The sequence below is a fragment of the Sinohyriopsis cumingii genome, chromosome 5, assembly GCF_028554795.1.
Source record: "Sinohyriopsis cumingii isolate HCF-2022 chromosome 5, ASM2855479v2, whole genome shotgun sequence".
Classification (NCBI taxonomy): domain Eukaryota; kingdom Metazoa; phylum Mollusca; class Bivalvia; order Unionida; family Unionidae; genus Sinohyriopsis; species Sinohyriopsis cumingii.
In genome coordinates, this window is record NC_142965.1 from 73,103,837 (window position 1) to 73,175,925 (window position 72,089).

General features: G+C 38.7%; 1 protein-coding gene and 1 long non-coding RNA gene across 3 annotated transcripts in view; both read left to right on the plus strand.

Moving 5' to 3' along the window:
- Window positions 1–15,795: 15,795 nt before the first annotated feature.
- LOC149799439 (uncharacterized) lies at window positions 15,796–40,735 on the plus strand. Of its 2 annotated transcripts, XM_089958784.1 has the most exons (8): window positions 15,796–15,945; window positions 16,483–16,826; window positions 21,766–21,897; window positions 34,313–34,475; window positions 35,513–35,827; window positions 37,312–37,513; window positions 38,445–38,545; window positions 39,158–40,735. In XM_089958784.1, the coding sequence occupies exons 2-8, from the start codon at window positions 16,777–16,779 to the stop codon at window positions 39,425–39,427; spliced, it is 1,233 nt and encodes a 410-aa protein (XP_089814910.1). In that variant the 5' UTR covers window positions 15,796–15,945; window positions 16,483–16,776; the 3' UTR covers window positions 39,428–40,735. The 2 variants fall into 2 exon arrangements, with proteins under 2 accessions (XP_089814910.1, XP_089814911.1); XM_089958785.1 differs by lacking the exons at window positions 15,796–15,945; window positions 16,483–16,826; window positions 21,766–21,897 and adding an exon at window positions 22,598–22,737.
- A 30,446-nt stretch (window positions 40,736–71,181) lies between these two features.
- Window positions 71,182–72,089, plus strand: part of LOC149799440 (uncharacterized) — a 3,030-nt gene continuing 2,122 nt past the window's right edge. Inside the window, exon 1 of the long non-coding RNA XR_016420906.1 lies at window positions 71,182–72,089. This exon is cut by the window's right edge and continues 104 nt beyond it. This is a non-coding gene — a long non-coding RNA (uncharacterized LOC149799440).

Genomic DNA, 72,089 nt, shown 5'->3' on the forward strand with positions numbered 1-72,089 from the left:
TAGTGCACCACGGTGACAGACTATCAGGTGTATATCGCAAATGAGCTACTGCCTCTCCATATCAATAAAACTTTCATATCCCGGTACTTATAGACCTATAATGTCGCTATATCCAAATATCCAAGAAACAAGCCAAATACAATGAATCTGCCATTTTGGATAGATATATGCAGAAAGTATGACCAAAAAATATAGAAGAAGAACGTGTGCCATCAGTAAATACAAACACGTTACTTAGTGGCTGTATGAACGAAGGCACCAACTAATTTAATAAAATCCAGTTCTAAAGCCTTCCACGAGGGAAGAATAGGAGGCTAGATCAACATAACTGTTTTCCCTCGCTTTTCTTAAGACAAACATATTTCCTACGAGACTACAAACGCAGGTAACCGATGCCTAAGCTCCAACTAGCCGACTACCAACCAGATAACAGTTGTTTTGAATGAGCCTTCCAACCTGTTTTCCAAGCTTACCATATCCCGCCCCCCCCCCCCCCCAACCGGCTGTACCTCCGATTGGGATACACACGCCCTTTTATATCTAATATACGTGCTATGTGTTGTTTAGGTATTTCAGTAACTTCACTGCTTTCATGTTTTGAAGCATTTACATGTAGATGTATTCTTTTCGATTTATGATATAACAAAATGTAACATACTCGTAAATTTTCATAGTATCTCTTTCATGTAAGCTAGACAAAAATAATCTTTCCCATGGTTAAATATTATTTACATACTGCATACATGCAGACATACATGCAAACATAAATATATGCATCCATCCATAAATACATACATACGGCCGGATTATCCTAGCAGTAAAAGTAGCATATGCTACGGGCTTCGCACTTTCAAGGGCTCCGCGCTAAATGCCTTCAAGCTATCAATTACCTACATGTAAATAATACTATTACTGAAATGTCAGACATATTTCTTGTATTATCCGACTGTATAGCAAATGAAAAAGTACAATTATTTTACTACGCAAGTTAAAAGTTTATGTGTTTTAATATTTATGTGTTGTTTTTTTTTTTTTTAATTTAGGGTCCGTTTATAACATATGCTACAGGCCCCGCAATAGCTTAATCCGGCACTGTACATAGATACATGCATAGGTAGGTAGATACACAAACTGAAAAAGAGATTAAAAAGAGCGAGGGGAATTATTTTGCTCAAGAATTCAATTGTTAACATTCCACAAGTGCATGACTTATACTATATCATCGCGTAAGCATATGTTTACTTGCATTTGTAGTGATTTGCTTCCAGAAGCTGGCGAATAAAACCGTGCCATATAATATATTGGATCGTTTTCCTAAGAAACGTGTATCAACAGACTTCAATAGGTTTTGTCGATTGGCTTGACTGACTGTTCTCGTGAGGCTCATAGGTAAACTTCAGAGAAAAACTACCACATGGTGCTGCGATAGGCAACTTGTCTCGTATCGCAAGCATCAATAGTAAACCACGAAGCATCGGTTCCAAATTCACACTGTTCTTTATTTCTTTCATTTGAATTGCATTATTTTTGTAAATTCCAAATTCCATTCAAGGCATGTTGCAGACGAATTTGTTCACATTTTAACGTCACTTTAACTACTGTAATTCCGAATTGCATATGCATAATTCCAAATGTCGAATGCGGGACGTCGGCTTGTATCATCGGTAAATTGAAAGGCTCAGCCACATCTAATTCGGGATAAAACTTATCTGAATAGTTCACTTAGTGAAACCATCTGTTTAAAGATAGGGTTTTGAAAGTTAGTTATTGGAAGTTTTTTGGGTGGATGGGAAAGAATATGTATGTCGGATGGTTGATGTCTCAAAGGATTAATGTTAAGTTCGGACTGATAATTGAAGGGCTGGGCTGGGAATAGCCATAACTTCTCCAATACAATATAATCAGTTCTCGCGACCGTATCTGGGATTCCAGCGTAAGCAAATGTAGGTAGTCTCACATCCCTGTGAGCTTCGGTTTCTCAGTCGTCAGAGATTTGTAATTATTGGGTAGAAGGTTCGAATTCCATCCAGAAGAGCGCAGGTCAGCTGGTATGTTTCTTGCAAGGCACTTTGCTCTCATTGCCTCGATACCAAATCAACTCTAAAGTGTGTGTATACCTATACCAATAATCAGTCGGTCGCACTCTCTGTACTGTTGATTTTTCTTTTTCTTGTGGTCCTCCACCATTTTAAATAAAACAATCCCATCATACATGTCCGCGGAAACATATGAGTGCAGTCGGGAGTAAGCTATTAGAACTCGTAGTATAATCTACGTCCGATAAAAAAAAGAAAATGTAATGGATCGCTGAATATGACAGTTTACCTTATCTACCTTATCTTCTATTCATCGACGGTCTGACAAATGAAGATTCAGATTTGTGAAATAAACTATATATATATATATATATATATATATATATATATATATATATATAGATATAACCTTGAGGATTTAAAGTCTTGCCTGAGTGCGCGGAGAAAACGACTGAACCTAACAAACCGAATTTGATAGTTATTCTTACGTAGGCAGTTAAAAAAAGAAGATAAAAACTTTGTGAAATAACTATATGATTAGTTATAAAAATACAACATTATCCCACCCAATACAACAAAATTTACTAATAGGACACGAGCTACTCTGAAAAGTTAATACTTGACGTCAATTTACTGCACCTATACCAATTGGGAACGGCCTAACTCTGCACATATAGCCAGCTGGAAACGGACTAACTCTCTAGAACATCTCAGAATCATACACATTGCCTATGGTTTGGTTAATGATATTTGTGACCTCAGCCTGGATACGTCCCATAAGGGACGCAGGTCGAAGAAAAATGACTAGAATGTGTTGGATAATCGAATTTTGATAGGAAGAAAAGGACCATATACATTTTCTAATGTAAAACATGGTAGGGAGCATTAAGAAAGAATCGGAAGCCCCGTCACGCTTTTTTGCTTTTATATTTGTAGACAAGACCTGAAACTAATTTGTCATTTCGTGATCACCAAATATAACGTTGGACAATTTCACATTTATTCATTGATGTTTTATTTATCCAACTGAATCCATTTCTATATACACTCCTGTCAGTTTAAATCGCTTAACAAGACCATGATCAAGGCAGTACAATGCTAAATTCCAAGCAAAATCATAAGTGCAATCCTGCAAACGGATAACTGTCGCAACCACGAAATACAGATACGCTCTATATAAAAAAAATAGGTTTATAGACCTTCATGTTGGTCCGTTTTTACCCTTTACGATGAGATATTTAATAGTACAATCACCCCCACACCACCTCTGCCTGCATATCCACACCCCACGCTTACGCGTGTGCCATCAATAAATACATAAACGTTACTTAGTGGCTGTATGAACGAAAGCATCAGCTAATTTAATACATTACAGTTCTAAGCCATCCACGAGGGAAGAATAGGCGGCTAGACCAATATAACTGTTTTCCCTCGCTTTTCTTGAGACTCAGATATTTCCTACGAGACCACAAAAGCAACTAACCGATGCCTAAGCTCCAACTAGCCAACTACCAACCGGATAACAGTTGTTTTGAATGAGCCTTCCAACCTGTCTTCCACGCTTACCATACCCCTCCAACCAGCTGAACCTCCGACTGGGGTGCACATGCCATTTTATATCTAATATAAGTGCTATGTGTTGTTTTGGTATTTCAGTAACTTCACTGCTTTCATGTTTTGAAGTATTTACATGTAGATGTATTCTTTTCGATTTATGATATAACAAATGTAACATACTCGTAAAGTTTCATAGTATCTCTGTCCTCTAAGCTAGACAAATATAATCTTTCCCATGGTTAAAAATTACATACATACTGCATACATGCAGACATACATGGAAACATAAATATATGCATGCAATGCATCCATCATCCATGCATGCATGCATACATGCATACATACATACATACATACATACATGCATGCATGCATGCATGCATGCATGCATACGTACGTACGTACGTACGTACGAATGTACGGACGTACGTACATATATACATACATACTGCCGGATTACCCTAGCAGTAAAAGTAGCATATGCTACGGGCTTCGCACTTTCAAGGGCTCCGCGCTAAATGCTTTCAAGCTATCAATTACCTACATGTAAATAATAATATTACTGAAATGTCAGGCATATTTGTTGTATTATCTGACTGTGTAGCAAATGAAAAAGTACAATTACTTTACTATGCAAGTTAAAAATATGTGTGTTTCAATATGTATGTTTTTTTTTTTTTTTGTTAAATCTAGGGTCCGTTTACAACATATGCTACAGGCCCCGTAATAGCTTAATCCGGCACTGTACATAGATACATGCATAGGTAGGTAGATACACAAACTGAAAAAGAGATTAAAAAGAGCGAGGGGGATTATTTTGCTCAAGAATTCAATTGTTAACATTCCACAAGTGCATGACTTATACTATATCATCGCGTAAGCATATGTTTACTTGCATTTGTAGTGAATTGCTTCCAGAAGCTGGCGAATAAAACAGTGCCATATAATGAATTGGTTCGTTTTCCTAAGAAACGTGTATCAACAGACTTCGTTAGGTTTTGTCTATTGGCTTGACTGATTGTTCTCGTGAGGCTCATAGGTAAACTTCAGAGAAGAACTACCACATGGTGCTGAGATAGGCAACATGCCTCGTATCTCAAGCATCGGTTCCAAATTTACACTGTTCTTTATTTCTTTCATTTGAATTGCGTTATTTTTGTAAATTCCAAATTCCATTCAAGGCATGTTGCAGACGAATTTGTTTACATTTTAACGTCACTTTAACTACTGTAATTCCAAATTATATATGCATAATTCCAAATGTCGTATCCGGGACGTCGGCTTGTATCATCGGTAAATTGAAAGGCTCAGCCACATCTAATTCGGGATAAGACTTATCTGAACAGTTCACTTTGTGAAACCATCTGTTTAAAGATGGGTTTTGAAAGTTAGTTATTGGAAGTTTTTTGGGTGGATGGGAAAGAATATGTATGTCGGATGGTTGATGTCTCAAAGGATTAATGTTAAGTTCGGACTGATAATTGAAGGGCTGGGCTGGGAATAGCCATAACTTCTCCAATACAATATAATCAGTTCTCGCGACCGTATCTGGGATTCCAGCGTAAGCAAATGTAGGTAGTCTCACATCCCTGTGAGCTTCGGTTTCTCAGTCGTCAGAGATTTGTAATTATTGGGTAGAAGGTTCGAATTCCATCCAGAAGAGCGCAGGTCAGCTGGTATGTTTCTTGCAAGGCACTTTGCTCTCATTGCCTCGATACCAAATCAACTCTAAAGTGTGTGTATACCTATACCAATAATCAGTCGGTCGCACTCTCTGTACTGTTGATTTTTCTTTTTCTTGTGGTCCTCCACCATTTTAAATAAAACAATCCCATCATACATGTCCGCGGAAACATGAATGCAGTTGGGAGTAAGCTATTAGAACTCTTAGTATAATCTACGTCCGATAAAAAAAAGAAAATGTAATGGATCGCTGAATATGACAGTTTACCTATTCTACCTTATCTTCTATTCATCGACGGTCTGACAAATGAAGATTCAGATTTGTGAAATAAACTGAGGCTAAATCAAATGGTGAATATAGGGACCAGAATTGTTTGATAGTTTCAACCGTATGTTAGAAACCGATACAGATATATATATATATATATATATATATATATATATATATATATATATATATATATATATATATATATATATGACATTGAGGATTTAAAGTCTTGCCTGAGTGCGAGGGAAAAACGACTGAACCTAACAAACCGAATTTGATAGTTATTCTTACGTAGGCAGTTAAAAGAAGAAGAAGAAAAAACCTTTGTGAATATCTATATGATTAGTTATGAAAATAAAACATTATCCCACCCAATACAACAAAATGTACTAATAGGACACGAGTTAATCTGAAAAGTTAATACAGTAGACGTCACTTTACTACACCTATACCAGTTGGGAACGGCCTAACTCTGCACATATAGCCAGCTGGAAACGGCCAAATTCTGTAGAAAATCTTAGAATCAGACAGGTTCCCTCTGGTTTGGTTAATGATATTTGTGACCTCAGCCTGAATACTTCCCATAAGGGACGCAGGTTGAAGAAAAATGAGTACAGTGTGTTGGATAATCGAATTTCGGTATGAATAAAAGGACCATATGCATTTTTCTAATGTCAAACATGGTAGGGAATATTAAGAAAGAATATTAAGAAAGAATTTTAGCCCCGTCACGCTTTTTTGCTTTTTTATTTATAGACAAGACCTGCAACTAATTTGTCATTTCGTGATCACCAAAGATAACGTTGGACAATTTCATATGTATTCATTGATGTTTTATTTATCTAACTGAATCCATTTCTATATACACTCCGGTCAATTTAAATCGCTTGACATAATTTATCCCCATAATCTATGATATTCTTAGATTCCTATAACAATCAAGACGACACATTTAAACAATTCGTGAAACTTATATCAAAAAGATCATTGTACGAATTCAGATAGATGAACTCAGCACAGTTATAATCATATCAAGAAAATTGATCTACGAATTTAAACAATTTAATTCATACAAATATAAGCAATTATATTCAAGAAAAATATATTGGTATCAACGAATTACATGAGATTGACGCAGATACCTTGTGCTTTCAAGCTTTCTTCGCTTCTACCGTCATAATTTTGTCCGTCGACTTTCCAGAAATCCGGTCTTACGAGAGAATTTCTTCCAAATTCAATCGCGGAGTTCCTTATATCTTTACTCTTGCAGGAAAAATGCAGACTGACTAGATTTTTGATGAGGGCAATTTTAAAGACGAAGAAAGGTTTTGTGGGAACCACGCCCTTTATTTAGCGTAACCAATTAGAATTAAATAAATATACCGCCTTTTATAAACTTGTGACAAAAGTGGGGTCAGCCTAGCTTCCAGATTTCCAAATAACTGATTCTGGACAATCTCAATTCAGACATTTCCTATACAAAGACAGAAATTAACCCTTTTTCTAATAGTCTATCTGACGGTTAGATAAACAAAGGCTTAATTAAGAATCGCTTCCTCTCACGACACGACATTAGAAGTCATTCAGGTATAGCGATGTAACAAACATATATCCCCATAAATCTAACTAATTGTTCTCAGGCCCAAGTTAATGTATATATACAGTATCGAATTTTGAATTGTATTGAACCTTAAAGTTGAATGCATTGGGCATTACAATTTTATCACATTCAAGCCAGAAAAGTCATTATGAGGGGTCACTTCGACCTTTCGTCTTTCATGCCCCCATGTCAGTGTAAAATCTTGAAAGGCTAGCATTTATGGCTCAGTGAGATTGTCCAGGGCATTGCAACGCTGTCCTGAGAAGGTAAATATTTGGGCTACAGACCATAACCGCTTGATAGAAACCCATGTCAAATGATCATTTTCAAAGGGAAATTTATATGCACAGTAGTTCACAGATTCTGAGCTATCTAGATCTGACGAAATAAATGATTATCTTGGGATAATTTAGGAACCGTTGCTTATGATTAGAAAGAGTAAATTAAGACGTATATTTTAGAAGTAATGTGAATTTAAAGTGACGACCCTGGTCGAAATTCTTTTGCCTTAAATATCCTGAGAGAGGAGAAGTCGAACTCCATGGAAGAGTAAAATGAATAGTGTTTTTCACGTTGCACGAGAAAAGGGGACCAGGTGGCTGCCTTCTAATGAAAGACAGGGTTTAGTGCTAGGACGCACAGTTTCTAAAAGAGAACATCATTAAGGTACGCAGTTTGAATTTTCTATTTTTTATTGTTTGTTTTATGCAAATTTGTTTGATATGACTAGGATCCATGTTATGTATCGTTTATTGAATTTCACGGAAATCAGGTGATGCTAGAGTTGTTATGCAATTTATCTCTTTAATTTTACAGTTACTTGTTCATTGATAGTATTGACGATTTCATGCTATCCAAGTTTTCATATCTGTAGATTTCATGGCATTATATGATATAATTTTCTTTGTCTGTTAGTACGATACTGATTATCGTGAGTTAACTGTACTCGCATTTTATATCTGGACTTTTGATGTATAAATAATCTTGTAAGTTAGGGATTGCTGTATGCTAGAATTTTGTGAATTGTATGCAATAGTAATCGAGCATGTGGTAGCGTAGGTAAGAGACACGGTAACGTTAGATATACCGCTAACGTGTTAATTATGGCTGGTCGCTATGAAGCGAAGGTGATGTTCTATCGGATTAGTTCAGAATTTATGCAGTGTGGATAGCCAGCATGCTTCTCAGTAACGTAAGAGAGGGAAGTGTGTGTGTGTGTGTGTGTGTGTGTGTGTGTGTGTGTGTGTGATTAGGATTTTTAAGATAGCTGTAAGTTGTTCATTCATATCGCTGCGATGTTTGCAGTGTGGCAGATTATAGTGATGTCCAGCACTGGGGGATCATGCCGCAGACATGTAGCATGATGTCCCACCAAGTCACATTATCCTGACACCAGGCCGACCAGTCCTAACACTAATGTTTTAATGATGAGCGCCTAGCTAGGAAGCTGTTAATACCATTTTTGTAAGTCTTTGGTATGTCTCGGCCGGGGATCAAACCCACGACCTCCCGCTTTCGAGGCGGACGCTCTAATTACAAGGCCACCGAAGCGGATTTTTTCATGTAAAGTAGAAAGTGATACATACAGAGATTTAGGGATAGTTTTGTCCTTTAAGGCTTTCTGGGGAGAGACGGGACAGTCCGAAGACGGAAGTCCGAAAAAAAGAGTGACGAGTTCAGAATAAAGGACTAGGAAATCCAGGAAGGGGAGAAGCGTAGAGAATAGGAAGGCTCGAGGAAATAGGAAGACGTTGATACACCGTCAAGCTAGGAAGGGGATGCAATCAGTCGTGGACGTTGGGGTCTTTTCACCTCTCGTTATTGTGATGAAATAAATCCAAATTAGACACTGCTATTAAATTATGTTGACATAACTTATTTTGAATTGGAGTTGCTGCTATTAATTGTTATTGATCAAATTTTGCTATTTTTCTTGTCTAATGGGGCTAGCATTGCATTATTTCTTCCCAATAATCTTGCCCAGTACTCTGTAGAAATTCTATCTCTCTACTCCCACCGGACTATATTATCGAGGGAGGTCATCCTCTAGATAACGCCAACAAAATCCAATTAACCATCCCTGTTACTAAGAAGGCAACGTTACTATATATATATATATATATATATATATATATATATATATATATATATATATATATATATATATATATATATATATATATATAAAGAGAGAGAGAGAGAGAGAGAGAGAGAGAGAGAGAGAGAGAGGGGGGGGGGGAGAATGTCAAGGTATGCATTATTGCGTTTGCAGACACACTCGCTTGGCAATCCAGGAATTAACTTGCCTTTAAATACACGTTATTCTGGATTCCTCTGATATAAATAAAAAGTTTTATTGCAAGTAAAACATATACTTCGCATTCACTTGAAACTTTTTTATTTATCTGTATTACCTTTTTGAGTTAATAATACAAGAAAAGTTACCAGAAATGTATTTTGTCTATTAAATATGCCCTGTATAATGTTAGCCATATTTATGGAGATTGTAATTAAATAAGTTTTGTTCTTCATGATGCTTTCGAATCGATTAAGAATGTGTGTCAGCATATTTTTTTAAGTTACTGCTTAACAATAAGTCTGATTTATATGGAAGTGTTAGAAACAAACAATCAGACGATTTTACTAATTTATTTAGTTTCTTACAGACAATGGATTTATTGAGGACCTGTGAGACACTCCCCTCTGTGGCCCCAATTGTGATGCGATCCGAATTTATTCGGATGTGTGAGAAAATTGTTATATGGCTACTTCGTCAATTAGGCTTTACAATCTGACACCTCTTTATAACATGTTTGTAAATGTGTATGTCCATGGTAACATTGATAATGAGCACTTATAGTGAGTCATTTCCTTCTTCAACGTGTAACAGATGTCTCGTGCTTAATGTCTTAATTGGTCTTTAATCTATACAATCCATGAAGCAGAAGAACGGACCTAAGTAAATGTTTAAGTCAAAATCTATATTGTTTTATACAATTAGATCGTTGCCCAGACAATTAGGCATGAACAACATGAGAAAAAACTGATATTGAATAGGTATATTTGTACTTATCTTTTGCTAACTCGATAAGATGTTAATGCAATACACCGTTTTGTTTTCTTAAATTTATTACGAGACTTTTTCCATGTGACTTTCTTTCCTGGATTTAAAAAAAAGACCTGGTCACGCCTGCCTCATAGGGATGGGAGGTGTGGCTTAATAAAGCCTATACTATGCATTGCAAAGGTGTCCTGGGGTAGGGCAAACTCTTTATTAAAATAACGCAAAAGGTAAATGGACATGTGGAGGAAATATCATGAAATATAATTTACAACATTTAAATCACGTATGATAATAATTAGTGATTAATTCAATTTCTTTTAATGAAACTTATTATACATGGGTGCTAATATCAGGGAGTTAATCACAGGCAAGTCATATTTATTCATCATGTTATACGGAACGATTATTATTATTTGCTCCAATTTTTTCTTCGAAACTTTACATTGTCATAATCGTGCAGTAATTTTCCATACTGCACACAATGTATGGCTTATAAAAGTATAGTGTATTAGTAACTGCCTAGTAAACAAACAGTACATGCTTATTCATTTAGTACTTGCTTTAGCTTTTGCTTTATTAGATTTGTGGATGAATTAAACTAGCTGTTTTTCGTCCATTTGAAAGTAGAGATAATAATTTTAACGACGCGGAGGAGTTCACTGAATCGTAAACGAGCTAACCTTTCAAAAAGCAAACGAATGAACGTGATATTGGCAATGAATGGAATGAACATGATATTGGCAATGAATGTCAACGACAAACGTGAGAGATTTAGTAATTGAAAATAACTTTTTGACCATTTATGCAATTATCTAAAAGAAATGTTCATAACGTTTAGCAAATAGAATGGTTCAGAATATGGCCAGTGCTCTCTAGGGTCTATCAAAATGACATAGAAAAGCGTACTGAGGCCAAGCGCCATCCAACATGTATCAGAGACGTACCATTTTACCAGTGAGTCAAAACACCAAATTCAAGAAACAAAATGCAACTGAAGGTTTTGGTAGGAAATTAAGGACCTCAGAGCCAATAAGCCATGATGACGAAAACTTATAATTTCCGCTGGCTAAATGGACTGTAACTCAACAGCTGCTTTACAATTTCCTCGTTTAATTATTTTGATCCATTGTTAGGTTATCGATAAAAGACATACAATGTATGATACTGGTCATAGCTGGCATCCGTCCTATCGCCAGCATGCAAGTGAGTGGTCTAAAGCGCTCTTCGTTACGGATCACTGCCATCTCACCTCTGTCTGCGGCGGTTCGAGTCTAGGATTCAGCCAATGTGGGTATGTGAGAAAGCTTGCCAGTAGCTTCTCGTGGGTCGGTGGTTCTTTCCGGTGTTTTCCCGGGTTCTTCCTCCACCATTAATACTAGCCGCCATGTATAGCCTATCGTGTGCTGAAAAATGGCGTTAAACCCCCCAACAACATGCAAGTGACAGGGCATAAACAATATGTCTTCTTTAGTTAATGATAAGAATGGTAATAAATATACTAATATTTAAGCGTCTTCAATTTCCGGATAATGTGCTTATTTAGTTCTGCAAATCAGAATGACATGACCAGCGTTATGGACAACCTGATGCACACCGAAATGTTACTGCAAATTTGACCACATTTCCTACTGAAATCACATTTTCCTTACTGCACTGATTTGACCCAATAATTCCAGTCCATCATGAACAGAAAAACAGCATTGCGGCTGTTCAAGAGAAAAATAAAATCCATCCATTCCAGACCAATTGGAAAAAAAAATTTCTTCAATGCCCAATAATTCAAAATATGAATCCAAATTTCAAATGTAAGTAGACTAAAACGAGAAATTTATTTAATAACTAATGTCGAGTGCGCGACGAAGTTCAAAGGTCGCTGGCCGGCACTATGTGTGCATCAATAATGTTTTCGTGTATTGATGAATCTACGTTTGTGCATTTATTTTGTATAAATTCAATTACCTCTTTTCGTGTAGTGAATTCCTTTCTATTAAGCCTTATGTAGGAAAACGAAATGAGTGTATAATACAATGGGTACTGCATTTGTATGGGAAAATATAAACTCATTTTATCGAACTAATTGTGCACTTCCAAGTTCGTGCAGTATTACTCAGAAGAAATCGCGATCATATTTTCCCATACAAATGCAGTAACATATAATGATTACCTGCATCAACATAAAGCAAGCCACCATTGTGAATTGATTATAACAGTGTAATGTTCGTCTTTTGCTAATTAACGGCAGAAATGTCATTTGTACTAATTTGTTTTCCTTGAAATCAGGACTGTAGTCACCTAAATCACGCACAATAAGACATTGCCATTATATTCACATTTGTATGGCTAAAATATAATGCATTATATATGTCTCCCTTAAATGAAATACCTCGTGTGTGTGTATGTGTGTGTGTGTGTGTGTGTGTTTGCGAACCAGGGTCTTGATCCACAACTGGCAGGAGCAGGATATTTATAGAAATAGATTTTGCATGAAGTACCGATTGCGTATTTTGCCAACGGCGAGTTCTGGGCTCCCCAACACTGCTCCCGTTATATTTTGGGGCAACAGCTAAAAGTGCGACCCTGAAACATACAATCGCGCACATACACAAACACGCACACTATTATACGACGAACAGGGTAGAGGAGAACTTAAAAAATTAACTCCTAATGTGAAAAATTATGACATAAGACAGATTCAGAAAACGTTAAGTCCATTTTAGAAAAAGAACCAGTTGTCAACGTAATCATACATTTTATTATTTGAAGGTACAAGGTTAATCGGATTTAAATCTTTAAAAGGTCTTCATCTTGCCAAATCGTATATTATTTCCAGATGTCTCAAAACCTGTACAAAATAGTCTTGTTCTAGTTGTTTAAGACTGGATTAGTATTCTCTGTCCTTGTTGTGGATAGTGTTGATCAGTAAAATTATCACGAAAACGGTGATCGAAGGGACATTAGCATGGCTGTGTATTTTAACTAAGGACCTCCAATATTAAAAGTAAATAGACTATTTTTCTTAAAACGTTTATGAGATTTCATCGGTATGCGAATTAATAAAAGCCGAAACATAGACAGGTAGAGGCCACTTTAGATTAATATAGATAGTCTATTTTATTTTTATTTGTTATAGAATATGCAGGTGCTCAAAAATATACCACCAGAGGTGGGATCTAAAAGGAGTCGTACTTGAGTGGTGTCGATTTTTTTCAAATGCGTTTTAAAATAGGAATTTAATTATTTCTACCTTTCACCAGAATGTACAAGCAAACGATTTGAATCAATGAACTTGCTTGAAACATTTGAAAGGAGCAAACATGGCAATATTTTCCTGTCACAACGAAAGACACGCGTACACACCCATACCTATATGGCAGCTTAAGCGTGTTACATTATGACGTCATTGGCATATTAAGTATTTTTCGAAATAATAGGCTAGCTGAACAGTTATCGAGGTAACCGTTGCTCTTATTGTGTACATGCAAAAGCGTTTATATTTATTATATCCTAATGTTTCAGTTTGCTGACATTTGAGTACGGATTTATTCCGTTGAACCACATGGGTAAGAAATCATTTTTATATAATGTGACAAGTGTGTTAAGGAAATATTAGGATAAAAATACCACCACAGTAGTAGCTGTCACATGGGGTTGGGTTGAAAGGTTAAATCACGTGAGAGCAGACGATTGGTCGGCAGCATGTTGTGTTGAAGAGCCCGACACAATGGTTTGTGTGAGACGGTATACCGTGTCAAGTGATAGCCAGACTGTCACAGTTGACAACATGTAGAGTGATAACCAGACTGACCCAATCAACACCGTTTCAAGTAATAACCAGACTAACGCAGTAGACACTGTGTCAAGTAATAAACAGACCGAAACAGAATGACACAATAGACATCGTATCATTTGATAAACAGAATGACACAATAGACATCGTGTCAAGTGATAAACAGAATGACACAGTAGACACCGTATTAAGTGATAGACTGACACAGTGGACACTGTGTCGAGTGATAAATAGCATGACACAATAGACACCGTGTGACGCGTGGATTAATTGTCCCTTATGCTTCATTGCGACTGACGGCTGCATTACTACATCGATAACAAGAATTGTGAAATATACAATAGTTTAAGAAATTAGTTCCTTTTTACAAATTTAGCTCTTATATATAATGATTGAATTTGTATATTTTGCCAAATAAATGACAGTTTCATGCTAAAATGACGAGATTGTATCTTCGTGAACACATTTCTTACGCGAATTGATATAGTGAGCATTGTTGTGGTGGGGCTGTTGTAGCAACCATCTTAATCCAAATATGTAAATGAGTGTCGGTTTATGTTTAACGATTTGGATTCTGTATTTTACGTACTTTCAAACGTGAATCGTGTTGCTTTCGCAAGGCAGCAGTCTAGTTTAACAACAGAGGCTGCACCCAAATTTCGGACGTCATATAATTTCGATTTACAGCCAACACTCATCCTTCCCTGATTTTCCTCCATCGTTATCAGGCATGATATCAGAATAAAAATTACTACTTGAACAATTTTATTGCTACATTGAATGAAGAGGCTCCCTCCCTCTAAAACCTGCAAGCAAAGCGTACCATTTGTTCTAGAGTGTAACCAGTTTTACGATACTTCATGGGTGACACAGAATATCAAATATAAGCATGTTCTGTACTCTTAGTTAATACCAGTTTGCAAGATTTACTTGGAAATATGTTATTGAAATTAAATAGGTAATGCTCAATGCTTCTTTTTGTGCAGGATGCCTTTCGTTGTTAGACATTTTTTGATGCCATCTCGTCACAACACTATAATGCAGTTTTCTTGAGAAATTGTCATTCATATATATATATATATATATATATATATATATATATATATATATATATATATATATATATATATATGTATATATATATATATATATACACAAGTCGTCAAAGGTAAAAGAATGTAGTTTCAAAAGTGATATGACCGCTGTGATGATATTAGTTCTCTGCGACTAATACATTTTAGTATCTAATGATGAAATATTTAATAAGACGTGAGAACCTCTGACACTAGGTCCCAAAAAAGTTTAATTAATACAAATAAACCCGGGATGACTTCTGCTACTGACGTAATTGTTTCCCGGTAATCAGGTTCCTTCCTTCAGATAAAACACTGTACTTATATTTTGTTGAAATGTAACACTTCTCCAGGATGACCGCACCAACTCGCATCTTTCAGAAATAGCAAGTTGTGCTCACACTTCCACCCCGATTTTTCCGATTGCGCAATTGACATAAAAAGTCTAGTTTCTGTCAAATGAAACTAAATAAAGATGTGGGATTTCCTGAGTTACAACCTGGGCGCAGATTCATATGGAGCTGTGTTAGCCAATTAAACGCGAACATCACGTGAAAATTGCCCTTACTCAGGCCTCAGAAAGTATCCGATTTCCGAAGAGGAGAACTTGATTTATTATCAAGATTAAATAAGTTGAACACTAACACGATACTGACCCCAAAATCGTCTGGTATATACTTCCATGGGAGCGTATCTTTGAAATAATGCCAGAAAACTCTCAATGCAAACCGTATTGACGTCATCAATTATTTGCATACTTCCATTCATAAGCCGAATACACTCCCGAATCTACAGCACATGTGGACAGTCATTAGACTGAAGCCATTGGTTAAAATCAACAGTCAATACAGTCTAGTCCCTCAAGGTATAAAAGGTAAGTACATTTCGAGTAAATTTTCGAATATGTTAATATAAAATTTAGAAATGATAAATGACAAAGAATATCTATCTATCTATCTACCTATCTATCTATCTCTCTGTCTGTCTTCCCGTCTGTCTGTATGTCCGTCCGTCCACCACCCACCCACCCACCCATCCATTTATCCTTCCATCCAGCCATCAATCCATTCATCCATCCATCCATCCATCTATCTATCTATCTATCTATCTATCTATCTATCTATCTATCTATCTATCTATCTATCTGTGTATTTTCCTCTTAAATAACATTATTTTCAAATTATTTTCTTGTAGTTTATATATTTTAGAAATTATAATATAAAATATTAAACACATGCATGTCTTCGTTCATTATGATATTATAACGTCTGCAAATAGTCAACGTCCTTTTAGCCTTTTGGAAGGAGTTAATTCATAAGTTGCTTGCGTGTGCAGCTAACACAGAATCGCTATTTTTGTTTCATAATTGTTTTTGTTTCTTCCATGAAACGATGCCCGTGTTTATTCACAGAAATCGAACGGACTGCAAGAAAAGGGCATTGGATTGAATTTCATCAAGTCTGTAGAATCTTAGCGCATAATACGGATAAGACATAATTCCAGGGCATCAATATCAAAGAACCCTCTCTAAATAAGTGCTTTCGAGATTATCACTCAGCAGTTTGTCAGGACGCCTGGGGTCTGAAGAACAGTTTATTATAGATACGGTTATCGGTGAAGCTTGACGCCCGCTTCTCAAGACATAGACAAGAGGGATTAGGGATCTAGTCTGGATTAACATCATATTTTCATCGTCGAAAGGACAATGGGGTTTCATTTGTTAATTTCCGGTGTCATCTTAGTTTTCATGCATAGGTGAGTACTAGTTTTGTGAGTACACAGTCTGCGTTTATCATGTTTTTATCATCTTATTTTTTTTAAACTGACGAATTTATGTATGTTCTTTCTAGGTCAGTTCGTTGATGATGTAACATGTTTTGATTTAAAACAACGCAGACCCATTCTTTTACGGACATTTTAGACGCGCTGTTGACTTAAATGTCTATTACATTTTTGAGTATGTGTTTACTTAAATTATCGATGGTTTCTCAAGCATGGATATATTTTTCACATGGCATCTCTCTCTCTCTCCCTCTCTCTCTCTCTCTCTCTCTCTCTGAAATAGTATGGACTTGTTGTTTTCTAAATGATGAATTCGTAATAAAGTAACACAAAAAAGGACCATAAAAGACCTATATACAAATGTAAATTTAATAGCCTGCTTCTCGAATCTCGTTCATGTTCAACATAAACTGGGAGAGAATAGTATGCTGACATAATGTTTATCTACTTGTCTACACCACTAAACAATTAGGCTAGCCCGTTGATATCTCTACGCAACATTACAGATCGGTTTAGTCAGTGCGTTATTTCATGTTTCATTGCCAAAACTCGGCAGCAGCGCTAGATTCTATCTGAACCCATTACGGACATATATGTCTAGATATATGCATTGGTTAAAGACTGGCCCGATGTTAAAATCAGTAATCTCGGCGTTATGCACACCAGGCGTATAATGAGAAATGTTTGCTTTTTTAAGCTAAGGATGGACATTTTTTGTTCCGAAGAGCTTTCATTTTGGTTTATTAACAGATTATTTAGTAAAAGGGTGAAATTATACAAATGTATACGGTGGCCCACAAGAGATTCCTGAACTGAGGGTCTCCAACACCTGTTGATCGCATATACTACACCAGAAAGAAGCGGTGGGCGAATGAGCTTAGTTCTGGTTAGAAATATAACGACATACTGGATGACAAAATCACAGGCACGCACACACACACACACACACTATATATATATATATATATATATATATATATATATATGTATATTACCTTGTTTCGAGCATCTTGTTATTATTACTTGATCAACACATAGATTTATGTATCATAATAAATAAGTACTGTTCGATAAATAATGAAGAGAAAGTTAGCAGTGACAGCAAGCACCACAAATTTTGACGTGTTCAAGTATGTTTTCTTCCTCCATCCAGCGTCCGCTTCGGATGCGGGTGGTCGCGGGTAGGAACCCAAGAAGAATAATAACAAAGACTTATAAAAATGGTACTATAAGCTACTTCGCGTGGCGCTCAGCATTAAGATGTTAGTATTAGGATTGGTTGACCTGGTGTCAGGATAATGCAACTGGGTGGGACATGATGCTACGTGTCTGCAGCATGATGCCACAGTAATAGACATCACTATAAACTTCCACATTGCAGACGGACATCATAGCGATATGACTGGAATGTTTTAAAAGCTGCGTTAAAAATCAAAAGCGCACACACACAATACACACGCACATACACTTTCCTCGTCAGTAGAATGATATTCGATTTCAGTGCAGCAACGCGAAATTTGTTCTGCACGCAGTTGAATTTGACTGGGCTTCCCAAAGTGAATACATTATAATTTCGACAACTCCAACAACCTACCTGAAGGGTCGGAATTACTTGAAGAACACGATTTGTTTTACACTAGTTGTTATTGCCGGCGAACTTGAAAACTTAAAGCAAACCCAAACTTGATCTTGTTTTTGTGGGGTCTCCCTTTCCGATAGCATTTTGGGTATTCCTAACTGTACTGTATTGATAGTAATAATTCAAACACCAACAAAATAAATCATTATTTCTTAAAGCAGTCACTTGAAGCGTTTTGCTGTTCAACCAGAGACATTGTTTTGGTAATGACATGCCATTGAAATTCGTTTGTCTTGACCATATTCAACATAATCAAGACAATGTGTTAATCCAACTTAATTTGGATAGTCACTACACTGTGTTGTTATTTAAAGAATTTGAATAAGGTCACAACATTGCTTAGACAGTTGTTCTTGGAGTAATCCCCCTTTTGCAACATCTTAACTATTTATAGTTTTCATGGTTGCACTTACATGTTTACATCTATTTGAAGGATTTAGCTTCTACATATATATGAAATCTACTTTTATTGTTTTGGTTTTTCTAAAACACAGTTTTCGAGCTTTACCTTTAGTTGGCACCGCACAGTCACTATTGTGATGAGGCAGTGGCGTCACTAGGTTTGGTGTCACCCAGTAACAGACCTAACATAATCCTTAGTAAATTTTATAGACATTTTGGTGTCACCCCCTCTGATTGTGTCACCAAGTGCGTCTGCCACCTCCCGCAACCCCCTAGTGATGCCACTGTGATGAGGTGTCGTCAAATACTACTACATTCATGCTTTCAACAATGGTTCGTTTCTTCTGACACAGCTGACTCCAGATGCAGTATAGGAAAATCTAACAGTGCAACTCGTTAAGGTTTATCTATGTCAAATGGTACTGTATGAAGAGATACAGACAGAGTTGGAATAAACCCCTTTTCACCAGAATTTATGAATGATAAATTTATACAGTGAAATGGGGAAAATAATGCCATTCGCCACCTGCCTGCAATAATAATCATACTACTACTACTACTACTGCTAATAATAATAATAATAATAATAATAATATTCAGTGCCTTATGTATTGTTCAAGAAGTAAGATGAACCAGCAAGCAGAGGTCACCTATATACAAATGCCAGTTTACCCCTTTGCCATGGATGGTTGCTACTATCAGGTTTATCTATGTCTAGATTACACTGTTATCAATCGCTGCCGAATGCTTACATCACATGTTCTATCAAAGCTGCTGCACGAGAACAACTTTAACATTAATAAACAGTACCAGCTACTCACAACATTGGCATTTGCTTAATTGAAAACGTTAGCATGAATATAATATTATAAGCAGTTTTAATGAAGGGGTAAGGCAGGGTGAATCGTTTGAAGGCCAATACATGCACTGGATCACTGCTGCAATCACTGTCCGATTGCAATGAAAGGGAGAATTGATATGCTTATACACGGTAACAATTTCAACGATGCTTTGAGGAATCATCGGGCACCTGCTGGTTGCTATTAAACAACCTGGAACAGGTGAAGTATCGTTCTGCTGCATATGTAGTTAAGTTATGCAGCTTGGGTTCTAAGAGAGATAATCTTCTGGCAGAATATTTTACACATTTTATTGCCTGTTCCGACGAATATCTTAGTCGGCGAAACACGAAGATCATAAGGCCCGTCCTTCCGGCGTCGACTTTTGGTTAATTTTTGTTCACGGTAGTATCCCCTGTATTTGTCGGGGATCAGAGATAGACGATCAGGGAACTTGATGATCATTGTTAGCATTTCTGTGGTTGAATTGACAGTAAAGCATTAAAATAAAAATTGGTTGTGTGGAGGTCAACAAGTCAAATTTTAAAATTTTAAAATCACACCTGACAGTATCACACACACACACACACACAGATATATATATATATATATATATATATATATATATATATATATATATATATATATATATATACGGAAGAAAAACTTATATAAAGTGTCTGTCTGCAGGTGAATCTAATACAATCTTTCATATGCATCGGTGCAGGATATTAAATGCCACCGGAAGGCCATAATTTTACGTTATAAGCGGGGCTTATCCAAATATCTGACGCACACTTTTGATTCCTTGGGTGGAATTTTCATCTCCTACACTGATGTAAAATGAAGGACTCGTTCGTCACATTTCTGAATGAAAAATGAGAGTAGACCTAAAAATGGCGTATTGTTACGTAACTTTCAAACAAGTGAACATTGAACGTTTCTTTTCCTTCAGATAGGGGATAAAAAGTAAGGTTTACACTGAAAGATTCACCGTAAATTGCAAAAAGTTTTTTAAAACACGTTTTAGTTATCAAAGAACAGAGGTTAAGACGTCCATGATAATTGCAATACGCAGCGTCCGAATTGCGAACTGCAGATACATTGCGCAATGATACAAATGTTAACAGGTGCAAATTTAAAGTCCACTTTTTCTATAAGATATATCGTGACAAACAAAAACTAATGAAATAGTTATCGGTTCAGTTTTTATTCAAAATTGATTTACTCTGCAGAAAAAAATAACGAGAATAAGACTTTTTAAAAACAAACGTTCACAACAACGACCTTTTCGACTGGAATTTACACTCAAGAAACCGTACATGTTTGTAGGTAAATCAGTGCGAAACAGCTTGTTTGCGGGAAGTTTTAAGGTCAACCACTGCTCTCTTTAGAAAATAAATGTGTTTCAATTAACGCTTACATTAAATATTGTGAAAGAATGTTTAAGTGATGAAGGAAATCAAGACGTGATTGCTACAATTGATTTTAACGATAGTAATAACATCCTGCAAAAAGAATATCATACCATTTTATGGTCTATCTTTGACAAGACAAGGGAATAGCTTTCTTTCAGAGACGGCGTTTGCGTCCTCAGTTTTAAGATTTTGTTTGCCAGTTTCTTGAAAGCATTACAGCTGCTGTATACAAAATAAATCTTTGGCGAATATTGCTATGCACCTGATGTCTGTATCCTGATATGCTAGGGTTTTCTCACTTGGCTCTCGCAGTGGCATCGGCGTGAAATATTAACAGTCTTGTGTAACAGTTATTTAAAGTCATATATCTTCTACTTTGTTGCTGAATATGCTGAAATTGTAAGGTACGATCATCATATGTCTAATTTTAGTACTCTGGTACGGTATATCTCCCTACCTTTCATTATTCGTCTCAGTCTTTAATCTCAGTGATGATTAACTATAAGAAAGTTCAAAAATACATTAGTAGGAGAAAATGATTGAACCCATGACATATTATTTATGTGTTTAAGTTGATTAATGAATTCAGTACCCTTGCTTTTTCTCAATTTTAGCGTATCCGAAGCCGAGAGATTGGACCTGAACGCGTATGAATACATCCGAAAGTTCCAGACTCCTCTTGCACTCGGCAGTTGTCCTTCCAGAATGGTCCGGTACCATAGTGGCAAAGTCGTGCTAGAGACATGGTATGATGATATCTATGGATGGATATAAAAAAAAATTTCTATACGTGACACCCTTTCGTTTTGTACATCTCTGAAAGTAAGCATTGCTGTAATATTTGGAATACTCCTAGTTCTTTCTTCATGTAAATTTGATATTCGATGCATACTAAGCAAGAAATTTAAAGACAATGTCAGGGATATATATATATAAGTACCAACCGCTCCGGTGGCCAAGTCGTTAGAGCGTCCGCCTCGGATGCGGGAGTTCATGGGTTTGATCCCCGGTCGAATCATACCAAAGACTTACAAAAATTATTCTAATAGATGCCTCGCTTGGCGCTCAGCAATAAGAGGTTAGTGTTAGGACTGGTCATCCTGGTGTCAGGATAATATGACTGGGTGAGACATCATGCTATATGTCTGCGGCATGATGCCCCAGTGCTAGATATCACTACAAACGGCCACACTGCAGACATCGTAGCGATATGACTGAAAAGTTGTTAAAGCTACGTTAAAAAGTCCAAATCACACGCGCATACATATGTACCGGTATATATATATATATATATATATATATATATATATATATATATATATACAAACAGAGAGAGAGAGAGAGAGAGAATTACAAAATAATCTTCATAAGACGGACTCCGCGTGTGTTGTTGGGAAGATAATATAAACAAATTTCCCCAAAAAGTTGAAACAAAGCTTACTTTTATTGTCACAGGGTCCGATGCTCTGTCTTGGCATTCGGGTTGAAGCCAAACGGGATTCTAGAACAGTAGGTACGGTCAAACCTCTGAAGTCGCTGGAAGGTAGAAGCCTACTGGAAACAGTAAACTTTCCTCTGGAGACCAGGTGCAGTACGAAATAGCGATTCAGAGATATTACAAAGCTGATATAAGAAGTGAAATAAGTAATATAGTTATGGCCAATATAGGATCACCAGGCTTGGGGACCACCTACCACCCTCCACCCCACCAAAAAAAATATTTTTTTCCCCCGACGCATAATGGCTGCTACCATATATTTATGATGGAATTGAAGAAATACTATAGTGTAATAATGGACTAGTATGCTCTGAGCTGGCCATATTTATTGGTATGTGATTGCTGGCATAGCTAGAAAAAGCTTGGTAACCTTTCCATGTCTTTGGGGAATGCGATTTGAGTATTAGATCAGACATTATATTCGGATCACTACCAGCGAAAATGTTGATGGCAATGATACCTGCTTAAGAAACATCGATTACTGCAGATTCGTCCAGTGGGCTACATAGCAGACGGCGAGAAAATTTTGCTTCTGAGATTTAAGTGTCCTTTTGTTTGAGATATGAGCGAGTAGGCTGATTATAATTGCCGCTAATGCTACCTAGTTTAGATTGTTTCTTTCATAGCACCATACAGTCTACTTGAAGACACGATGTTTCCACAGTGCTCGCTGGTTCAACGCTTTTATCAGAGTACAAGAAACAAATGTCATAAGAGAGACTATGACCGATATGAGAAGGATCAGATCGCTGTTGGTATAATAGGATGTTTAGTGACTAAAATGATTTTGCTGGCTTAGACTAATTTACTAAACCAGAGTTATCATTTTTTTCTGAAGAAAGATTTGTATTAGGAACACAACTACGTGATTACTAGCTTTCACGAACAACTGGATTACATCGCCACTACGATCAATTACATCACTAAGAAAATATGTTGAACGTAAACTAATATATGTCCTGCCTTAGAAGAGTTTTAAGATCATGTACAGTTTCCATGCTCGGACAAAATATCTAGCTTGCGGCTAAATGTATCTGAATTAGAGAAAGGAAAACTGAAGCAAGATAAAAATGAATGGCTTTGACTTTGCGAGAATGATGGCAGCATATGATTGCGCACACAACACTAAAGTACTATTTCCAATACGCTGGAATATGTAAGACATGACCTATAAGTACAAGCAATAAAATCTTTAAATAGCACATGCATGTAAGTCAAGTACGCTCGAAAATAACTTTCTGAACGTCAAACGAAAATATGGAGCACTTTGATTTTTTCACATAGGTCCCTATGGAACTGAGACACTCCAGACGTGTACTAGAAGTAGGTTATAAAAAACCTTATGGTGAAAAATCATTATCTCATTTTGTTAAGGCCTGTGAAGAAGGCACCAACATTTTAAGTTCAGAGTCAGCATTTTATTTTCTCATGACAGCAATACATTTTTATTTTTCATTTCAGTCTACAGTTTTTCTTGCTATCTCGTCTAAAAAATATATAAGGCACAATAAGGGCTGTGTTGTTTTATTTTCTGGCTTGGACAACCGCGATACTGATTAAATTGCGCGTGACCGTTGTCGTAGGATAGATGTTGCCAAATTTAAGCAGTGTTATCTCGGGGTTATAGTTAGAAAGAAACCTTATTTTATGGTATTCCTTGTTAATGCAAAAGAGGTCCCTGAAATGTATTGGCTTGGCTTTGACGAGTTTTATTTACCAGACGGAATTTTTGAGATAGGTAATATTCTTGAAAACACAGTATAATGTTTCTCAGAGTATAGGAGCGGCAGAGTAAACCTTCTGGTATGAGGAAGTACGTAGAGCCGGAGCAACTACACGGTCGCGTTCTCCCAGAAAATTGGAAAAGAATTATTTCATCGCGAGGTGGCATTAAATATATGTAAGGCAATTACTAACAAATAAGAGCAGGACATGACACCATATGAAAGGAAGCAAGATATACCTACAAAGGTTTTGTGACCATATGAAGATACTATACTTTAAAGTCAAGAGCCGTACGAGAGAGATATAATACAGCTTTCTGAGAAATTGTCTGCAGAGGTTTATGAGGTAGCACAGTTCTCTTACGAAATGAAGAGCATTATTGTTGCAGTAGATGATGGTATTGAACTGTTATCTGAAAACGACCAATTACTAAGACAAGTGCCAGAAAACGGCGTACTTACAAATTTTGAAGCGGCAAGAAATATAATGGCTAAAGTTAACAGGAAGTGGGTAAAACATAACGCGAACATTTCCTGATTATGCGACACTTGAAAACAACGAATGAGCTGAAAAAGGATTTTAAGCAACATGCAAAAAAGGCATCGAGAGCAACATACGAGTACGGCCGCTAAAACAATTGACTACATACCTCTTCAGGTAGCAACTTCGTCGCCGCCAGTAGTGATACTAGAAAACTACTGGATAGGAAAATATAATGAAGTGGAGTCCTTTAAAAGCACATCAACTTGCAGTAAATGAATATATTAGGAAGCCTCTAAGACAAAAAAGAAACAAAAAATGGGACAACTAGCACTGGAATCAAACACCATAAAATTCACCAGAGCGTGACGCACTACTAAAATTGCAAGCAGCTAGTAAGCAATCTGGCAACTTTGGTACATAACTTTAAAACAATGTCTCAAAAATACTAGATGGCTTGCTTAAGCGAAGTTTACTTAATGATTCGTAATACAACGTTGTGTGCAATGATTTAATATAGTCACGTCACCGACTCGTCTCCTGGAGTGGAGGTTGGCACAGGGCAACGGAAGTAATTTGGCAGGCAGATAAAGTAAGCCTATCGACGCGCTATGATATTGCTCTAATGTATTTTGAAAAATTGAATTTATTTCAAAGCGTGATAGAGAATAACAATAGTCAGGGATTTTACCTCAGCAGATAACGTAGGAACTCTGCTAACTATAATTACTGACGCCTATAATGTTGTTGATAAAGCAAGTGAAATAAAGAGAATGATGGAGGAGAGATTCCGTGTTGCAGACAACATACTTATTGCACCAAATTATTCTACAACCAAACAAGAAGTACGCTCAGGGATGGCTCCCAATATCTGCCGATGTCTTCTGCTTGAATTCAGCAAATAAATAATACAATAGGTTATGTTTACGTCGGCGAAGTAATCAGCTTATAAATAAATTGTTCAGCAGCAGGAACATCATATGACACACGAGGCGGCCTCATTCAAGTTTGAAAAAACCCAACTGTATTCATAATGCGCCACCTGGATCACTTCGCTTATTCACTGTCCTATTAACAATGTGTATAGTTCACGAGAAGTCGCTACCTCTATTACAGACCAATGAAGAAACGACGTGAATTTAAATAATGAGCGTGTAACATTTTACTATCATTGTTAACACAAGATGTAATTTTGTAATTCACGTTAATAATTTTTAGACAACACCGATTAAGTGCAAGAAAATCAGTGTAGGATTTTTAAAGATCAATATTTGATTCGATAGCTTGTGTGTTGCCAGGCATAGCAAAATCAAAAGGTAATCTGATGTTTGCAAAGAGGACCGTTACAGCTGCAGCGAGTTTGGCATGTAAACAGATCACAGAAAACATTTCGCCAACACCAGACGTCAAAAAGGCTATTAGAGAAATCAAGCCAATGAAAGAGGCTGAGAGAGTTATAACCACTGCAGCCAAAACGATGTCATCAACACGCGGTCAAGAAATTATGATCCAGCTCGGTAAGTGATCATAACCTGCATCATTGTCTAACTGATTAAATATGCTGATGGATTCTGGTCTAAAATGAAGTTTTATGTAACACAGTGGTATAATTGTGCTCTCTATATAATCTCCTAAGTATTGTAAGCTCTTTGACGAGTCTCTTATTGGTGGATCTACTGCATAATACGAGTAATTGGAATTCATGAAAAGGGACTCGCATCAAATGAATAAAGCTGGTACAAGATGAAGTGACACGAGAGTTGAGGAGGTTTACTTTCTTCATCATAAAGCTTTTCTTGAGGTCAGAGGATGTTTGCAGACAGCTTCTGCTCGCCTGCTGATTTACCAGGAAATGCAAATATAATTTTGGCAAAACATAGCTGGAGTTATTCAAGACGGACGCGATATCAATTTATTAATCAAACAGTTGAAGGAATTTGGAACTATATGCTGCTTTCAGTACCATTATTAATTTAATTTCAATGATGAGTGACTACGGCAAAAGCGCTGAAACAAATAAGGTTGGTATAAAGAGCAGCGGTAAGCATTATATTTAAGCATGGTACTGAGGTTCTTATCGACGCTAATTCTGTCATATCAGGACCGACCTGCTGGTGTCATTCGTGCTGCCATAACTAATGCGTTTATTAATTCTGAAAATCCTGGCTACAGTATCGGGTTTGCTGTGCGGGGTGGTGACAAGGACGGTCACAACCAATTTTGCATGATGCTGCCTTTAGTTCTGTACTTGAATGTTATCTTGCTAGAGATACTATATTCGGCGGCGTCTAGCACCCACTGATTCTGCAACGAGCTGATCCTATCACCTACAAGCATAGCCAAGCAGGGTTAGACGACGGACAATTCATTTTTAGTAAGCTATTTCTTTTGGATGTCAAAGGTCACGTCCCCAATTTATCACACGCTAGAATGAGATAACTTACTTTCTAGCTGTAGAACTAATCTTTACTTCGAGCAGCTTCGCGTGTAGGAAAGGTTAACATTTGTACCAGCTCAGTTGTCCCTGACATGCCGAACAAACACATTGCGAGGTGCCAGGACATATTGTTGTAGTATTTCAACTTGAAGCACGAGATAAAGGTCAGGAAACAAACAGCCACGTGCTTCATAACATTGGTTTGACTCGCATTAAAGTCAGAGTCAGTAGCACAGTCTTCCGACCGTGAAATCAATTTTAAATATACTACATCAAAATAAACATTATGCCAGAGCGTACTTTACGCTTCAGGAAGCTATGTAGTAATAATGAAGATGTTTTCAGTTTAACTCAACTATCACCGAAAGGATTGGTCAGTTTGTATCCCATATTTTATTTTGATATTTCAAAACACATGGAAGACCCATAAGAATCGATGGCAGGTATTCCAATGAAGTTGTATACATCATAATTAGTTAGTTCAGCAAGTGCTGCTGCGCTAAAACTAGCATGCTTTTGCTGTTGTAACGACAGATATTTTTTTTTACACATGATGCTGACATTGTTTGTTAATTTAATGCCAACGCAACATCAATCAGTTAAGACGGCGGAACACCTGGAAGCAATCAACTGCGCCTGGGACAGCACCTTTTTACGCTTCCAAAAACCAGTACAAGAAACACTACAGGCAAAGATCAAACATGAAAATTATCAACAAAACAATTATCTAAATTTCGCGGTTCACCCCCACCCCCCAATCTTAACTTTCCTTACGGCTTTGGATCCGACAAGTTTGTCTACACCTGTCGATCAGGCTTTCCGAACAACTTTTGTCGTCTAACATAGACAAGCTTATGGTGGCAACGTACCAGCACGACAAGATAAGAAAACAGTTGCAGGAAGGAAAAGGAGTCATATTTTATTTGTTTGCAGCGCAAGGTTTAAAAAAAAAAGAAAAAAAAAAGGCGTCCTTGCCCTGTAGCCACTCCATGGTGCTGGTGGCGCATGTGATCTGGTTCCACACTTCCGTGCAAAATAATTTTACTAGAATTCAGGACGCTGCCACCTTTGGCTAATGATAGGGTATTATTGATTGCGTTCAGCAAGCAAAGGGTCCTTGTGATCACACGTTTAGTCTGCAATTCCAGTATGACGGCACCGTGGTGCTGTTCCTAAGATGGCAGACCTTAGTGGCGAGCGTATCTCAGGAACATTTCGTTAGCAAGAAGTATCCGCAACATTTCTTTCACACCCTACAATCAACTATTATTTCTACACTGTCAGCACTACAGAGAAATTATACTTATTTGACGAATGTAGTTATCTAGTGAAAGATACATTCTTTCGTATTCGTCTAATATTTTTTTTTGCTAACTACGCCCTTGCGCTTTACAGCCTTATTTTACACACCTAGCGCCAGAAAAGTGTTTCGAAACGTGTAATCAAGCCCAATAAATGTATGTCGTCCTGACAAGTTTAGTTTGATGAACGTATCACGTTATTTGTTCATATGACTAGTTAACGCATGCCAACTTATTTAAAATGAGATATTTCCCGGTGTGTAATTAAGCGTTCTCTATGTAATTTATTCGTCGTAGTCACGAACAATGACAGATTTGTTTTCATTGGAGTCATACATTGTATCAAATGAAGTAATATATTTTGTTAGATACTATTTCTATATCGAAGACACCTTCTTGCATCTGGCATAAATACTTGAAAACATTGTAAAATTTCACAAAAGTCCTGAAATGAAATTTCAGTTGACACTTACTGAGGTGCAGCCAGCAGGAAAACGTAAAATACAGATGTGGCTAAAACCACGGTTAAAACAAAATGAGGATTTGAACAAAGATGTTGCGGATAAACTCTACGGAGACTCGAACCCAGGTCCGCGAATTTACCCGCGGACGTGGGTTCGAATATCCGTAGAGTACGAATTAAAAATTCTCTAACCTGTATAATAGTATTATTTGTATTAAATATTAATTATGTCTACTATTATCAAGCATTCTTCAATATAATCCAGAGATAGCAATTTTCGTTCTGTCTGGTGTATATTTATAATTCTCAGTAAGTAATCCTATATACCTTGATTTCTTTCATAGGAATGCGGAATGACTGTGTAGATAGATGAGAATTAATTATTAGGTCGTCATGTGAGTGTGTCTCCCACGCACGAGTGCATGTAACACCGATTCACTCGCATCATTTTTTTTGGTGATGCGTGCTTAGTCGTGATGGAGTATGGTCTGGTATGTGCATATATAGTTGGTGTTAGTGACATCGAAAAGATATACCTTCTGCATATATATTCAGTGGCATGTTAGTTCGATGTCGATTTACTCTATCTGCATAATAACATCAAGGACTGCGACTACATTTGGACAAATATTCTCAAATCAGACGTGTCGTCAATAAAATCAGTACAGTGGCAAAATTAGTATTGCAGATTGTGTCTCCACGTTTTTCCCCAAAGAATTACTTCTTATTGATCACGCTAGATACTGACTACCGTCCTAGGTAGGGAGATCTAGCATGCATCGGGAAAATAATGTCAAAATGTGAAAACTTACGTCATGTGCTATTTAAAATTTATGCTGATTTTTAGTCATTGTTCGTACCATTATTAAACACAGATTGCGGCATACTAACCCTGACACATTAAAATATCAGGAACACGTCCCTTGTGACTACGATAACAAGTCGTCTATATCAACAATACTCAAAGTATACCTATAAAACTAGACGCGGCAAAAATGTAGGGAACATTTTATACAGATCCTGGTAGGAGACGTTAGTTGTGTTAATCGTATTCCATCTACTTAGAAAACTAACGAAAATCAGATGGCAGGACAAGGTACCGAACAATGATGTGCCCACTCAGGCTGGCATGACAAGCATCCACACCATTCTGTACTAGGCGTAACTCCGATGGGCTGGCCATGTTGGCATGCCGATAGAACGGCTACCTAAGAATGTCTTCTGTGGGGAGCTACAGCAAGGCAAGAGATCTCACGGTGGTCAAAAAAGGGTTAAAGGACACCCTCAAAGCCTCGCTGAAGAAATTAGGCATTTACCCTGACAGCTGGGAGAGTGTCTCTTCTGATCGATCTGCTTGGCGCAGTCAAGTTAATGCCTGTGTGGCAGCCTTTGAGCGAAAAAAAAACAAACAAACAAACTGGTGAACGCAGCTGAGAAACCTGATCTGCGAATATCCAGAAACATTGATTCCGCAACTTACAGTCAGCAACCTGTACATCCATGTCCTCACTGCATCAGACTCTTCCGGGCCCTGCAGACGACAGAGGTAACTTCATGATGTCTACTTGTGCTGGACTTACCAGCAGCCACTTGTCGAAGGAAAAGTCAGCGATCATCGGCATGTCACATGTCGATGTTTGGAATAAAAGTTGTATGCCGCTATCATGTTTTGAACCCATACGTCCTATTGATTGTTTACGTGTTTGAAAACATTCAAGACATCTGCTTGTAATATTACAGCTTATATCCTGGCTGGTATTATTCTCGATTGGGGCTATCTTGAGTCGCAGAGCTCACGATGGCAAAAATTCAACTGGGATTGCTCGCTGATATTGACGTGTATAAGAGTCCATGGTGGAATTTCTGTCATTTCAAAGTTATACGCTGTAGCCGTTAATAGATATATGTGTCGCTACGATATGACGCAAGAAGCCAAAATATTTTACGCATCAAGAGACGAATAATAATTATAGTTGGCTTTTATCACAGAAACTTCTGTGGAAATACTTTGTTGGATGCAAGCAACGAACTGTAACGAAAAAACATTTCACGATACAGGTAACGTTTTTGTGGTGGATCTCACATATCCTGTTGAGCTACACGACACACACAATAAGTATTGTCTTTCACCAAAAAGGCGTGAAGGTAGATGATGCAGTACTAATTTCCTTTGAAAACACATATAAAATTGTATAATGCCTTATCTAATTACATTTTTGCTTCAACAAGACTCGTTACGTTATTCACTATAAAAGGCTGACACAGTGCATATACTTAGGACCTCAGCTAATCAGAATTCACCGCGTCGTGAAATTAAAGCAAATAGATTTGCTGCGGTCTTATATTGACTTTAGTACGAACAAACAAGCAGCTGCAAATAAAATGATTTTGAGTTTGTTTTCAAGATGATGAAATATTCTGTAATTGGAAAGGTTATGGAAAACATCAGGAATAGAGTTAGCATAATTATGTAACTAATATATGACATAGTGTGGTGTGAGAAGGTAGTGGCAGACCCTGACATTGGCTCGATAAAGATAGTTTATTATAATTTGGTCGCGATCCATATGAGAATAATAATATAAAATTTATGTTGGGTTTACTGTACTCGAGCTTTCATGGTATTTAATGCCTGACTTTCTTTATAATACATTTAAGAAGAACTATGACGACTAAGCCATATACGAATTCTCATTTGGAATTAGGTTTCTGAATATTTACGACGACTTATTTGCAGTGCGAGACAAAATTGTTTTTTTTCTACTTGCATTCGCGATGAAAGTACTGCGTGTCGTAAAACTATGGTGCCTGCAATAAAACTCACAGACAAGTTCAAGGAACAGGTGCGGAAAAATATCTAAGATGACTTCTTTAAGATTGGACATCTATGTCATATTTACAATAACGTTAAATAAAATTAATCTCTCCGTCGACGTTTACAAACGATATATCCAAAAGGATGTGTCAGCACGCTGGCTTACGGCCGTTATAAAACTAAATTAGATGACATGGCACCAAATATTTGATGATGTCAAGATGATTTGGGGCAAAACGAAAAACAGTGCTAAATAGTATGTACAAAATATATTACAAGCGTTATAGCGGGCGTTATTGCCATTTTAATAAAATGTTTTTATATTGCATGTACAGCAAATGTAGATGAAGCTGCGATTTGAACCTAGCAATTTTCATGCTTTTGCCTTGGTGGCGATCTCTTTTGTTCTTCTGCTTTTAAAGTTGGCATAGCTACTGGTCACGGACGGTTAAAGCTGCTTTCATCTCATATATTAACTATCTTGCAATTTTCTTGTTGGGTCACTAACACGAGATTTTCCAGACTAGTTGTGCGTCGCATTACCATTTAAGTGTTCGATTACGAAATCTTCTGGTATGAGTCCGCGATGTGCTTTCATTATCTTGATTCTAAAATATCCCATTTTGTCGGGTTGGCTTGTATGAACACCTATTTTATACAACATTGTACATTTGTTTGTAAGTGCTAGAATAGGCATCGTCAATATGCGGACCTTTCGAAGGTAACATAATGAAAGGAATCCATTAAGCGCGCAAGAAATTTTTTTTCTCCAGAAAATATGTGCTCGTATCGCGTGCTAGACCTGAAATATCTTTTAGTTTCCATGGCAGCTTTGGAACATTTCGTAATCGCTTTTTCGTACTTCACCCGGTCTCCAAGTGAACTGCCTTGGAGGCTGATTTAAGACTTATCTTAAGTCATTTGTTTCACTTAGCCCTCCAACTTCTACTGACCTCGAGAGCCATGTTCAGTCAAAATGTAAGCCGATCTCCTAACTACTCTGGATTTTCGGTTTGGCTCCAGACAAAATCTTGTGACAGAGTGGTCAACCCTGTGAGACACCAGGCCTTTCGACAACTATCTATGCTAAGACTTCTAGTTCTATATAAATAATATAAATAATCAGCTTTGGAACATTTCGGAATCGCTTTTTCGTACTGCACCAGGTCTCCATGTGAACTGCCTTGGAGGCTTATTTAAGACTTACTGTAAGTTATTTGTTTCACTTAGCCCTCCAAATTCTGCTTACCTCGGGGGCCGTGTTCAGTCAAAATGTAGGCCGACCTCCTAACTACTTGAGATTTTCGGTTTGGCTCCAGCCCAAATCCTATGACAGAGTGGTCAACCCTGTGGGGGACCAGGCTTTTCGACGGCTATTTATGCTAAGACTTCAAGCTGTATAAATACGTACGTTGTCAAGCTTGTAGGTAGCAAAAACAGTATTATTATATGTCATCATCTACTATAACTTTTTATATAAATAACAATATAAGCAATTCTAGATGGCAGTATAGTAAATGAGCTTTCTAAACTCGCCTGCATGTTTTGTTAAGAGCAAAATCACTTTTTTCCGAAAACAGAATGACCGGATAACCCTTATGTTCATTCTAATGGCGGCAATTGGCCTTGGCGTCATCTGTGTCTCGAGGAAAATGATCATAGTCTGCGGTCTTAGATTATACAGAGAAAGCATATACGTATATGCACTTTTATAAAATGATGCAGGTAAACTATAACTCTGTTTTAACATGAAGAGACAGTGCTATTTTAATCAATAGATTATACGGTTTGAATGTTTTCTCACAATGAATTGCTAATGATGAGAGTTTACTTCGTATCTAAAGTCTTTTTTGAAGTGATTGTTCGTTTCTCCAACAATACACGTGGTGAATGTCTTATGATCATTAGTTTGCAACTATAAATCTTGATCTGATATTGATATAGTGAATACTTCTAGTACAGATGCCAAAAGCTTACGCATACATGAATATTAACTTTGAAAAAGGGAGTTTCAGTTAACAAAGTTTGTTGAAACCACACTTGCATAAAGGATGTAATTTTTCTTCTTCATTGTGTGTCCAAAATGGAAAGGCTTAGGTATAAAACATGTTTAACTTTACTACAGGCAACATAAAATGCAATTTAGTATTAGGTAGTTTTCATTCATTAACCAAAACAAAACAATTCTTTATTATATTGAGGGGTACGTCTTTTGATTACGTGGGCACTTATAAATGCTTTACGAAATTAAATCTTAATGTCGTTATCGAATAATGGTCGCATGAGAATTTGAAATGTAAGGCAATGTTTCAACACTTTTAGATCTGAAAAACACCTGAGATAGATAAATAATACAGAGAAAAGTAATGAATTGCTCACATTGTAGTGAAATTACTGAACCAATGTTGAATTATTTCCATGGATTTTTAAAAATATTTTCAGTTCCTTTTCTGCCGGAAACCAGGGGCAAGGTTCATATGCAAGAGAAGAATATACACAGATGTCACTAGTAACAAACGCGAGTGAGCTGCTTGACATCATAGGTCTCTGTGAAGGCAGAGCTGTGTCTTACATCGGCATTCTGAACGACGGCGAATGTGTTGAGGTAAATACCATATATGTTGTAATTCGATAATGATTTAAATATCCAAGTTTACAAATTGTGCATGAATTATACATTAGGTTCCGAACACCATCAACACATAGCATGACTCAAGCTTGATTCAAAACAATGCAGAAAATGTATGATTATATTAACTCATTCGGCCCCAGAGGTTTTTGTCGTTTTTGCCTGAAATGTGCGTATGAACGAGATTTGGGGTGCTATTTCTGAATACATCGTAATACAGCAGTTTTCAACAGATTATCCATGAGAAACATCAATTTCCATTGGTTATTTTGCTTGCGCATGAGCAGAAGGGTAAAAGTTGGAGTTCTTTTTTTTGCTTAATAGACCCATCATTTTCGTATGGAGACCGCAATTTATTCCAAATGCCCACCTTATCCTAGTTTTTGCAAAGGTTCACCTGTCTGTGTGCAGTTAAGACCGGTATGCCTTAGATCTGAGGCCAAAAGGTCTAAAATCCGGACACAAAATCGCATTCCGATCTCGAGCGAATTTTGGGTGGAAAAAAACCGGGTCCAAAAAATGAGCTTTTTCTCTCTGTATTTTGTAGTGCAACTAGAACTTCCAGATTATTTGATATTATTTTAGAGCTATATCTGTCTGCCTTTTTTTATACCACCCACGTTGGTCTGTCTTAAATGGCCTTGATACTGCATGGCTTTGAAGTAGGGTACAGCCTCATCAAGCCTACAGACGGGATCGGGGCCGAATCGGGTAAACATAGTTCGCTCGAACTACGGCTCTCTGGAACTGATTTGCTATGTCCCTGGTGGGTGTCTATCTATCCATCTACCAGACAACTTACGGCTTAAGGGAGTTGGGGAACATGCTTAAAGTGATGATGATACTTGCGACAGAAGAGGTTTGATGCAAGTGTTTTATCACCAATTTATCCATTCAACATCAAATTATTTGATTATCAAAGATCCCACTTAGCATAGCTAATACGAAATAATTTCTCTGTCTGTCTATCTGTCTGTCTCTCATTTTCAGTTAAATATTATCATCTTTTTCAGACGGAAATATCAAAGTTGGTGACGTTCTCCAAGAAGCACGTAACTCACGTGTACAAGGAGTTCTACCGAACAAAAGTCGATAATTTAGTTAAGGACAGGGAGGAAAGGAGACACGAAGTTTTCTCTCATTATACGGAGGACAGTTTTTACCTCAATCACATTGGACATGGTGGATTGGAGGTCATTCTGGTACAAACGCAGTTTTCTAGCAGCAAACAAGCAGAATTCGCAGCGGATTTTCACATGGATTCATTTTCACCGTCACGGAATTTGGAGATCATCGCCAAAGTAGCTGGAATCCCGAAGAAAATAATGGTAAAGTTTTTGTTTTATCACTACGGTTCAGCCTTTCCGCAGTTATCTACAAATTTATGAACGGCTGGACAAATAATAAATACCTTTCTTGAACATGTGCTCCTGTAAAATATATGTGCTGGGTATCATTTCTGATTTATTACCGATTTGAAAATTTAGCAGAGGAAAACTCTGAATGTATGAGATGTCAACATCGATAGTTTTGCTTCGTCATCGTAACCTGACGGGTTCTTCTTCAGTTTGTCAGACAGGATAAAGCACGAACTGCTGAAAGCTAGTAACTAGTTCACTTAAGAGAAATTACAAAAGCATCGACATCATGCACGTTGGATTTTTGAGAAGGCCAGAATTCGAGGATGCAGCCATATTATCATATTATGCAGTTACGTAGCGAATATATTTTACTACGTTTATTGTAAACGTATTTACTATGACTACGTGTATTAACAAGGAAGAAGAAATTATGGAAAACTGAAAAAAAAAATACTTTCATTTTAAATTCACGACCAGTTCCTCTTTAAAGAAGAAAGTTGTCGTCTGCTAAACCATCGAATCGGTAATATATCAGAAATGTATTCTGACGAATGCGGTCGTCATGACCTTTGCTTGAAGGAGAAAGCGGTAACTGATTAACTGGATCACTTTCTGTTAAGGAAGAGAGCGATATATTTTTAATTGGATGACGTTCAATTAAGGAAGAAAGTGATTATTGTTTGATTGGATGACTTTCAATTAAGGGAGAAAGTAATTGCTAAATTGGATGACTTCCACTTGAAGGAAAAAGTTTTTCATTAAAACAAAGAACATTAATGACACATTTGAAAATATATTGAATTATAAAAGTGGCCAAAACTCTAGAATAATAAAGACCTACTGACGTAATTATATGTGGCAATTACACATGCCGTACTAGTAATGCATCGAGTTTTACGGTCTCGTTCCTATTTGTTATTCGATGTTTTTGCAGACAAAATGGAAGATTCCAAATTGTTCGGTTCATGGTGAAATAAAATGGAATGGGATGGAATATTTTCATCCGTTATGCAAATCATTATATCCCCATTTGTTTTTTTTTGAAAAATAAGGACACGAAAGACTATCATTAATAGTGTCTAACATGACGGTTGCTTATATGTTTGCGAAGCAATGCCTCTCACTCGACTTGAAAAGCTAAACTGTCTCTGTAGAGCCAGTCATGTTTGAACTAATTTTTATAAACATTACAGATAAGACTGTAAATGTCAGTGAAAGATTCTTATTTATTTCTACGCGCTAATATAAATTAAGTTTCTTAACCTGAGCGAACTATGGTATTTTCCACGTTAATGACCTGCGGAATTCCTAGTTTGTCGTCGGAGATAGGGTGTACGGAATGATACGATTGGCCAGTCAGATTCTGAGAATTTATATGAAAGAGATCAAGCATATTTATGTACATCCATTACGTTTAATTGTGCACGTGATTTCTCTTTTCGGTTTTTTAGGTGATCATGCTTTCCACTTTGTCAGCCTCACTTACAGAGATCCGAAAATATAAAGGAAGCGAGGGGCTAATAGAAGCTCTCAAACTGCTAAAATTATTGGAAGGGCGCATGCGCTGGAATGTTCGTGGTGCTAGTCGACATAAAGAGCAAACAACAAAACCTATTAGTTATGGATTCGTGCCTTTTATTGAGACTTCTAAAGGTGACTTTGTGTTTTCATGGAATGAAGAGGAAGATGTATGTATGTATGTATGTATGTACGTAGCTAGGTATGTAGGGTTGCATTTGCATTTACATCTGGATGGTTTATACACAAGAAAGTGTGTGCAATTAATTTCTAAATTTACTTATTTTTGGTTCCAAAATTTGTTATTTAAGAATTTAAATTGATCTTTTGATTTCAAATATGCATTTTAACAAGTTTTCTATAATGTTAATTGTACCAAACAATTAAATTGAAGTTTGGACATATACGAATAAGGAATTCGGCTTCCTCTTCTTCTTGCTGTTCTTTTCCTTTGTCTTGTTTAGAACTTTCTTGCAGTTTGGGTTATTTTTGTTCATATTGGTCTTGGTCTTCGTCTTATTATTGTTCACCGTTTTGTTTTTGTTTTATCTTCATTATCATCATCATCATCATCATCATCATCATCATCATCATCATCTTCTTCTTCTTCTTCTTCTTCTCCTCCTTCTCCTTCTCCTTCTTCTTCTTCGTATTGGCCACTCCGGTGGCCTAGTGGTTAGAGCGTCTGCCTCGGGTGCGGGAGGTCGGAGCTTCGAACCTTGGTGGAGTCATGCCAAATGCTTGTAAACGGTACTAAGATCTGCCTCGCTTGGCACTCGACATTAAGACGTTAGTGTTAGGACTGGACGGCCTGGATTCAGGATAATGTGACTGGGTAGGACATGATGCTTCACAGTGCTAGACATGACTATAAAAAAACTGCCACACTGCAGACATCGAAGCGGTATGACTGAATGTTAAAGCTATGTTAAATGTCCAAATCACACACACACACACACACACACACACACACACACACACACACACAAACGCGCGCGCTTCTTCTTCTTCTATATCAATAGAACAATATCTATACAGGTCTGTAAAGGAAACGTTTGATTTTCAGCTCCTGTTGGACTTGAAGAAAAGGCTGCGTGGAAAGCGGTTTGTTTGTTGGAGATTGAAGCTCACAAGCTCTATAAGGCGGGAAAAAAACTTTTGAAGCCAGTAAGTGTCGTATAAATATCATCACCATATCAAAAAGTGATCATGTAGGAAGTTTCTCGCAGATATAAATAAGCTATTTTAATCGGCATTCGTTTCTAAAGCTTTACATAAGGTTGTGTCGTTATCCCATTCGACTCCAATAGATCCTCGTTAATTTAAGACACCGCGATATTCCTCTGCTTATGTCAACTTTGCAATGAAAGAACTGGAGAGTTCACATTTCTCCTTCGATTTTAAACCTTTTCTTATGCTCCTACTGATTGTTTCATTTGCAAACTTGTAATTATACCACTATCTAATATACATTCGATCATCTAATTTTTAAAGGTAGCTGTTTCCCCTCATGAAAATTGGTTTTTAGATTTGAAGCAAAACAGAAATACATGTTCATGTAATTTGAAATTTCTATTTACATCACCAAGTAAACATACGACGGTGGGATAGAGGAGTAAAGCGTCTTTCCGCATTGATAAGTGTTCCTCACAGTCAAAGTGGAACTGCGTTTGCAAGGATGCACGAACACCGTAAAATTAATGAAATACAAATTTCTGAGCCCGATTAAAAATTAATTTAAGATTATAACATGGTAAATATGTTTGTTTTTCTGTTTAGTGTAAAAGTGTCGAGAAAAGAAAAAATCTTCCTCCGGGATTACGACGTCCTTCGTGCACGAACATCACACGTTTGATGAAGGATGCCAAACTCGAGAGATCACTGTTACACGACAAGCGCTCACTCTGGTACTGGCTGACAGAGGAGGAAAAGATGAAGTTGGCGAGCGTTTTCTCTGAGAAACTTTCCTCAGTACAGACTCAGATTAACATAGAGACCAAACAGTTGAAGAAAATTAAGAAAGGCCTTGACTTAGAAACTGAATTTTAAATATGTTCTCCTTCATGACCTGTGAAACAAAACTACTGTGAAAAAAAATAACACCAAGCGAATATTGATGGGTCTTTAGCGGAAAAGGAAGAGAAAACGAATTTTTTGTTGCATTAGGTTTCATCGATAGTACTCTAGATTTCAATACAACTCAGCTGTAATTTTAAACAATAGGGTAGGTAGCAATGGAGCAAAGGATCCCAAGTCTATCCAGGAATATAAAGGTTGGAAAGACTCGAAAGATCACTGCACGCGCATTTCATTGTAATTCTCTGGTCTAATTTGTACCAGCAGATCGCTGATGTACTACTTCTTTGGTGACACGCTATATCTATTTTATATCGGCTTTTGTCAATATAGCTATCACTCTCATTATGTTAATTAGCTGTATCCATTAACTAGAATGATATTTCGATATCAAAAGACATTGATATACATGTAATTGTTCATTATCATATATCTTTCATACTCGTTTGTTAATTGTATAGCTTTAAGGAGATAATCACTATGTTAGAGATTTGAAATGGCATCATCTTTGAATATGTTATTATGTATTTTATTAGTTGCCACATCATGTTGAGTTTTCATTTTAATGTTGTCTCTTTATTGCACACACCCACCTACCCACCCGCCCACACACATGCATACACACACACACACACACACACACACATACATATATATATATATATATATATATATATATATATATATATATATATATATATATATATATATATATATATATATATATATATATATAAAGAGAGAGAGAGAGAGAGAGAGAGAAATGGGTGGGGGACATCCCATTAAATGTGAGATGAAAGGTGAGAAATTATTTGATAATGTAGACAGTGTGTCGACAATCGCTAGTGAGTTCCTAATCTTTTCTTTTGACTTTAACTTTCGAGAACTTTGATACAGGAATAACTGTTTTCATCATGTAATATATTCAAAAGTGTACGTGTTTATATTTGTACCTGAATGCATGAACACGAAAGAATGTGTTTAAATTTTGATTATTTGATTATGTGATCTTACATCACTGAAGGTGTGTGCATGTGGTAGCAAGTTATACTAATTTATTTTAACACTAAACCGAATTCATATAGCATAGTCCCAGATCTCCCGTCACATAATGCTTAGGCACACCAGGATCTAAGATAATTGCTTGATATCATAAATGAATCGAAAAATCTGGATCGGATCGGAGCATTCTACATTTGGTTTTACATTAAATATTTAGTAATAAAAAATGCTCTTTGCTAAAACTTGCATATTTCCGTTATTAAATAGCTTTGTATATGAGTTACAGTGCTTATTTGATACTTTTTCTTTGAATCTTTGAATAATATCTTGATGTTTTATTTCGAGCCATGTAGTTGTTATTATTATTTTGGGGTTTCATGCCCTTCGTCAAAGCAAGATTGGCTATACATGGCGGCCAGTATAAAATTGACGTCAAGTTGGTTACTTATTCCTTATTCCCGATTCAATAAGGAATACGTAACCAGTTACCGACTGAATAAGGAATAAGTAACCAGTTACTTATTCCCGATTCAACTATTTATAAATGCATTTGGTTACTGATTCCTTATTCACATCCAGCTGGGTATTCATTGTTCTTTTTTATAGTTCCATAACTAATTGGATATAACTTCTTGAAGATTAAAAGCCCTTCAGGCATGCATTAGTGTTATTCTAACCCAGTTAGAGAAATAAGTGTGTTCTTTGGTGCCAGCTATATATAGCTGACTAGAGACAAATCGCGGACTATGTGGAGGAAGGGGTTAAGATATTGATAGGTATACATAAGTACTAATTTGAAATAGGATTAATTAGTTGTTTTAGATGTTGGGGTCGCGTCCTGTTTTGCATGGCGCGAAATATTAGTATTTGTGTTCGAAAGCTTACTAATGGCTCAAGTAAACGTGAAACTACAAAAAACCATACAAGCGTGAAATTGGAGATTTCTCTTATGTGGTCATGATGTGCTTAGAGACGAATTATTTCAAGTATCTACGGGATTAGGAAGCCCTCAGTTGACATCGAATGTTATCTTGAAGTCCTTGGAACCGGGTAAACAAACATACGGGTAGGTGCATGAAACATGCTCTGTGTGAGGCAAATCTAATAACACTTAGTGCGAATTAAACCCGTACCTAAACGATTTCGATTGCAACTTCTGGTGAACAGTTTCTATTCAGGAATCTGTTCCAACATAAGCCAAAGTCATTGAAAGAATTTGTTTAACCTATTTCCAGAAATTGGAGCTACATAAAGGGGGTGGGTGGGTACTGCATAGGGTCGTCCATTAATTATGTCAACAAAATAGGGGGAAGGGTTTTGAAGAAGTTTGACAATTGTTGACATGGGGGAGGGGGGAATTCAAGATAAATTGACGTCAACAATGTTATTTTTTACAAAAAATCAGCCACTATGCCCATTATAACAACTGAGGAACATTTGGCTTCCCTATGGGAAGATGATAGAAGCTAGAATATAAACTCTCGATTTTTTTCATGAATTCAAAGTGTTATAGTCAATCTGAAATCTGTTAAACAAGTAAAAAAAATGTATTAAAATTTATTTGTAGACCTTTTAATTTCCATAATTCTATTTTTAGCATAAAAGCCAGCCGTATAAAATATTGTTAGTTTGTGGGGGGGGGGGTAGACTTTTATTAGGGTGGTCACTGAAAGTTTGACAGTTGTTGACAAAGGGAGGGGGAGGGGGTAAAAAAATTGCCTAAAAATTGTTGACATAATTAATGGACGTCCCCATATGCGGCAAGCATATAATATCTTAATTGTACAAGTGGACCAATACGTTTCCTCTTGAAAGAGTTTTGACATGGACTTTTCACTGACATTTTGTCCAACCACGAAATAAGTCCTGATGAATCTAATCGAGAGGAATCAGCAAAAAAAGGGGACAACCTATGGGCACCGGGTATGAAAAAGACGCACAATCTGGATCGATTGAAAAGATTGTTATTATTGAACGCCTAACTAGAATATATCGCTTTCAACGCCTCTCTGAGAATATCTAGTTAGGGATCTCTTCCAACTGTATCAAAAGTTTAAAGAAAATTCGTCGACCCGATTTTTGGAATCCAGAGATGAATATATGATAGTTGTAACAAAGTCCATTAGCAGATTACCTCTTCAGTCCATATCTGGTTCCTACAGTACACCAATAAAACGACATTGACATTTATTATTGTACAATAGATTCTAAAGAAAATTAGTCGAGACGATTTCAACGAATTCGTGGCTAAATAAAAGAGATCGAGGACAACACATGCGATCAGAATATTATACCTTACGTATATAGTTGGGCAGGCCTCTACGTCTTCTCTTTAGAGAGTTCTGACAATTGACCTTCCTTGATATTTTATCTCTGTGCGAGTCCATCCACGAAGGAAGTCCTGATGAATATCGTCGATAGGAAACAATGATGGGTACCAGGTATAAAAAAAACACTAAAATATTCATAGATTGTATCAAACATTTGCGTGAACTGAACCTCTACTAATAACATTTTGATTACAACGCCTCTTGGATATTATGTAAATAACAGAAAGAAAAGTGGAAGAAAACACGTCGAGCCAATTTCGATAAATTCTCGGCTAGATAAAGTTAGCACAACACATGACGTAAACCCTTTTATTACGCTTACATTTGAGCTAATACGTCTCCTCCAGATACAGTTTTTACACAGACCTATCCTTGATAATGTAATAAATGGAGCATCAGCAATTTACTCTAAATGTTAAGGATTTCATAGAATTAAGTGATCACATTGTTGATTTTGGGAAGTCGGTGTCCTCAGCCCGACTAATTAGCCAATTGCTAAGGCAAAACATCACAGACTGCAGTGTTGATGAGATTCCAGGATGGATGGTTATATTTCAAAGTGATTGCAGGCCAGAGTACCATAAGTATCCCTGAGATGAGTAGTCCCTATTAAAACCTAACCATATCTAACAATTATGTGAGTGCATGTGCAGTATTCGTGATGGATGACATGCAAATTGTGCAATAGAGTAATTCAGAGGGGACTGTTCCGTTGTCTGGAGACGTCTTGTGTTGATGTTAAAATGGTAGACATGGTGGAATGATATAGGTGAAATGTGGCCTAAAAGTTTAATTTGACAGGCCTGAGGAGGGGCAGGTAAAATAGTACCCTGTCTAGGTGATAGAGTTGTATAATTTCATTGCGCGAAAAACTATCGATACTTTGCGGAAATGGAATAAGCAAAAACAGTGCAGCTGTGAAGTTTTCGCGAAAACAGCACAATAAGGGGCGCCATAGGGGGTACCAGGTATGAAAAACAAGCAAATATTAATAAACGGTATCAATAGTTTGTACTCATGGGAACCTTACTTAGAGAATTTTGATTTCAATGCCGCTTATACTGTTTCGAAATAAGGCCCTTTTCTAACAGCAGAAAAAATTTAAAGAAAATTCGTCGAGCTGATTTCGAGAAACTCGCGACTAAATAAAGGAAGTCGAGCAGGTCACATGCCGTAAGATAATATACATGTGAGCCATTGTGTCCCCACATTATAGTGTTGTGACTAAACCATTTCCTTAATCCTCAGTTGGGTTGAATAAATTTACGTTAGATTATTTTGGTCAAGCGGCGGTGATAGTTAACGCGTAATGTGATTCAGGTATATGACGTAGTCATTTTTTTTTTGCAATTCAGTAGCTCGACATTTCTGATGTACTTGTTTATGTTCGCCAATGCGCTTAGGAGGTCGTTGTGTGTATCTCTCGTGGCGTTGAAGCTGGTCACCGGAATGGCCTACATTCCTTAATCCGACCTGTGTCAATAAACAGCCTCGCAGAAACAAATTCGTCGTCGTCAACGCACCTGACTTCAGGTCGTTATCGAGCGCATTTGCTATCCTTATCGGCCCTTCAGAATTTTGTGAATAAGGTATAGTAGCCGACACTGTGGGCAAGGCGGTGGTACGCGACTATCCCTAAGATCCATAACTATCCTTTATGTCACGCAATTTTGCGAGTTGACAGGGTTGACAGTGCCGACCTTTGTACAGCTCAGCATGGCAGATGTTCCAGTTCGTTACTCACGAAGTGGCCGGATAGGTGTTTTCCGGATGGGAGTTTCGGAGCCGTTTAAAGCTGGTGATGGTGCTCGCCGTCTCCCCATGCGGTTGATGAACTTTAGGGCCACACCAGCGAAAACGCCTAGTGGCGGACATGATTGTAGCTAATTGCACCGCGGTCACCGCCGCCCTTTCACCAATAGTCAATGACGTGAGACAAGCAAATTTGGAAATCGAAAAAGATACCGACTTCTTTGTGATTTAAGACGGCAAGGAAATTTACTTTGTTGGACACTCGTATGCGAATATCCGTGGCCAATTTTCTAGGTTGCTAGCTTCTCCATATGTTAGAGGATGAGGACTTCAAAATTTCTTTTTGTTGGGCATCTCATGCATGTATGTGTCATGGGTGGACATCAAATCATTTTTGCTGCGGCAGATTGAAAAATAGTTTTCAGTTCTCCACCGCAAAAGAAGGACTGAAGTTGTGATCTCCATTTGTTCTTTGTTATACATAACATGTATTGAAACCCATATCTCTAGAAATCGGTCCCATAAATTTTCAATAAATTTTTCAAGTGATGGAGCACATCCATAGACAGAAATCCTCCAAGAGGCGCTGATATCAAACTTCTCGCTGTACAGTATTTGTAGGCACAAAATATTCATACAATCGACAGCCATAGAACGTGTTTTTCATATCCGATACCCAGAAATCCCAACCCCCATTTCAGTGATTTCTCTCACTTCGTCAAGATTTATTTCGTGGTTTCTACATATTACCAGCCATAAAAACTCAAGAATGGCCAATGTAAAACTTTGTAAAGAGGTATTAATGGGACTATGTATAAATATATTCGATTTAATCAGACACCTTTTTCGAAAAGTGTTACTAAAATCTGCTAAAGGGCTGTAACACTCCACTACTGTGGTATCCATAACGACTTTCCCAGTAATCACTTTGTTCTCGATTAATGCAGTTAATATATCTTGTAGGAGTCAAACGTATCCATATGTACAATCTTTCAAAAGAAAGATCGATCACGGGGTCATTTAGGCGAGAAACGTAGGATCTAGATAAGGATAGAAGAGGCAATATCCTAGTGGTCATCGTTATAACGATCGTATAATGAGCTCCTTGGGTTTGAAGGGTTGCCATCGCCGGGGGTGGATGTGGGAGATAAGCATCCACTTCCTTTAGAAATCTCCGAATGGCTTGCATCTGATAGAGCCTCTGACAACCAAATCCAGCTCCAGGCCTTCACAAGTGGCGGAACCTGTTTAAACTGACTGGAGAAGGGATGACAGGCGAACTTCTAGCGCCTCAAAACCAGATGCTTCGGGCAGATGGGGCTCGTTAACCTTGGGTGGTCGCCCATCTAGGAGAAGGTAAACTCCGATTTCAAATCTTCGCTGCCTTGCGATTATACCCTCTCATGGGAAAGGCTAAGGGAGTAACCCTAACAGAAAATCCAGAGACGGAGTCCCTAAGGCGACTTGGCATTGATTTCAGTGTCATCTCCGCAACTCCTGCGACGCAGCTGGTGCCATGACGTATCGGCTTGTCCTTTCCTTTGGATCCATCAGCTGCGTGGAGAGGGGAGATCAGCTGCATGGGCAACAGTTGATTCTCCATATCACCCTCCCCAGGCTTCCGCCCTGGAGAGGACACTTCAACTTCACTCCACAGCGTCGACACAACACGGGAACAAGCAGTTTACCGGTTATAAGTCACCGCTCGATTGGCTTAGAGCCAGACGCCAGGGGTTGCTTCTGTCGGTGGGAGAGACCAACATGTTTTACTGGACAGCTACCGCCCGCCTCAAACTGGGCAGCCCCCAGCCAATAAGGTGCCGTCCCGCCACAGTTTGCATGCCTTGCTGGGTGCGTAAGGCTTAAGGTATGCGAGTACCTGGCAAGCGGACTGCAACTATTGCACAAAGAAATAACAAAATAAAAATAAAAAAGAAGACTTCAGTCCTCAAGCATGGTACCTGGAATGTCCGGACGATGCTCACTGGGCTTTCAGATGATCTCCAGACAATCAGTGATGTTCGTAAGACTTAAGTCATCAACGACGAACTTGCAAGGCTCCAGGTCGACATTACCTCACTACAGGAGACACGACTACCAGATTCTGGTTCCCTCAGAGAAAAGAACTACACATTCTTCTGGCAAGGAAAGAGCGCAGATGAAGCCGGAGAGTTTGGTGTTGGATTCGCTGTCAGGAACCCTCTGCTGTGGATGATAGAACCCTGCCAACAAGAAAATGGAAGACTGCTATCCCTCCGCCTCCACACCACAAACGGGCCTGTCAACCTGATCAGCGTTTACGCTCCCACACTAAGATCCTCCACAGATACCAAGGATGAGTTTTATGATGAGTTAAACTCGCTCATCGACAAAATTCCCAAGGAAGAGAACTTGATTTTGCTGAGCGACTTCAATATTAGGGTGGGTGCCTATCATGACTCTTCGCCTTCCTGTCTTGGCAAGTTTGGCGTTGGGAAGATGAATGACAAAAGGCAGCACCTTCTAGAGATGTGCTCGTCCCACGAACTCAGCATCACCAATTCATTCTTTCAGACAAAGCCACAGCACAAAGTGTCATTGAGGCATCCCCGATCTAAACACTGGCACCAGCTGGACTTGATCATTACAAGACGGTCAGCCATGAAGGGTGTGCTTCTTACCCGTACCTTCCACAGTGCTGACTGCGATACCGACCACTCCCTGGTGTGCTGCAAAATGAAGCTTCAGCCAAAGAAGATCCACCGCTCTAGGCAAGAGGGTCAACCAAGCATTGATGTCAGCAAGACATCAAATCCAGACAAGGCTGAGGAATTCACCTATGCTCTTTCCAAGACGTTTGACTCAGAACCCCCCAACGGCAGTGCCAAAGAAAGATGGGATCACATCAGAGAGACTGTATACATCACAGCCACACGGATCTTTGGTAAGAAGAAATCAAAGAACAATGACTGATTTGAGGCTAACTCTGCCACACTCATGCCAGCCATATAAGAGCGTCGCAGTGCTCACCTGCAATACAAGCGATCCCCCCTGCCAGAAGAGACTACAGGCATACAGGTCTACCAGAAGCAAAGTGCAGAGATTAGCACGGCAGTGTGCCAATGAATGCTGGCTTCAGCTCTGTCAGAGTATCCAGTCAGCAGCATATATTGGAAACATCAGAGGCATGTACGATGGCATAAAGAAAGCAATGGGTCCCACGAAGAAACTGACAGCACCACTGAAGTCTGCCACAGGCGGTATCATCCACAACAAGGGCAAGCAGATGGAGCGTTGGGTGGATTACTACTCCGAACTGTACTCCAAAGAGAACCACGTAACCAATGATGGCCTCAACGCCATTGAAAATGTCCCTCTCATGGCCGAACTGGACGAGAAACCATCTGTAGACGAACTAAGGAAGGCCTTAGAGAAACTGTTCCTAGATAAAGCTCCAGGGAAGGATGAAATCACAGCAGAACTCATCAAGTGCGGATGTAGCGTGCTGCTCACACACCTGCACGACCTCCTACTCTGCCAGTGCTGGGGCGAAGATGCAGTGCCTCAGGACATTTGAGACGCTAACATCATAACCCTGTACAAGAACAAGGACGACAGAAGCGACTGCAACAACTACAGGGGCATATCACTTCTCAGCATCGTGGGTAAAGTTTTCGCACGCGTCATCCTGAACAGACTGCAGACGCTTGCTGACACAGTTTACCCAGAGTCGCAGTGCGGATTCCGCGCAGAGAGGTCCACAATCTACATGATCTTCTCTGTCAGACTACTGCAGGAAAAATGCAGAGAACAACACAGACCCCTCTTCCTGGCCTTTATAGACGGACTCTTCACAATCCTGGCGAGAACTGGTTGCCCTCCAAAGCTGCCAAGCATGATTCAGTCCTTCCACGATGACATGAAAGGCACATTGCAGTATGACGGCTCAACATCCAACCCCTTAGACGTCCGCAGTGGAGTTAAACAGGGCTGTGTCCTTGCCCCCACGCTCTTCGGCATCTTCTTCGCAGTTCTGCCCAAGCACGCCCTTGGGACGTCCACAGAAGGGATTTACCTGCACACACGATCAGACGGCAGATAGTTCAACCTTGCACGACTGAAGGCAAAGAGCAAAGTGCGTGAAGTAACCATCAGGGACATACTCTTATTAGACGATGCTGCTCTAGCCACCCACACAGAAGCTGCTCTTCAGCGCCTGATGACCCGCTTTGCTAAAGCATGCGATGAGTTTGGGTTAACCATAAACCTAAAGGAAACTAACGTGATGGTTCAGGACGCGAACCCCCCAAGCATCATCATCAACAACTACAAACTTGAGGTGGTGAGTCAGTTCATGTACCTCGGCTCTACCATCACCAACAGCCTCTCGCTCCAGGTTGTCGCAGAGAGTGTGGAACAACAGCATGCTGACCATGAGCACTAAGATCACCGTGTACCGTGCGTGCGTGCGTGCTAAGCACTTTCATGTACACCAGTGAAACCTGGACTCTGTACGCCTCACAAGAGAAAAGACTGAGCGCCTTTCACATGCGATGCCTACGACGCATACTCGGGATCACCTGGAGCGATCGAGTAACAAAAAACGAGGTGTTAGAGCGTGCCAAGATTCTCAGCATGATCACACTCCTCTGCCAACGCCGCATCAGATGGCTGGGCCATGTACGTCGGATGGATGACGGACGGATCCCCAAAGACATTCTTTATTCGGAACTCGCCTCTAGCAAAAGGTCGATCGGACGGTCACATCGCCGCTTCAAGGATGCCTGTAAGCATGACATGAAAGCCCTTGATATCGACGTCAACACCTGGAAAGAGCTCACTCTAGACCGATCAAGCCGGCGACATGCTCTGATCACTGGTCTGAAAGCCGGAGAGGAAAGCAACGCTTGCCAGCTGATGAAAGACGATCACAGAGAAAGAAGAAGCAGCTCCAACCAACACCAGACACAACCTTCAAGTGCAGCAAGTGCAGCAGGGACTGCCAAACCCACATTGGACTACTTAGCCACACCAGACGCTGCACAACCACCAACCTGGACATCTCTCATGGTCGCAGTTCCATCGTCTCTCGAGACTAACGGATGCCAACAACAACAATGAGCTCCTTATTTATCGTAATCAGCTCGAAAATTCTCATTTAAATGTTTTCCACTGTTAAAATGGGTCCCTAACTAGATACTGTCCAACAGACACCGAAACCAAAATCCTCTAAGTAAGAGTAAATTTAGTACAGTACTGAGATAATCTATGCTCAAGGTGGGTGTTTCATCTTTAGTACCGAAAAAGCGCCTCTTATTTTTCTGATTCGCCTCGAAGAAATTTGTTAATGCATACTTCGTGGGTCGATTCTACATCTATCTATCTATCTATCTATCTATCTATCTATCTATCTATCTATCTATCTATCTATCTATCTATCTATATATGTGCGTGTGTGTCAAAGAAGGGCCCATGTCAATGATGCTTAAAGAGGGGACGTAAGGGCCCAACTTGATACGTAAAATAAGACATTCTAACGGCATGTGCTGTACCGGCCACATTTCTCTAGCCGAGAATTTCTTGACAGCGGCTCGACATATTATTTTTATGTTTTCCTACTGTTGGAACAGATCCCGAGCTAGGTACTATCTAAGAGGCGTTGAAATCAAAATCCCCTAAGTAGTCGTCAAATTACTACAAATTATAGATATATTAGATCAGGGTTGTCAAACACGCGACCCGCAAGGCCGTATCCTGTGCCCCGCAAAATGATTGGTGTCACAAGGTGTCATGAGAGATAACAAAAATGGTGCGGCCCTTGGGCCATCAAAAATTCCCTAATGCGGCCATCATGGTGGTTAGAGTTTGAGATCCCTGTATTAGATGTACATTGAGCGTGTTTTTCAAACCAGGTACTCACAGGGTGCCCCTTAATTCGCTGATTCCTCTCAAACAAATTCGTCGTGGGTCGACGCTGCCCCATAGAGAATAAGTGTCAAGGACGTGTCTATGTAAAAAATTTATTTAAAAAATCTTCTTAATAAATGCATTGTATCAAACCCCTTGATCTAGCGGACAATTTCGTGAAATAGGTTCAATAAATATTAATCAGACCTTTCCTACAGTTGGAACACATACATAGCTAGGCATTCCCGAAGAGACGTTGAAATAAATAGTTTATAAGTAGAAGTTCAGTTAGTAAACATATATTGATACAATTGATGCGTGTTTCTCATACTTGCACCCGCAAGATGATCCTTATTTCACCAATTCCTCTTCACGAAATTTATTAGGACTTCCTTGGTAGGTAGACTTCCTCCATTGTAAATAGGGTACGACGTAATGTCTCAACTGTATACATCGAATAAAATCTTCCAACGGTATGTGTTGTATGCGACAAATTCTCTACAAACTTTTCCTACTGTGGGAACTGATTCCAAACTAGATGAAATCAAAGTCATCTAAGTCATTTTATAATTAGATCAAGTTTTAGCTTAATTTGATCCACATTTTGCGTTTTTTTCACAGATGGTACATCCTAAGGCGCCCCTTCATTCGCAGTTTCATCTCCACGAAATTCGTCAGGACTTCCTTCGTAGGTGGACTCGATCTCCTAGAGATAAAATATCCATGGAGGGTTCATGTGAAGACTGTCTAAAGAGTGGATGTAATGTGGCCCACATGTATATAATCTTAACGGCACGTGATCTGCTCGACTTCCTTTCTTTAGTTTCTCGAAATCTGCTTGACTAATTTTCTTTACCCTTTTTCTGCTGTTAGAAAGGGGTCTTATTTCGAAACAGTATAAGAGGCGTTGAAATCAACATCCTCTAAGTAAGGGTCCCATAAGTACAAACCATAGATATAGTTTATACACATTTGCGTGTTATTAATACCCGGTACCCCCTAAGGCGCCCATTATTTTGCTATTTCGTCTTCACGAAATTCGTCAGGACTTCCTTTGTAGGTGGACTCTATTTCCTAGAGATAAAATATCAATGAAGGGTCCATGTCAAAACCCTATAATGGGGGTACATAATTTCCCAATTGTATACGTAATGTAAAATCTTAAGCATAAGTTGGTGTGTATATATATATATATATATATATATATATATATATATATATATATATATATATATACGGTATGTGTGATACCGAACTTCTTTTTCTAACCGAGAAAATCTCAAAATCGGCTGTCGACTTTTTTAAAACTTTTCCTCATGTTGGAAACGATACCAGGTTAGATATAGCTGAAGATGCGTTGAAATCAAATTCCTTTTAGAAGGGGTTTAAATATTACAAACATTTCACGAATCTGTCCACATTGTGCGTGAGTTTTCATACCCAATAACCATAGGAACCCGCTAATTTCGCTGATTCTTATCGACGAAATTCGTCAGGATGTCCTTCTTAGGTTGCTTCTACCCAACAGAGATAAAATCGTAAGGAAGGGTCCCTTTAAAAACTCTTCAAAGAGTGAACGTAATGTCCCAACTGTATACGTAAATATTACTTTTCTTACGGCAGGCAGTGTACCCAAATCCGTTATACAGCCAAACGTTTCTCAGAATCGGCTCGACTAGTTTTCTATAACATTTTCCCACTGTTGGAGCACTGTTGTTTATATTTGACTTAATTTATATCTTATTTATTTGTCAGCTTTAAAATCTTTTTATTTTTTAATGTCATTATATGTCAAAATAATGTAGTTTCGTTTACTAGGAAATAGTATTTTTTCCAGAAAATAATTTGACCCTGACTCTTCATTTTTGTAAACATAAAGCTGACCTGTTTCTTGACCTTAATTCAAAATTAGCAACAGTCACGTGAACAAGTTATTTTTTATTTTTATTGTGGGAATAATAAGGTTGAGATCGTGGCTGTTTTGGATATATGAACCTCGACTTGTAAATAGCTTTTAGTGAAGTAAACAGCTTTTATTCTCGGAGTAACAAGGATACAGGGGCTACGTGATATTTTATATATAAACATGATCACGTGATCCTCTATTTTGCAATTAGACATTTCCGAAATTGCGCATTACTTAGATTAAATAGTGATGTTTAGAGATCGATCTCACAGTCTGGGCTTAAAAACGCTTGATGTCAAGTCGTTTCCTTCTGTTGTAGCCAGTTTTTTAATTATATGTTAATTTTTCTTCAGATTATTTGGATTCTTAAAGATTAATTCGTTTCTCTGGAAATATTTGTTGTGCTCATACAGAATTCTTGAAATAAGACATTTCGTAAAAATAATTTAGGGTTTTCAAAAACCGGAGGATTATTTCTTGTGTTTCTACAAGGAACTGTAGACAACAAGATTGAACAGGATACAGCATACGTCATCGCCTTCCATCTTGGATTCTTCGTCGGGACTCGAACTTGAAATCATCAAAACATTTTAGTATTACGACTTCTAAGCTTTTATTCGTGGATTATTCTTGGAGTTTGTTTTTTGGCTTTGATTCTTAAAACCGTAAGTTCTTATTCTTTTATTTTTACAGCATTTTCCCAGGGAAATAAATTATTTGTTAAATTTTTCAAAGTTTGTTGTTTTCATTCTTTCTTGCGATGCTGTTTATTCGAGCCGAAACATGTAACATAAGAATTGGGGGCTCATCCTGGATTTTGAATTTTGGCTAAAATATTTTAGAAAACTTTGTTGTCTTTTTTATTTGAATTCCCTATGTTTTTGAAGTCTTAGTGAAATTGACCAACATTTTCTACAACGTCAACAAAAGTGGAAATCTTTTTTTCAAATCCTACCCAGGAACAATAAGATCTTTTTAAATAAGATGAATTGATTCAACTTTCCAGAAAATACGATATTTCTGAGGTAAAGGCTTCCTTAACGAAACAAGAAATAAGAAATATTTTGGTTCAGCTTTTGGCAGAAAAGAATTTTTTGGATAAAAATGCGTTGCTTTCGATCAGTAAGTCTGTATCTGACTCTGAAATAAAAGTGAAGGAATTAGAATTAAAGTACAATATGGAATTGGAGTTGAGGAAGCTGGAGCTTCAGAAAGAAGAAAGACAAAAACAAACGCAAATACAAGCGGGGAAAAAGAGAAAGAATGACAAATGCAGTTACAAGAAAGAACAAATGCAGTTACAATATGAGAGAGAGAGAGAGAGAGAGAGAGAGAGAGAGAGCAAAAACGTGGAAACGTTGTGCATAGCCATTCCGATCTATGAACTTACGATTGGCAATGTACAAGGATCTAGGCTTCCGACCTGTCAGACTTCCGATTCCCGATCATCCAAGCTTTGTAAGCTAGGGTTCAGGTAAAGGAAGATAACAAACATTTACGTAAATTAAAATTACCGGAAGCCATTACAGATATCTGCGGCGCAGATTTCAGAATGATCAAAAATGTGACGCGTCTCTACGTGCAAACGCGAAGAAAGCATTATCGGGTACCGTGAGGAAGTGTAAGAACGGGAGTTCCTCTAAATTCCTTACTTGAAAATGTTTAATATATAGGGAATACTCTACACTTGATAGGAAGTTCTTGCAACTAGTGGTCCCCCATAAATCCAGGTGGCATGTACTCGAGGTGACGCAGGAGTCGAGTATGGCGGGTCATTTAGGCATGAAGAAAACAACAGAGAGGGTATTAAGAGAATTGTATTGGTCTGGTGTAGCAGCAGGGAAGTTTAACAGACCAGCCGTTCCAAACAAAATAAACCTTCCTACGAGAACTTTCTCCGTAGAAGCCTCAGATTTCACTTTTGAGACCTCCTACGAAAATTAATTTGCGTAAAATCCCCGCCGAGTGCAATTTTTGTGTGCATTCGGGCAAGGAAAAAAGGAAGATTTTCTGGGGGGGGGGGGTCCGGGGATATTTTTTTTGTGTTAATGCGATTTTGCAACTTTGGGCTGCATTTTCATGAATAAATTTGATCGAGACCGATTCGATACCTACTACGCGGATCGTGAAGATTAATCGTGATAAATCCGTGCGGTGTTGCCTGAGCTCGGCTGAATAAATTTTTGAATTTGTTTATGTCCATGTCGCCGTTACACCAGGTCTGATGAATATTTCTCAACGTGTGAGTATCTACGCTGTTGAATACCGACAAGATATTACAATTGTCCCTAATTACCTTTGGAATCTGCGTGTATCGCTGTGTCACGTAAATCACATCGGTGTTCTTGTGTCTGCCACGCGAAAATATCCTAGCCGGGTTGGTTTGCTTGTCCAGCATAACATCATCGAAAACAACAAGATTATTAACATCGCCGTCTAAATTTTCCACTGTTGGAGCTTCATTAATGTCTGTGATAAATTCGATTGTGCCCTCATCGGTATTGTCGCTAAATTCCTTTAGTACTTGATAACATCGCTGATCATCAACTGACGGTGCAACCAAATACAACTTGTCCCATTTTAGCCATCGCATAATCAAATTTAGCAACAACTGTGTCTTTCCAGAACCAGACGGGCCAATAATTATCATCCTTATCGAATTCGGTAATACCGCGTTATGTTTTATTTGCTCGCGTCGCTTCGTGGCGGAAAAATCAATTACATTCATGTTAATAAAATACATGGATCTATATTGTGTTAAGTGTCGCACTCGCACAGCTACGTTAAATCCAATCGAAATCGTCACACGCAACAACAGAAACGCAATCAAGGGAGAATGCGAAGTTTGCAAGACACGCAAGTTTAAATTTGTAAAAAAAAAATAGAACCGGAGGAGACATGCCGCCTCCATGAAAAATCTACCCGGGTTGCCCTGGGCGAAATATCCCGGAGAGAAGCATCTACCAGGATACAATTACTGCGGACCTGGAACAAGGCTCGATATCAGACTCGATGATAATAACCAACCAAATCAAGGCGAAGATCCAGTAAATGCCATCGATAACGCGTGTTACTATCACGATCTTGCGTATCGTAGCGGGGATTTACAACAACGGCATCTCGCTGATGTCAGGCTAATTCACGCAATAGACGCGATTCCTAATAAAAGTTTCAAGGAGAAATTGGCAACTTGGCTGGTAAAAGGCGCAATGAAAGGTAAATTAGTATTCGGTGCTGGTAAATAAATAATGGATCAGATATATTATTCTCCCCGAGGATTTTGGCGAGGAAAATCAGCAATAGCCAAACTTGCCAAAGCCGCAAAAGTAAAACAATCCGTTGCTGAATCGTGGCTATCGAAACAGGCAGTTTGGCAAATATATCTCCCTCCACCTAAAAAAATACCATATGCGAGTTTCACTGTCAGTGTACCCAATGAAGTTCATCAGGCTGATTTAATGTTTCTTCCTCACGATACCGTTGACGGAGTCACATACAAATACGTGTTGACGGTTGTTGATATCGCTAGCAGATACAAGGAGGCGGAGCCGTTATCGAATAAAACAGCAACAGAAATTGCCAAGGCATTCAACGAAATTTACTCACGATCCCCATTAACATGGCCAAAGCTTCTCCAGATTGATCCAGGACGAGAATTTCTCGGTGCGGTTACTTCATTGATGAAGAAGAACAACGTGAAAATCCGACGTGGTATAGTAGGTGTTCATCGCAATCAAGCTATCGTCGAGAGATTCAACAAAACACTCGCGGAAAGATTATTCGGATACCAATACGCGCGTGAATTCATTCAAGATAATCGATCTCATGATTGGGTATCGAGGTTGCCTCACGTGATTAACGCGCTAAATAACGAACCAACTCGAACAATAGCAATGAAACCCGCAATTGCAATTACAAAATCGAATATACCCCTAAAGCGAGATTCTACGATTCCGCCTGTGCTAGGTAGCGTCACGGTCAGGTATTTATATAAAGAAGGCGAGGCCGAGGGAGGAAGAAAAAGAGCAACCGATCCAAACTGGAGTGTAACAACACACAAAATATCAGCCGTAACAAGATCATCGGGAAGACCAGCAATTTATATCCTAGATTCGCTAGCGCTACAACGAGGATTTACCAAGGAGGAATTACAAATAATACCAAAAGATACTCAACTACCGCCAGCGTCACTAATGTGATTTATTCGAATTCTACCTAACTGAGATAATTTTCTTACTCTAGACACGGCCAAATACACTAAATTTGACCAGGAGATTCTATCATCGACGATCCAGACCTGGCCATGCACGGTCAATCCCTGTGATGAATGTATCGTTGTTGCGTATCCTAGTTTCCATGGCGATTTTTCTGCGTTTATCGCGTCATTGACAAGATTAATATCAACGAGGATAATATCATTCAGGACTAAAATCTTCTCCTCTCCGCAGGGTAAAGTAACATTGATATTTTGTTTCCTGGTATCAGCGGGCCTGTAGCATAACGGTACCTGCAACGTTGGAAATTTCTCGCAGTGCAACTTGAATAATATTTCCTGGATAGTATCACGAACAATTTTCCTACTAGCAACAATCAGATGATCGGGACGCCACAAATTTAGAAAATTATCCATCGGAGTTTCGTCGATTATTCTTCTCATCACATCACATTGAATTTTATTCGGTTGTAATCGAATTAATTTCTTAAATTCGGTCAGTAAAATATCATCGGATCTATGATCGGCGTCGATTTCCTCGTAATAGTCAACGAAGCTTCTGAGCCATTCATGAGGCGATTCACCATCAATCGGATCAGGCTGACAGTGATCTCCGCACATTACCACGGCGGTATTTTTCCCCTCCAACCAGGTCAGGATTGATTTTAGCGTGACCAGATTTACCGTGCAAATTTCATCAAATATAATGATCTTGTTGATATATTTGTTTCCCATGCGAGCCGAATCCCATAATCCACCGCTGTATCTGAAATAACTATGATACGTGCAAGAACCAACTCCGCGTTGCTTTATTTCTCGCGCTAATCTATGAGTCGGAGTCAACACGATCATATCGGAATTTGCAAATAAATTTATCGCTCGCGTTGTTTTACCGCTACCACCAGGACCATTCATGTAGACGAATTTGCTGCGTGAAATTGGGTCAAATGCAGACGCAGCCGTCGAAAAATCTTCAAATTTATCTCGATGAAATTTATCGCAATCTTCGACATCGGCGTCCTCACAATAATCTAGGATATCTTCGTTTTTTATCCTCCACGTCCCCCATGAGCTACCATCGGTGATTAAATTTTCTAGCCTGTATTGGTATTTTTTATCGATATAAAACGAGTCCGTCGCGACCCTTACCGCGATATCAGAAAATTTATTTATCATCGACAGTAAATTTATACTCACATAAGCGAGCATCGATGATCTCAAATGCGTATACTGCGCTGATTCTCCGTCAAGGTAGCTAATTACGGTACCTAATTTTGCTCCGTCAATGATAATATTCTCTCTGTTGCAGAATATTCCTCGCGATACCGTATCGGCGATAATAAAATCCATCTCGGCATCATTGATAAACAACCTAGCGTGTCGATGTTTATGATCAACGGATCCTCCTTGAGTAAATTTGCCAATTATTTTTCTTCCGATATCTTTCGCGTTGTCACAATCCGTCGGCAGCCACACATTAGTTTGTTTCCTATATGATATAATCGCCTCACTCACCGTCAACGACACTAACATCGACGAATCCAGCATATACCTCAACAACACCGTAGGAACCCAACGACGCTGGGATAAATGCCTACCGAACCAAATATAACAGATTTTATGTAAATTTTCAGCAAACTCGAACGAAGTAACACAAGCGAATCCGGTCATAACAAAATCAGGCAACGGCCCATTAATCGCTACTCTCGTCATCTCGCTGGTAGGATGGCCGAATTTAGCAAAATAATCCGCACAATCGCCATATCCGAGGAAACTTCCAGGATAACACGCGCTCATGTCAACGGAGATCATATCTTCGAAATAATACTTGGTATTCCACAATCCGCCATGGCCGTACTCGATACAGCTAAGTTGAATATCAGCGAGATATTCGTTTCTCGTAGGTTTCCACGAATTTCTCTCTCTGGCAGCGTGAGCAGCAACAGATGGAACCGTAAAGCAGTTCGTTAATAACTGATCGGGATTTGACGAATATTTCACCGCGAGATTTTTCATCGATTCGTGTAATATTTCATCACGGTAAATATCTCCGCGTGGCAAGATAAACTGATCATATTTTTCTTCACTCGAGAATAACCAAACCGATATCGGATCAGACGCGTCTAATTTTTTGATATATCTGAACATGGCATCGGAATTGTCCTTCGCAGAAAATTCCGCAGATTTACTATCTGTGGGATAAAATTTAACAACACGATCCCGCGGAAATATCATTACCGACTGCGACCACGCATGTGAATTATGATCAACAATCTCGATTGGTACTCCTCGAGATCTGTACGGAGACGAGTATAATATTTCTCCCGATAGCGTTTTCACCGTGATAGGAAATTTAAGTTTCTTGCTCAGCGCAGCCACATCATCCACCGATGCACCATCAGCAACTGTCTTTGCCCACGCGTTAATTTTATCCAACCTCAACTGGGTCAGACCAGATCCACGTCGAGCGTTTTTCATGTGCCCGATGACACGCTCAGCCACGCAGTTTATCTTCGGCGATTCTTTCATCGCGGGTAGATTTTTCGCGTCTGGGTTGTTATTCAGCCGATAAATTCCATAAACAACAGCGCTGGATGGATACGCCCTAGCATAATAGGGACCGTCGATTCCTAATAACAATCCGGGCTTAGAATTTTTATCGAGGGTAACATTTTTCTTACCGCCACGCACGGGATCTCGTTTATCGCGAATAATCCAAGTGTCGTCAGGCATTTGTGCGATAAATTTTATACCGAAGATAAATCGCTCTTCCTTGTGTTCGTTTTTTATATGCTCGATTATTTTCTTGGCTCGCTCCAGATTCATCGTAGCATCAACAGAGTTCGTTTTCCATGTCGACCAAGTGTGAATCGCTCCATCATCGAAGAATTCCTTCTTAGCACGATCAACTTCAGGAATGATATATTCTGCCTCATCAAGATCAAATGTATCCATTGATTATATTTTAGACAAATGTTTAAATTATAATATGCATTGCAAATGGATAACAATCGGATCAACAAAATCATGCGCTCACATATATGCAATTCGACGTGGCAGCAAAGGACCACAGCGATGTTTAGTTTGCCAAGTTGGCACTCGAGGAAAGACACGGTTGTGTTTATCCTGTGGAGGGAAAAATTATCGAGAATTACGGAGATATTACGAAAAAAGATCCTCGTCGGTGATAACATGCGAAGAAGATTATATTAATCGATTCAAGGCAAATTATGATTTAGACAGATAATTATTGTATAATGAACTTGAAATCAATGATTCCTCCAGCAACAATCACATACGAGTTCAAATCTCACCTAACGATCAGTGGATACGAATCATCATCGGATGGTACCGTTAGACATATCAAAACAAAGAAAAATGTCGGTAATATTGATAACAATGGATATCTCAGATTTACTGTCAACAAAAACAAAAAACGAAGATGCGCAAGTTATTTTTGTCATAAGTTCGTATTCGAGTGTTTTCACGGACCAATAGAAATTGGACTTGTTATCGACCACATCGATGGAAATAAACTTAACAATAAAATCTCCAATCTGCGCGCGGTGTCTCAGAGTGAGAATTTACTTAACAGCAGTACCGTTGGCAGGTATCCGAAATATGCCAAGGCGGTAAAATCGGTAAATCAAGAAACAAACGATGAGCTTGCATTTGAGTCGATGAGCGCCGCTGCGAGATACTTCCGTATCCATTCCGCCTCGGTGCGATATGTGACAGAAAAAAAAATAAAAGCGACATTTTCCTATCGATTTAACGCGTGGATTGAATTTTCCTATATTCCGATAATATTCGATTCGGAAAATGACGAAAATTAATTAAATATTACAAAAATTATATATGGACGAACAGAATATAAATAACATCATCGAAGCCATCGATGACCTGAGAAGGAAAAATATAAATCTTCCATCGGAGTTAGATACAGATAAAATTCGATCCGAATTCGAGACGATTGTTCAAGGAAAACTCGAATACAAATACACACTGCCGTCAGAGTACAAATTAATAAAAAAGATCCAAATCGCGATGTATCAATCGCTAGCTACTGTCAACGATGATCAAATCGAGGATTTCGTTAAATTATCGACGCTAGTGGAAAAAACTAGATTGATTTTATCAGACGCATACGAATCGAGAAAAATTACAAGCTCACGTGTCAGGCAGCTGAAAAAGCTTGTCGATGAGGGCAGAATTAGGGAATCCTCGATTCCCGAATCTTGAAGATTTTATCACAAAAAAAAAAAAAAAAAATTAAAAAAATATATTAATTTTGAAATTTTCCTTGGTTTTTATTTATTTTTTTGGCCTGTTTTTTTCCGTGGACAGATTCAAAATTATCATCGGAAGATTCTCAAGATTTTCACGATCTCACCAGCAGGCTGATACTTAGCGTTTCTCCGCGTATATCGAGCAAATTTCCATTTTGATTCGTCAGTTTGAAATTTATCCTTGATAATAATCGATTATGACATCGCAGATAAAACGGATTCACTGGTTCTTTTATTATCAAATATCCCGGAGAGACGCTAGGCGAAAACGAATACAAGATAAATCCCTGCTGTGCTTGTTTGACACGGACGGATCAACATTGTAGCTACCCTCGACAACATCCGCGTGAAGATAAATCGCGATGACTTCCGTTATATTAACGATACCCGGCGAGATATGCCGTCCTTGCCCAACTCCGTCGTTGTCATGCTGCAGGACCGATTCTGCTTGTAATTTTTTCTTAGTCCACGCATCGTGTAATTTAGGGAATAACTTATCAGTGGTATCAGTGACAAATTTTCTCATTTCATCGACGTTATAACCGGGAAATTTGTAATTTAGCAGCGTCCTCTCGGTTAAATTATGTCTTTGCATGAATGCTGTAATAATATAACCAATACCAAAGATTGCGCTTTTTTGTATATTTTCTGTTGCTAGATTGTTAATGAGTTCCATATCGGCAGCTAATTTATTTATTCGCTCTACGGTCATGGTAATTTCGTTACATGAACCATCCACGTTAAATATACACTCCTGGAAAAAATGATCTAATAATTTTTTTTGTTTCTCGTATTCGTTGATAATTTCACCAAACAGTAATTTGATGCTATCCTCAAACAAATCCAGCATATACACAGACCCCGAGGAAAAATCGAGATTCCGTTCCGTGTTTTTATATTTGTCGATGTAATTTAAACCGGTTCCGTGATAATCTTTTTTGTCACTGATAAAATCGGATTTTTTTGGCTCTGGTGTTATTATTTCCCCAGGTGGAATTTCAGGCCAACCTAACACGGTCCTAATCGACGAATGATAAATATCGACCATGTACGGCGATGCTACCTCGATGATCGATGACAGCGTTGGTTCGTGCGCTAATATCTTTATTCCTGGAGTAGCATCACCGGTTATATTCGATATCCTGTTAGTAAACTCCTTATCCAGCTGCTCAATTTCGTAACTGCCTGTTGGGATACTAACAGTGAACCAATCTGGAGTTCCATCGGGTTTGTTTTTGTTAGCGATAACAAGTGAATTGTTTGATAATAATTTACCGAACGATTTCGATCTAATATTAGGCCAGCTGTTGTAGACACGCAGTTGTGTTAACGCCATTTCCTTGACGCTAATTGGCATTGGAAAATCGATGCTAAATTCTGGATTGGTTGAGCTTAACGATAACAGTGTTGTTGTCGGCGGAGTCGTGTTTGTCACGATCTGGGCTAGTTCGGACATTATTAATATTCATTTGTTCAATCTCCGAGTAGATGCTTATCATCGAAGAAAATTCTAGGTCGGATATAACGCCGTCATTGAGACTCTCAGAAAGCAACGATGATAATTTTGAATACGCGCCGTTGACCTGGGATAGTTTGTTTTTGTACAGGGATAATTTCTCACTCGTGCACGAGGATATCTTTTTCGCGATGATATTGAGAACACCAGCGATTGTCGTTGTCGATGAGATTATTATCGTTGCAACGATCGGCGCGATTGTTGTTACCGCGGTAAGATTATTCCCGCACCGGCGACTACCGCGGATACCGCGTACACGGCAACATCAATGGTAACTAATCTGCGCTGGTATTTCTTTATTTTTATCTGATAATCGTCGAGTAGTTTTTTTAACGAATCCTGCCATGACCTCGCCTGATTGTAACGGTAATCCGATGCGGTCATTTATTATTTAATTTCTAATACCAATTGGAATTGGAATCACAATTGTGTGTTTGGGTTGGCCATGTTGTTCGGGCTGATCAACTGCGCCTCGTTCAGGTTGATCAACTGCAGCTGGTTCGGGTTGACCAACCGCAGTCCACGTGGATAAATATTCGAAAATTACAAAATAATGCACTGGTCCCGTGGTGGTTCTATCCGGTGGCGATAGTTTAAAAATCTCAGTATTATTTTCACCTATGGAAATAACGAAAAATCCAGGATGGTATTCATAAATTTCATGATGATCAGCCGTTACATTGAATTTTGTTGCCCCCGAAATAATATATACTCGATATACACCCTGAATTGGCGAAGTAAAGTTAAAAGTGTCATTCTCGGGTGTCCAGGTGATATTCTGTGACCGCAACACAAATGTTAAACAACAAGGGAGATTTTTTGTTACCACCTGATCCGGCACGTAAAACCGCGTCAATTTTGGAAGATTCAACGGTGATATTTTTGTGTTGATATCTCGAATTTCTCCGTCGTACACTGATGTATCGACCTTTTTATTCACCAGGTCAAATACCGTGTTAACTTCATCGTCAATATCGCCAATATGATCGTTGATTTTTTTTATTTCCTCGTCATGTGATGTTTTATCGATTTTCTGGCCCATTGCGGTATTTATTTTGGTAACATCGGCGAGAATGCCAGTAACATCACTGGTGGTTCTTGTTAACTTGTCGCTGAGATCATTGTGTGATGTTTTATCGACTTTTTCACTTGCGATTTGGCGTATCGCGTTAATATCATCGCTGATTTTTTTTGTTTTCTCGTCGTGTGATGTTTTATCGACTTTTTCACTTGCGATTTTGGCGTACCGCGTTAATATCATCGCTGATTTTTTTTGTTTTCTCGTCGTGTGATGTTTTATCGACTTTTTGACGCACTAATTCACGCATCACGTCAATATCCACGCTGATTTTAGTAATATCTTCGTTGATTTTTCTTGTTTTCTCGCTGAGATCGTTATGTGATGTTTTATCGACTTTTTGATATGTTAATACACGTACCGCGTCAATATCTTTATTGATTTGGTCAATATCCTCGTTGATTTTTTTTGTTTTCTCGCTGAGATCGTCGTATAGTGTATCGGCACCTTGACTCGCCAATCCACGTACCGCGTTAATATCTTTATTGATTTTGGCGATATCCTCGTTTATTTTTTTTGTTTTCTCGCTGAGATCGTCGTATAGTATTTTATCGCCTTTTTGTCCCATTGTGGTTTTTATTTCGTTAACATCAGCAAAAATCTTAGTGATATCTTCGTTGATTTTTCCTACCTTATCACTGAGATCATCGTGCAATTCTTGATCAACTTTCCTCTTTACTAGTTGATCTGCGGCGAATGATGTATCGATGGATTTTTTTATGTCCTCGTCAACTTTTTTGCTAAATTACCCAAGGCATCATCGAGTTTTTTAAGGTCGTTATTTAGCCTGTTGAGTCTTTTTGTCAATTTGTCTTGAGCATCATCGTAGGCTGCCTTATCGACCTTTAGAAGCAGCGTCGCTGATAGCTCATTGTCCTTTTTTTCTACATCTGCGATATCGGCCTTCGATGGCAACTTCGCGATAAGATTAGCAATGTCAGCGATGGATTTTGTTACCGAATCCGACAAGTGAGTAAACTGCTCGATGCGTTCGTTATATTCGTCTCGCTTGATTATATCAGTTATTTTGACGTTGCTAGTTTGTAATCTTCCTTCGGTATTTTGAAAAACAGCAACTTCGCCAGGATCTATCTCTGACAGCGATAGGAGATTGTTGATATCACTCTTGGTTGCGAATTTTGATATATCGACGCCATCAACTTCCTTTTCCTTTTTCCTAAAGAGGGATCTACCATAAATGTCAACCATGGTATTTATCTACGGTATATTCAAATAAAATTTTGTGATACGGACTGGATGATTTTGAAATTGCGTCAAGAACATTAATTGACTCTGGGCCGCATATTGGTGGATCCGTTAATGTCTGCGTTGGAAGTGTCGAATACCAAATCGGAATATTCAACGAAGACACGTAGTTGATGAATTCTTTTGGTGGTGCTAATCCATACGAGTCAAAATAAGCAACTTCGCGAGGATTAATCGCATAGGCAACCCAGTGTGTGCCAGGGCCGGTATTTGAATCGAGATTAATTATTCCCGTCTCGATAGGGTCCGGTTTTTCTGGTAGTTGATCCCGCATAAACACGCCCCTGAAAAATTTTATTTTTTTTCTCTTTACTTCGTTAAGTAGATCTAAATTTGATAAGGGCGTGCCAATCTTAGGCCGGATCCGTACATGGGAGGTCGTCCCAATCTCAGGCCGGATCCGCGCAGATATTTTTTTTTACCGTATCGTCCTCCTATTACGCCTTTTGCTAGTTTGTCGCCCACGGCTCCAGCCGCGCCTAATCCTATCGCTTTTGCAATTGCCGGAAGAGCCCCGGCTAGTAGCCCTGGAATAGCGGCTAGTAGAGGGAAAAATCCACCTACTTTGACCATGTCTCTGATTGCGCCTATGGAAAGACTCACATGAACGCCGGAATTTGCTGATTTAGCTTTGGTAAATCGTTCACGTTGACCTCTAGTTAGCGATAGCTTGTTAGGTCCGCCGTGAATTTGATCATTTTTCAGGGTTAATTTCATACCGCATCGCTTTGATATCGCTGATTGGAGCTTTTTCATCTGACCCGGGGTCAGAGTTACGCTGACGTGTTCGTATGGCATATTAATAATCGCTTAATCTAAATTTAGAAATATTCGATTTTGTCACATTTTCTCGACAGGAGCGTCGATGATTCTCATTCTGCCGCTGATGCCTTCCAGGATCATTGTTCTATCGCTGAGAATCACCGCGATAGCTCTTGCTGTTCCGGCTGTGTTAATTCTGGCTTTGAAATGAATATCGACAACGGATTGTTTTACCAGGTCGAGATGTTCCAAGGAAAAGTAATAGATGGGATAAAATTTATTAAAATCCAACTGTGATATTTGCAATCCGGTATCGATATTTTGATCGCGACCCATGAAACTTAACAAGCGATGATACGCGCGGGCCGTAGAATAGTTGGCAAAATCAATTGATATTTCCTCGGATGGTTCCTGTTGGCCGTTTATTCTCAATGAAACGTTTGTTGCCGCGAATTGATCGAATATCATATGACTGTGAGTTTGATCGTATCTGTTTGCATTTTGGAGAGCAACGAAGATGTGTCTAGGTGCCGAAACACCCTGTTGTGACGCAATTCGCCAAGTAAATATTCCGTTAATATTAACATCGCAGGAGTCGGTCATAGTTGTCAGCAAGGACATGACGGATTTTCCTCCTTGATTCATAAATGACAATAATTTTTCTTCCTCGAGCATTGATGGAACTATCGCTGGCATCCACAAGGTAAATTTAGTTAGTAATACTTTACCAGCATCACCCGCCTCTCGCCAGATGGCTCTGTTATTGCCCGCGGCGTCTCGAACGAAGGAGATCGTATGTTTTGCTCCGTAAATAACTTTTCTGAAATGCCTGCAAAATCCAAAAATGTGAGATAGTGGAATTGCACAGGAAAACGTTCGTTCACCCCCATTTAGCATATTCCTTCGCGTGTGAAATCCGAGATTGTAATCGTTATTGATGCCAAGCACTACATTAACGTTTGTGGCGTCAGCATCACCAGCGAGATTTCTCGGTCTACCGATATTATACTGAATATGATTAGCGACATCGGAGTTATCTTTGGCGAACATCATACTAGGACCGGCTGACCTGGTAAAATCATCCGAGTATCTCGCTAGGCCTATAATCGTCGTTGCTATATCAACGTTTTCTATGATCGATTCGATTTCTCTTCCGTCGATCATGTAAGTGGCACTCTTGAATAATGCCATGATACCGTTGTTGACGAATCCGACTTTAAAATTATCGCCATAGTCGGTATTATCGTCTTTCTTAATTTTCCCAACAACTTCGATATACGCCTCAGATGGGAGAAAATATCTCGTTGTATCGTGGACTTGAATTTCCAAGCGATTAGGTGTATTTGGTGTCACTGCATCGTACGAGAAATACTGGAAATCTCGCACGGATGTGTCCCTGCCTACGGGTTCGTCCATGTCGAACACTTCATTTGACACTTGTGCGAACATTTATTAATAAGATTCTCATCTAAAACGAAGACCGCTGCCTGAAATGAAGCTTGTGTTAGCAACTTCCTTTGCAAGATTTGTCTTAGCAACTTCCTGCGCTAGATTTGTCTTAGCAACTTCCTTTGCTAGGTCGTTTATTTTTTTATTTGCCGCGTCGTTTATGGTTTTGCCGATTTCGGGTGGCATTTCGCTGGTGCTAGGTAATTTGACGGGTTGTTTTTTACGCGTTAAATTTGATAATCTGCCTCTGATAGCATCGTAGCCTTTAGTGGCCAAATTGCCGATACCAGAGATGACAGTCTCGCCGATTTTTCCTATTGCTTTTGACGCGAATTGTTTTACTGAGGGTCCTATTTTAGGTATTACTCGCGTAACGAAACTTTTAACGATATCGCCGAGTCCATTACCGTGGATATATTTGTATACGGGCAATCGAGAGTTTACTATGCGGACCTGTCTGGGTCTGCGTTGATGTTTGTGAACAATCATGTTATTTCAATTATGTTGTTTTAATCGATGAGTTCATCGACGAGTTCCTTGTAAATGTAGGAGTCGATGACACCGCCGCGGAATAATCGCTGACAAATATCTGAGGCCTCGTTGATTATTTCACGGGAGTTATTTCCGGCTCGTTTTCCTCCGATTAATACTTCGAGGCGAGATACGTCGTTGACAACGCTGTCAGGACAAATGGTATATCCGCTTCCTGTCTTTGGTTTTGGAAATTGCGATGGCGATAATACGTCCTCGAATTTTTCTTTTTCTTCACTTAATTCTCTCACTTCTTTTTTAAATCTTTGATAACTTGGAAGAAAAGGATCGACCTTATCCCTTCTAGCAGCAAAATACACAACTGGAACCCATTCCTCGGGTGTATATTTTTCTGAAGCTCTGGGGGTTAAATATTTGCCTTTTTCTCTGTAATCGTATTTGGCAATTTCAACCAAGTTGCCTTCATTTAATTTTCTAAGTCCATCCGAGGAAAAATCCTTGTCGGGAGAAGTTCCATTAATTCTTGCAGTTTCACCCATCGATGTTCCCGTAATTTCACTCTTTGAATAATTATCAACCTGATAAAATCTCGGCCCCCGGGCCTGTTTCTCATTATATTTTATTCGGTATATTGCCTTATTCCAAAGTTCTCGTGTTTTATAATAATCTGATCCTTCGCTCGTTAAATATTGATGTCGATTATCGAAGCTACGCCTTGCAAAATAACCAAGATCCTCAAGATCATTAGGATCAGTGCTGTCTAACTTCACTTTCATTTCGAGAAATTTCACCTCCTTAAATTTATCCCTTATATTCGCGATATTATCGGTTCCTTTTTCCTTCTTTTCTTTTTCTTCTTCCTTTGGTTGTTCTTCTTCTTCTTGCGCTTGTTCTTCTTCTTCCTTTTTTAGTTGTTCTTCTTGCGCTTGTTCTTCTTCTTGCGCTTGTTCTTCTTGCGTTTGTTCTTGCTGTAATTTTTTTTGACCCATTAGATCATCTAATTCTTCTAGAATTCTCTCCGCCTCCAATTCTGTTCGTGCTTGCTTCAATTGTTCTCGCAGCGCTTGTGTTTGTGCTCGTACTTGTGCTTGTGTTCGTGCCTTCTGCAATTGTCCCTGTAGCTTTTGTGTTTGTGCTCGCACTCGTTCTTGTGCTTGTTCTTGCCGCGTTTGTGTTTGTTCTTGACGAATTTGATCCAGTCTATCCGGCACTACTCGAGTGTGTTGCTCAATGTCTTTTGTCATAGGAATAAGCCCGAGCTTCCTTAGTTCCTTATCTTCCTTTTTGTCACCGTATGCGACCTGTTCGATTGTTCCAGTGACTGGACTTAACAATCTCGATGACAAATCGGTGAGTTCATACTTCGTGTCTTCGTAATCGCGAACTTTTTTCTTAAATAATTGTTTTGTCGGAATAAGCTTCTTTACTGCCGCTAACTCCTCTCGCGCTAATCTGGCAGAATGAGGCTCTCCGACTCTACTAGTTTTCCGACTCATATTATTTTCAAGTATATTATTTTAATGTGACGTAAAATTGGGAATTGCAGCCCTCCGATGCAAAATCACATTAACACAATAAAATATCCCCGGACCCCCCCCCCCCCCCCCGAAAATCTTCCTTCGCTACTTGCCTGAATGAACACAAAAATTGCACTCGGCGGGGATTTTACGCAAATTAATTTTCTTAGGAAGCTTTATTTTGGCTTTCTGAGGCTTCTACGGAGAAAGTTCTCGTAGGAAGGTTTATTTTGGCTGGAACGGCTGGTCTGTACAACTTCCCTGCTGCTCTGGTGTCAATAGCGAAGTAGCGCGGTTCTGTCGCTTGTGCGAAGTTTGTCAGAAAACTGTCTCTAAGGGCAGGTTAACTAGAGTACCGTTAAGTGAAATGCCATTGATAGATAAATGAGTGGCCGTTGACATTGTGGGACCTATATGTCCAAATACAAATCGGAAAAACCGACACATCTTGACGCTGGTAGATTGCGATACCAGATACCCCGAAGCCATAGTTTTGCCATCGATTGAAACCGAACGTGTATCCGAAGCGCTCCATGACATGTTCAGCAGGGTCGGAGTGCCTGAAGAGGTTCTTACCGATTGTGGAGCTCAATTCACCTCAGATCTTATGGCAGAAATTAGAAGGTTGTTGTCCCTTAAACAGTTGCGCACGACACCCTACCACCATATGTGCAATGGGTTGGTCGAGAAATTCAACTGGACGTTGAAGCAAATGTTGCGACGGAAAAAAACTTAAAGATCCAATAATGTTTCCTACCTTAAATAAACTCAGCATGTTTTTGTTTCTTCTATGTTTTTTAATTTCATGTTGTTTGTGTTCGTAATGTTATCATTATATATGGTTTTTTTATCTTGTAGGTATTGTCTAATGTTGTAAAGATTAGGCGCTATACAAAGTCCTTATTATTAGTAGTAGTAGTAGTATGTATGTGGAAAGACCTAAGGATTGGGATAGGTATCTGAACGCAATTCTGTTCGCGTATCGTGAGGTTCCTCATAAAAGCTTTGGCTTCTCCGCGTTTGAACTATTGTACGGTAGGACAGTTCGTGGTCCTATGCGCATTTTACGCGAACTGTGGTCAAACGAAGTCGCGGACGAAGAAGTCGAATGACGCAAGACAAACTCGCGAAATCTAGTCGTAGGTACGCGAAGTACTACAACCGAGGAACGCGGAGTAAAACGTTTGATGTAGGCAATCAAGTGTTCGTGCTTCTCCCAACAAACAAAAATAAGCTGCTATTCCAATGGAAGTCAAAGAGGTGAAAGGCGAAATGGACTAAATCATTGACGTGGAGGGTAAATCCAATATATTTCACGCCAATATGCTTAAACTCTACCTAGAAAGACCTAGACAAACAATAGATAAAGGGGTCTTGAATGTAGTATGCATAGCGGTGATACAGGATAAGTCGTGTGACGAATTGGAATCGTCTCCAGTACAGAAATGCCCCTTGAATACCCCACTGACGTAGGGAAAGAAGGTATTGACCAGATCAATGTATGCCCGAATTTATCAGTGGGTCAGCGTACACAGATCTTGGAGGTTTTGTCCCAATACCCTGACGTGTTTACGGACAAACCGGGCCGTACTGGATTGATTCAACACGAGATCAAGTTGAATACCTCTGAGCCGATCAGGATTAAAGAATATCCAATACCCTTTAATACGCGGAAGAACATCAACGAAGAAGTGGGGAAAATGTTAAACAAGGAAGTGATCGAACCTTCCAGTTCTCCGTACTCGTCCTTTGTTGTGTTAGTCAGAAAGAAAGACGGGAATAACCGTTTCTGCATTGATTTTCGGCAATAGAACAAAATCACCGTGTTCGACGCAGAACCAATGCCAGATATGGAAAGAATTTTTTCGAACTTGGCAGGTCATAAATACATTCCCAAATTAGACCATACCAAGGGATATTGGCAGATACCAATCGCTGTAATGCCCGCGAATTAACGGCATTCGCGAATCCGAAAGGTCTTTATCAATTTAAAGTTATGCCTTTCGGTTTAGTCAACGCCGGTGCGTCATGCGTTCGTCTCATGTGCAAACTGTTAAACGGTATGGAAAACGTCGACAGTTTTGTAGATGATATCTTTGTTTATACACATATATGAACATGTTAAGGTATTACGGGATCTGTTCGATAGACTTCACACTGCAAATCTTATAGCTGAGCCCACCAAATGTAGTATAGGGTATTTTAGCCTAGAGTGTTTGGAACATCTCGTGAGTGGATTCGGTCAGTTGAAACCTCACCCAGATAAAATAGGAGCAATCAAAGATACACCTAGACCAGAAACTAAAAAACAAGTACGATCTTTCCTAGGTTTGACTGGGTTTTACAGGAAATGTGTCCCCAATTTTGCGGCTATTGCTAGCCCATTAACAGACTTGACTAGGAATGGGCAACCGAATAAAGTTCCCTGGGGGGTGTGCCAGGAAAAAGCATTTAATGCTTTAAAACAGAAACTGGTAAGTGCACCAATCTTAAAGTTACCAGAATTAAACAAAACTTTTGTGCTGAGGACTAATGCGTCCGATACGGGTCTTGGGGCTGTTTTACTACAGGAGCAAGAGGGGATGAAATTGCCCATTGCTTATGCAAGCAGGCAATTGCTCCCTAGGGAGCAAAACTACTCCGTGATTGAGAAGGAGTGCCTAGCCTTAGTATAAGGGATAGGAAAATTCCATACGTACCTTTTCGGGAGAGAGTTTACCTTACAAACGGACCATCAGTCGCTCTTATACTTGAACAAAACAAAGGTCACCAACGCAAGATTGGTGCGTTGGGCGTTGTCTATGTAATCGTATAGTTTCCGGATCGAAGCGATTCGAGGATCGGAAAATGTGGGTGCTGATTTTTTAAGTAAGGTGTAATTAGCAGATCATTTTCGTTCAGTATTCAAATTGGAAGTTTTAACAATTGTTTATGTTCACATTCCGTGATTTTTCTAAAAGTGTTACCACTTTTTTTAGGTGAGAAGTATTGTCACGGAATTAAATTCTTTTATTTATTGAATACATGTATTCGGGTTTCGTTTTTTGTTACAACGATACCCGAGGATGATTCATGTATATTGTGTCGTATTTCGAAATAGTGAGTTCGGTTTGTCCCATGCCGCACGTGCGAAGTGCTCTCGATGGGACGAACCAATGCATATAATGCACAGACTAT

Coding starts and splice junctions, on each gene's coding strand:
- LOC149799439 (XM_089958784.1), top strand. CDS start 16,777: ATGGGGTTTCATTTGTTAATTTCCGGTGTCATCTTAGTTTTCATGCAT. Junction 21,898..34,312: donor AAAGTCGTGCTAGAGACATG/GTATGATGATAT, acceptor AAATATTTTCAG/TTCCTTTTCTGCCGGAAACC. Junction 37,514..38,444: donor TTTTATTGAGACTTCTAAAG/GTGACTTTGTGT, acceptor TTTGATTTTCAG/CTCCTGTTGGACTTGAAGAA.